Here is a 72,089-nt window from a genome sequence, read left to right as displayed (position 1 = left end):
CCCCCCCACGAGTCTCACCTAGCGTTTTATTCCCGCTACTTCCTGCTGGCTCGATCAATCAGGCATGAAAATCACTCACCTTTCGGCGAAATTCGCCGTTTTGAAACCAAAATAGGTGACTTCCATGAATCGTACTATCAGTCGTCGCAACTATCAGTCGTCGCAACAGAGACGGTAAGGGCTGTGATTGGTCCTCTAACAAAATCATTTCCGGAAACGCTACTCGGTTTGACTTTGGACCTTATTTACTTTGCACGTTGTTTACTTTGCACAGGACCAATAAAATACCAAATAGGATTTTTAAAAGCTTTGGAAGTTTATTTACAAAACTATTTACAAATATTTTGTTGTCAACATATAAGATCGATCGGGCGGAGAATTGCAATGCGCATCCGACATCCCGACGGAGAACTTTGAATGCGGCGCGTCGTTAGGCCTGGGCATTCGAGGCTATAGCCCCGGATCTTTTGGGAATAGCCCCGGATCGCTGTGCCGTAAAAAAACATAATGCTGAAAATAGCCCCGTAGAGTTTACTTCTTTGTGATTGAATTACCAGCAGCCACAGATGTTGCGAGTGAAAACCGCAATATTCTGCCGTGTCCATGTATGGGCAGATTTAGAATAATTTGTTGCAAAATGTTGCAAATTCAACGTCGGTATTCTTTCTTCTCTATGCATAGCGCATCTCGTCGATATTGCTGTTTCGTGCTGCCAGCCTTTTAGTGAGATCAGAGAGTGTTGAGAAGGACAGTACCAAAATATCTTTGGTAAGATGGATATAAGAGAGACCCGCAGTGATTTCAACCCGGTCCACTTGACATCGGGTAGGTGCATGACAGTGGTACCGTAAAACGTCAATAGCCCGGGCTATTATTTGTTTTCTATCACTGAACTTTCGAACAAAACTCTTGCTCAGCAACGATGGGAAATAGCCTACTATCAAATGCATTATTTAAACCAGTATGAATATTACCGTAGGCCTACATGTTTACCAGGCAGTTGAATAACGCCTGCACACACACACAGGCACACACGCACGCACACGCAGAGTGGTAATCGGGAGAGTTGGGAGAATTCCCTGTGGCCCGTTAACGTAATCGGGGGGCGCCGGGTCAACGTCGCAACCAATTCGATTTTGTCTAGAGGGGAGTAACTGAGCGCCCCCTCCCGAAGTGGTACAGCCCAGGTCGGCCTTGAACTGCGATTGGTCAGAAAGACGTAACAGCTAATGACAACATTGAACTCTCATGCAGGCTCGAACAGAGTGACACACAAACACACACACACACACACATAGTTTTTCACCCACTCGGTATCCAGCTTGTTCCACGCTTAAAGCACCCAGGCTACTATGCGGCGAGCTGGGGTTCTCATGTTCTCCCCTGCTGTGTATTCCTATTCCGCATCCCCTGCCATCCAGTTGTCATACGATTCATGCAGACTGGTTTTGAACGGCTGATTCCATGGATGTACTTTGCGTGTGCCGTGATTTCCCGCCGATGTGGCGAAGCTGTATGGTTATGCTGTTGAGAGCTTAAATAAATGCACTATATAAGTTGACTAGGAACAATTATTGAAGTTTAACATTTTGTTCAGCACATTTGACAACTGACAGATGCAATATTGTAGCCAGTGAAAATCACAAAATTCTGACTTGTACATTAATGGGCAAATTTAGAATCATTAGTTGCAAAATGTTGCAAATTTGATTCTCTATGCAAAGCCCATCATGTCGATATTGCTGTTTAGTGCTGCTCTAGTTTGCACTGATTCAGGAGACCCGCAGTGAATTCAACCCGGTCCACTTGACATCTAGGCGCATGAGTGTTTATTTGGCTACAGGCTTTTCTAATGCCTCATTTTGGCTGCTGTATGTGGTGCACTTTCCTATCCATAACGTAAACATTAACCTATTCAGTAGGCCTGCCCCGACGTGAGTCAGACATGACGATTTGTCTTTCCTTTACTTCTCAAACTACGTGACAATTGCATGTTCATCAGCCCAATTTTCAAATTTCCGATTTTCAAACCCCCGTTTTAAAAGGACTCTTCTGGGCTACAGCCCCGGATGTTTTAAATTGCTAGCGACGCTCTTCTCCGTAGTCTGTCTTCCACTCGTCACCCAGTGGTGCGAACCGTTCAGACAACACGAATCTCAGATATTCCACCACGATTTAACATGTCACACTGTCGGAAGACTGGCCACACTATAAGATTCACGTTTTGCAAGATATTTAGACCCTATTGGACCCCCCTAGAGGGGTAATATCCTTCTCACCTTTTTCACCCCTGACCCGTTTTCATGCCTGTCAATAATACGCGGTTTATTGATGGCCTGCCTATATGTGGTGGGAGATCCGTGAGAAACAGTTATGGTCGGGCCGGTAGGCTCCGGCGTTAACTGTGTGGGGAAAAAACAGCCGTCTTTAGTAGGGCTGTAACGATAGGCCTACGCGTATCGAAACCGAAATCGCGACACTCAAAGCCACGAACATGTCTGAGAAGGCAGAAGCGCGATATGGCCTTTCTAACTCTCCGGTCAAATTGTCCGATTGAAATTTTCTAATAATTTGTCTAAATAATAGTCTGCTGACAGCGCCCCCTCCTATCGATGCCGTAAGTATGCGACGAGATGCCCTCTCTGTGATGACAGCTCTCCGTGGCTACGGAGGATTGCATTTCTCCACAGCCGTCGAAGTCCTCATATGCGATATGAACGACATTTATCCAGAGTGGGCCAAGCGCGAAAAAAACTGCCTGTGTGATCCTGTCTCTATTGTTTTGTGTGATTTGACTGGCAGTTTGTCTGCTTATAGGTCGGAATGAAGCGGCCACCGATTATTGACAGGATGGGTACTTTATTCTACCGGACTCGTTCGCTTCTTCACTAGACACACGTGCTACCGCTCGCTCTCCTCGCTCATCCACTCACTCGCTGACATCACTCCCACACGCATCTGCACACTGCCATTCTCGCGCACACACATATGCTACTCGTAACACTATGCCTCGTTATTGCAACGTTCATGTTAGACGTTCATGTTTTTCCCCATCTATTGAAAGTTTGGCTATTAAACATGTTGCATTCTATACGGCCTGATTATGTCATTATTTAAGCTACATAGCCTAATAAGAAGCACTAATAAGGATATTTGACTAAACCAACCAAACAGTTGAGGGTTTTTGCCTACCAGCAAAAAGCATCCTCCAACTGCAATCTTTGGTTATTTCTTTATTATTTTCGCTATACTTTAATAGTATTCTTTCTGTTCAAATCTGTTCAGTGTTCCAAATTATTTGTTATTAAATGTTACATTAAGTTAATTGGTATATAAGTGTTGTTTAAATAAAATGCTTTTTAAATTTAAAAAAATCGTGGGATGTATCGAACCGTGGGTAAAAAATCGTGATACAAACCGAATCGTGAGTTTGTGTATCGTTACAGCCCTAGTCTTTAGTAAAGAGGTGTTTCTCGCTGTCACACGCTTCTCCCTCGCCCCGTAATTGCCTTCGCCGGCGCTTGTGGTGCGGGACGTAGCCCCATGAGCCTGCTGCCCTGGGCCTCACTTGCCGCTCGCCGCAGCCTGCGATGGAGGCGGGCGGGGCTGGGGGCCAGGAGGAGGAGCTGCCGGCGGCGCCGCGACAGTGACTGCCGGGGGCCTATGGCGGCGACAGGGACTTGGAGCAGAGCGCTGCAGCCCGGGTGGAGGCGGAGGGCGGGAGACGTGTCTCCGGAATTTCTCTGCCTCCTCGGAAGCGGCCTGTATGTCATCCACCATAGATGACAGACGGGGCCCGAACAGCACGTCCGGGCTGATGGGGCACTCCAGTAACTGCCGCCTCATCGGCTCAGGGATGCCTGGGGTCTGCTGCAGCCACAGGTTCCTCTGTATGAGGTGCTGCCATGCCGCCGTCCGGGCCGCTACCACCACGCCGGTGGAGCAGAGGCAGAGGATGACACCGGCGGTTTTCACCACGTCGACTGCCTGTTCGGCCAGACGATGAGGATCAACCGCCATGGTGGAGATGTTAAGCGCCAGCAGGGCATTGATATTCATAACTGCCTCGTGCTGCATCCAGGGCTCTAAAGTGCGACCAATTTGGTCGCACATGCGACCTAATTTCTCAATGGTGCGACTAAAAAAAATCTGAGGTCGCACCGGTGCAACCAGCTGTTCAAAAATAAAAAACCTCCGCGACTCTGAAAGGCCCATATCATGGTCTAAACCAATCAGAGATAATGAAGAGCGGGTCCCCCCTCTGATTGGCCGTGGTCCAGATATTCCTGTTTATTCTACTTCATTTAAGAATGCTCGTCAGAATTTTGCGATTTTCACTGGCTACAATATTGCATCTGTCAGTTGTCAAATTTGCTGAACAAAATGTTAAACTTCAATAATTGTTCATAGTCCACTTATATAGTGCATTTATTTAAGCTCTCAACAGCATAACCATACAGCTTCGCCACATCGGCGGGAAAACGCGGCACACGCAAAGTAGGCTACATCCATGGAATCAGCCGTTCAAAACCAGCCTGCATGAATCGTATGACAACTGGATGGCAGGGGATGCGGACAAGGTATACACCGCAGGGGAGAACATGAGAGCCCCAGCTCGCCGCATAGTAGCCTGGGTGCTTTAAGCATGGAATAAGCTGGATACGGAGTGGGTGAAAAACTATGTGTGTGTGTGTGTGTGTGTGTGTGTGTGTGTGTGTGTGTGTGTGTGTGTGTGTGTGTGTGTGTGTGTGTGTCACTCTGTTCGAGCCTGCATGAGAGTTCAATGTTGTCATTAGCTGTTACGTCTTTCTGACCAATCGCAGTTCAAGGCCGACCTGGGCTGTACCACTTCGGGAGGGGGCGCCCAGTTACTCCCCTCTAGACAAAACCGAATTGGTTGCGACGTTGACCCGGCGCCGCCCGAAACGTTAACGGGCCACAGGGAATTCTCCCAACTCTCCCGATTACCACTCTGCGTGTGCGTGCGTGCGTGCCTGTGTGTGTGTGTGCAGGCGTTATTCAATTGCCTGATAAACATATAGGCCTACGGTAATATTCATACTGGTTTAAATAATGCATTTGATAGTAGGCTATTTCCCATCGTTGCTGAGCAAGAGTTTTGTTCGAAAGTTCAGTGATAGAATACAAAATAATAGCCCGGGCTATTGACGTTTTACGGTACCACTGTCATGCACCTACCCGATGTCAAGTGGACCGGGTTGAATTTACTGCGGGTCTCTCTTCTTATATCCATCTTACCAAAGATATTTTGGTACTGTCCTTCTCAACACTCTGATCTCACTAAAAGGCTGGCAGCGCGAAACAGCAATATCGACGAGATGCGCAATGCATAGAGAAGAAAGAATATCGACGTTGAATTTGCAACAAATTATTCTAAATCTGCCCATACATGGACACGGCAGAATTTTAAGGTTTCACTCGCTACAATGTTGCATCTGTGGCTGCTGGTAATTCAATCACAAAGAAGTAAACTCTACAGGGCTATTTTCAGCATTATGTTGGGTTTTTTTACGGCACAGCGATCCGGGGCTATTCCCAAAAGATCCGGGGCTATAGCCTCGAATGCCCAGGTCTAACGACGCGCCTGGTGACCAGACGTCCCCGTTTTGGGTGACCTGTCCCCGGTCAAAGCTGTCCCCGAAAATGTCCCAGATTTTGACACTGAATGAGGGAAATATGCGCGCAGACACAAAAAAACGTTATTGCGGTAGCCATTTAAAGCATCGCCAGAGAAGACGTCGTATGACGTACAGACGTTATCAGGACGTACGACCAGATGCAGCAGCGTCAACGACAAAAATCTAGAGGCGGCAAAAAGGAAAGAAAAGAAGATCAGCGGTCATAAATGGTATGTTGTGTATATATGAATTTATTTATTGAATTTAGGTGGAAGACTGCTTGGGTAACAAATGATTTTCCTGTAGGCATAGGAACATGACTCGACTCTGTTAAAAATAATAAATTAATTAATAATAAATCAATGGTTGATAGTTGTGTCTGTTAGGCTAACTTCTGTATTTTGTGTCGGGCTGTGTGGGTAACTAATGACTGTAGTAGCCTAGTTATAAATGCAGACCATCTGATTAGCTGATGCCCTCAGTCATGTATAATATTAATATACTCATATGTTTTGACTTGGTAATTATTATTATTTACATCTTGATGATATTTACGATATTTATTTATGATAATATTTAATGTTTTTTCACGGCGCCGCATTGAAAATGCCCCCTATTTTCATTTCAGAAATCAGGTCACCTTAATGTGGAGTGGATGACAAGATCAAGATGAAAAGAACAATTGAAAGCTTTTTCGTTAAAAATTTTAATAAGTTAAGGCCTGATCCGAACGAATGCTCTGACACGGAGCTCCCTTCAACTTCCCAGGTTATGTCAGGCCCTAATCAGGAGACGGCATCGGCTAATGAGCCGCGCACGATCAACTCCGAGCCACAGCCCGCCGAAATTAGAAGGAGGAAAGTGTATGCATTTAGAAGAGAGTGGCTTGACCAGTTTCCCTGGCTAAGATACTATAAAACCGGTAACGAGATGCACTGCATTTACTGTAAAGAGTGTGGGAAGACCATGGCCGGCAATAGTGCTTTTGTGACTGGTTCCAATACATTTCGTATTGAAACTCTGAAAAAGCACAATGCATCCATGAAACCCATTACATGCCGCGATAAATGCACTGCCACAGTGTCCCCTCTCCCCGCTGCCTTTCAGCGGCAGGCAGCAGCAAACAGAACATCAAATGAGGCCGAGATGATGATCAAGTTTAACATTGCCTACAATATTGCAAAAGAAGAACTTCCCTTCACTAAATTCAAGTCCGAAATAATTCTTCACAAGAAAAATGGCTTGAACGTAAACCCGACCTACAGCAATGATGTCATGTGCGCCCAATTTATTGGAGTCATCGCAGATACTCTGAAAAAAAATACGTCGGTGCAAATTGCGAACAGTGCATACATGGCATTCCTGATCGACGGAGTCACAGACATCGCCAAAAAGGAATGCGTCATTGTGTATGGTCGTATCTTGCAGAGAGGAGGACCGATAAATATACTGATTGGACACATCGAGGTCCAGCATGCCCATGCCCAAGGTAAATGTCATTTAGCCTATGCCATATGCCTACCGTTTCAGTTCTGCATATGTTATATTGTAATTACTGAAAATTTAAAAAAATATTTATAATGAAATGAAAATTAAAGTAGATTGCATTATAAACTCTTGATCTGGGAAATAAATTGTATCATTTTTTTTATTTGTTTAATTAGGAATTTATGCTGCCTCAAAGAAAGCATTTGCTGCTCTTGGGGACCAGTGCAGTAACTGGCTGGAGAAAATTATTTCTCTGCTTGCTGATGGTGCTGCTGTTAACTTGGGCAGCAAAGGGGGTGTCATAGCCCTTTTGCAGCAAGAGGCAGGTGATCACATTGTGCCTTTCCACTGCATGCCTCACAGGTAAGACTAGAAGCAACAAGTCCGCAAAATCTTACGACCGTATAAGTCGTTTGTACTGCCACGGATTACGACCCACTGGAGCGTATCAAAAACGAGCGCCTCTACAGGTCGCGGGAGGTATGTATGCCATATACAGTATATGTTTTTGCTCTGTGCATTTAGGGTTTTAGCCATTTTATTCAGGTGTAAATGATTTAAGATCAAAACTCAAATCAACGGTTGGAAAAAATAACTCACATTTTTTGCTAAATCTATTCATTTGATGAGTAGGCTATAAGGATATAAGGATACAACCCGGTATAAGGACAACGCCCATACACTTTGTTACGTAGCCATATTAATCGTTATTATCTGAATGGGAAATGCAATATTTTAGGACAGATACACCATTAAACGTGTTTCTAATGACATTTCTAGCGAGAAATGTACATTTTCCTTGCATAATCTTCAGTCAGTGAATGTGTATGATCTTTATTAATCTTTATTATCTGAATGGGAAATGCAATATTTTAGGATCGATTCACCGTTAAACGTGTTTCTAATAACATTTTTAGCGAGAAATATACATTTTACTTGCATAATCTTCAGTCAGTGATTGTGTCTGATCTTTAGTTTTATAGTTATTAGGAAGATTTAATCGGCTCGCTCGCATGTTTCAACGACGTCAGGTTGCTAGGGACGCTGCTTTTGCTAAACTAGCAGCTCACGTGTTTCCTGCGTTTGTGTTATTAAACCGTTACTTTATGTAACTTTTAATGATATTATAATAACCACAGGCGAGGTATTGAGCGAAGTAAGCTAGATAGCAGGTTTATTGGATTCCACAATCGGACAGGCAGGCACAGCTCCACCGGAAAACTACAACAACCAAAACTCCCGCCCAGAAGGCCCGCCCCTTCCTCCCAAACCCTGTGACGCTTTAGATCAAGGTGTAAATTCTGTCAGACTTTGTACAATGACAATGTAACATGAATAACATTGTAACCCTGTAACGCAACAATATCATCTTGTTTGATAAACACGTTTATCTGAGAGCCAACCCAGTCGCCAAAAGCATACGTTGACAGTGTACGTTTTCGTGAACACTGGATTACGTCGCATTTCAACATAAAATAGCGTGCTAAGCACACGTACACACACACATACGCACGCTAACACACACACACACACACACACACACACAATGCATTTCGCTGCTAAAACAACAACTTGGGCTGCTTCTAGGACATTTTGGGTGGATTTTGAACGGTATGTGGGCAGGACGTTGTTTGCAGGCAGGACCTGGCAACCCTGCGCCGTTGCCCGAGGTGCAGAAATGCTCCGGAACAGATCTGGATCCACCATGGCCAAAATAATTGTCATGAATAGCATGAATAGATTCATGCATTATCATTCAACTTGAACATGTGTTTTTACAGTATAGAGTGGTGGAGGGATGACGTATTTTGGCCAACCCGGAAGTGAGCGTCAACCTGGGTTTCCCTTGACCAAAAGCCAACGGGTTTTTCCATTGGATTTTGGATTATTGCAGAAAAATTAGCATCTTTGAAGCACCTCCACAAAAACTGAAAATAAATAAATAAATAAAAATAACTGTGCTCCAAAGAACGAAATGTAAACCAATGATTTCTGAATGGGAGTGTTTCTCCGATTTGTCCATGCTACACAGAACGAAATGTAAACCCATGCAAATAAAGACTTCATGGTCATAATAATTTAAATATCATTATTCTCCTCAGTGTGTAGGGTGGTATTCTATTTTTTTCAACGGGGTTGCATCCAGTCACTTGACCGTCATGGTTGCTATGGTGGTTGCTATCGACCAGCCCCTCTAATCCTTACATGGCTCTAAAAACCACGCGGCAAAGGAGCTACCGTCCATTGTGTTGTTTTTGTCGTATACTAGGGTCCGATGGTTAAAAAATAGACAGATATTCCAAGGTATCCTTAAAAGGCAGCTTGGATGTTTTTATTTTCTGCAGTTTAGACTTCTTCTGTAACCTATTTTTGAAAGCAAAACACCAAGCTCAATGATTTAACGAGGCAGGGTTATTTGAAACAATTTATTAAATATATATTTGTGAGAGGTCATTCCTTCTCCTGAGTTTGCTTCCTATTTATGTCTAGTTTACAACCCTACTGTCCACAACCATCCCCCCCCCCTCCCCATATGGATTTGGAGAATTGTTGCCACGTCCCAGTGGTGGAGGTATCATGTATATGAAAGAGGGCATTCAATTATACTAGTTTCGATCGTGACGTCATTTTCTTCCGTTGTGCTCGCCATTCCTCACTTGTTGTTTTAATGCTGTGAGGAGGTGAGTGTTTTTCCTCTGCTCTGTGCAGCTTTCTGTTCTAAAATTGTTAATGAGAAAATAACCAGTGTAAACGGTGGGATAGAGTTATGGTGTGATTCTGTGCTTGTTGGTGTTGTTCATGTGTTCCTGTGTATTTGTTTTGCAAGAGTTTTGAGTGTTTTAGCGAACTATTTAGCTAGCGCACTGTTTAGCAGCACTTGAGGATACACACACAGTGACTGCAGCCTGTTCATTGTTCGTTTCCCGCCATTTCAGACTGACGTGCTGCAGTGTCCTGTGTACTAATGCTGCTGCATTATTTGTGCATTTATTTCATGCAGGTATGTTGATGTTGCTCCCATGTTGTACTTTATTTTAATATAAAATATTAATTAGCCGGTGGTGTATAGTTTTCAGGTGGATTTGAATTTGTGTGTCTGTCTTGTGAACTTTTGTGACTTCATATATTTGAATATATGTATTGTAAGGCATTTCTGGCCAGGCTCACTTGTTGTTTTAATGCTGTGAGGAGACTGACGTGCTGCAGTGTCCTGTGTACTAATGCTGCTGCATTATTTGTGCATTTATTTCATGCAGAAATAAATACGCCATGGTCGCTACAGTTCGGCTAAAGGGACACACCAAGTCCCTGTGTCCTACTCCATTTCACAACACACAACGCAGAGCCAGACCGGTTACATAGGCATCCACGATCCATTGGCAGATAGTGGCGTAAGTCGCCCGTCGCTGTCTCCCCGTCTTGGTGAACGTGTGTTCGCCTATTAAGGCCCCGTCCAATCAAAGCCGATTTTCTGGTGAAACCGCATAAGTCTTGTCCGTTCGGCCGACCGTCCAGACGGAGCCGGCGAATCCGGTGCCCGAAACCGCACATTTCTGAAACCACCCTCGGAGGTGGTTTCAAATCTATCCGGACCTATGCGGTTTCGTGTTAGGATTCGTGTGGACGTCTGAAACGCTTGATGGCATTAGCCCCCCACCAGCTGGGGGACGTCAGAGTTGCGTTTAATTTTTTATTCATTCTTTTATTTGTATTCTTTTTGTAGCTTTAAATAAAGCCCTTTGATAAATGTAATTACTAACTGTACATTAAAAGTATTTCGGCCGAATTTAAAAGGTTGAATCTCCTCGTGACTGAATGTTTGTATACAGCGCGCAGGCTTGATGCGCTCCACTTTTTTCTCTGGAGAACCAGCACCTTAAATATTTACTACAGTGTTTCTACAGCTCGATGCGGTTTCGAAATGACTCCGTCTTTATGGAGTGCGCCTTACAGTCTTTACAAAGTGCGCCTTATAGTGCGGAAAATACGGTAATTCACTGAGTTCACCAACTAATACTCTTCACTAGAAATATTGCGTGAAATGATTTTCAAGCAGTCTTGCGGCATCAGCTTGGTAGATGGAACAGCGAGGTGTCCGATAGGCGGAGATCTAGATCAGCGGGAGTGGCCAGCAAAGCTGTGCATCGTGGTGCATGGTGGGAGTTGTTGTCTTCAATCCACAAGCGCCAAAAAGTCACTTTCTGCCTTTTCTCGGTCAAGACGGCACCAAATTAGAACTTTATTTTATTATCCGACTACATATAGGACCCAATTTCAATTCATATTCATGCCTCCACCGGTGAAATGCTCCTTTAAGTTGAAATTATGGGTATCTATACTTTACTGGAGTAATTATTTTTCAGCCTACTTTTTACTTCTACCTCTTACATTTTCACGCACTTATCTGTACTTTCTACTCCTTACTTTTTAAAAATGGCCTCGTTACTCCTATTTAATTTCAGCTTGTTTTTATTCTGCCGGCGTTCAAAAAAACACAAACAAAAAAACCTATCCAGATAATTCGCACCATCGGATAGAGTGAATTTGATTGGTTGGATGAGATTAGAAACATACCATTCTGACACCCTATTGGTTTATACGCGATCCATGGCACCTGCGCATGACCAGAGCCCGTCTACATTCTCTAACATGACATAAATCGCGCCACATTCCAGCTACGAAATTGCAGAACACAGCGCTCCCTGCCTCAGCAGCATGTGAAAGACTGTTTAGTGTTGCAGGGCTGATCTTCAGTCCAAAAAGAGCATGCTTTGGCTCAAAGAACTTTGAGAACCAGTTGCTTTTGCGGCTGAAGCCTATTGATAACTCTTTGTTGCATGGTCTGTGCTTCACTGATGTAGATGCTGGTGTAGATATTGTGTTTTCTTTTCAGGAAATGTTTAATCACTAGCAAAAGTTTGGTTAGCACCGTCAGCTGGGCACTGCTGATTTGTTATGGTGCGTCCCATTTTGCCAAGTTCTTACTCGTTACATCTTAAATTCCTGCAGCTAAGCTTGGATACATACATTTACATTCCCAATAAAGGCTTTTGATAACATGCCTCTGAAGTTTGACTTTTTGCACCATTCCAATACTTACAGGGAACTAGACATCATATCTTCCGCTCCATGAAACACATGTTAATGCTCAGTAGTACACATATATGGTTCTTTAATGTATTTGCATTGTACTAATATGCATTCATTTTCAATGGGCATAAATGTGTCTGAAACGGGTGCATCCCAATTTTTTCAACATTAACATTATAGTCATTAGCCTTTATAAAAACAATTTTTGGGGGAAGTGGGGCAGTGTGCTATAGAGGTGTGTTGTGTGTGTGTGTGTGTGTGTGTGTCACTAATTCACGGATGGGATAAATGCAGAGACCAAATTCCTAGTATGTGTGAGCATACTTGGCAAAAAAGCTGATTGTAATTCTATAGGCCCCTGTAGCTTTTTTTTTCCTTAATGACATTTTTTTCCCCTTGCATTACTTTTACGTAGTTTTGAAACCAGTACTTTTATACTTTTACTTTAGTAAAAAGCTCGAGTTGATGCTTCAACATCTACAGAAGTATTTTTAAACGCTAGTATCTATACTCCTACTTGAGTAATGAATGTGAATACTTTTGACACCTCTGCGTAGGAGTCTTCTGCGTGCTAAGAGTGAACGTTATCGGGAAACCGGGCCCAGATTGACCACAATTCAGGCAGACTCTGGTCAGCATGCGATGATCTCTCTCTTCTGGAAACAGGCGGGTATGACCCAATTGCATCGGCTAAGGCTAAGAAGGATTTGAGACTCCTCGACGGGAATAAAAAGAGCTTGGAGGTGGGGACAGGGATGCTGGTGGCGGAAAGGAGACGTGTGATGGTAGTGGTTGGAAGGTTCGCTCCCCCGCGACGCTTGCGGAGCCGGTTGTTAACCCGGGTGTGAAAAAGAGCTTTCCTTGCCGCACATGGTCGTTGTTAGAAAGCATCTCTTTACTTAAAACACAGCACAACTGTCGAGTCACTTGCACAACTCCCACCCCCCAGTCTAAAACTCTGGCCCTCTTAAAGAGCACCAGAATGGGTGTGGCTCAATTAGCCCACGAGCCACAGCTGCGGACTATCACGGCTAACCAGCCAGACAGGAGCACGTGAATCTTTTAAAACATGTTTAAAAACAGTGAAGATGCCATTCAGATCTTCACATTACCTTCCCCCTCTTTTAAGCTTGTAAACAGTTAAAAGCGCATTAGATAAAAAAAGGTAAAATATTGTGCAAGACAGTCATTTGTGCTAAATAAAGTCCCTGGTGACCGCCCATCTCCATTCCAAGATCCCTCCTTCTTGGCGAAACACTGCACTCTTCACAGTAAGTCTTCCGCCACTGCTGTTCTGCCAAGGCTTGGCAATAGCTCCCCACATGGCTCACGTCAGCAACAAGGAGTTACCGAGCTATTCCTCCTTCAGGCTTTGACCAACCCCACAGGACAGCAGTTCAACTTCCCCAGTGATCTCCTCTCCTAGCAGGACTCTTCGTCTACCTGCTCTTCTTCACCGCGGTCCACCACGAAGCTCCTCAAACAATGTTTTTCGAAATGTGGGTCCCCTCCACTCGGCTAGAAGAATATCCCACCACTGCCACCAAATGTGAAAAAGAGCTTTCCTTGCCGCACATGGTTGTTAGAAAGCATCTCTTTACTTAAAACACAGCACAACTGTCGAGTCACTTGCACAACTCCCACCCCCCAGTCTAAAACTCTGGCCCTCTTAGGCCCCGTTTACACGAAGGGAAAACGCAGATATTTTCACACGGTTTGGCCTCTCATTTACAAGAAAACGCAGTTTTTGTCACAGAAAACGATCATTTCTAAAAACTCCGGCCAAAGTGGAGATTTCTGAAAACGCCGGTTACGTGTTGTCGTGTCAACGGGTAGAAACGGGGTTTTAGGTTCTGAAACGTCACATTATGCGCCAGGAAATGCTTAACGTCATATGAGCGCCCTATGTTTACAGTTTGTTTGTTACAGGAAGACGCTCGTGTTATTCGTTGTTGTTGATTCTGAGGATTCTGATTGGCTTGCATGGCTTTATCCTTCTCCCTACACTGCCGCCCATAGGTTTGGCATAGTTATAATGTCCCAACGGCGTATTTATCCGTTTTGATGTAAACGAAAACTTTTTGGAAAACGATGTTGTGTGCACAATGTTATTTTTGAAAACGGAGGGGGGGAAATATTCGTTTCTATAAATACCCTGCTACGTAAAAACGTGGCCTTAAAGAGCACCAGAATGGGTGTGGCTCAATTAGCCCACGAGCCACAGCTGCGGACTATCACGGCTAACCAGCCAGACAGGAGCACGTGAATCTTTTAAAACATGTTTAAAAACAGTGAAGATGCCATTCAGATCTTCACACCGGATGAATAAGGCGATAACTGGTTAAGATTCGTAGAGTCCTCCCCGCAAACCAACTCATCCTTCACGTCTTCACCAAGCGTGGTCAGAAACACCCCCTGAAAAGCTTTGTTGTTCCAGCCCCAAGGATAGGAAACTCGATGGTAAAGACAGCTAGGCTGCGGGAGCCTTGGCATGAAGACAGTAATTGTCTCGAGGCATCCTTACCCCGAGCCGGATGGTCGAAAACCTTACACACCGCCTCCGTGAAATTGGGTTGGAAGAGCAGATGTCGCCAGTGACGAGGTATTAACTGTTAGGTGTGAAAGAACAATCTAGTGATGATTGTCTGGAGAACCGGGGTTGAAATACTATGGGCTGATGGAAGATTGCCAGCAAGTGTGTAGAGTGGGGAAAAGAATGGATGATGAGACTGGCCCCTATTAGGTGGCAGAAGTGGACGGTTTGACAACACCTCCAGGAGGAATACACTGCCCTACCCACAAACAACCCATCCATTTCATAAACACACACAGGGTCCTATCTTGCATCCAGCGCAATTGATTTTCTACACCGACGCATGTCGTTGCTAGTTTGCAACTGGCGCAGAGCGTTCTTTTCCCTCCACAGGCACGCGTCGCTAAATTAGGGAATGATCTTGCGCCCCAAGAGGTGGTTCAGCGAAAGGAGGAGGCGTTCTCTGGCGCAAACGTTCTCTGGCGCAAACGTTCTCTGGTGCTATTTTGCAGTTTCAGAAAACAATTCCGCCGCAAACCAGGAAATACCTGATTTAAAGTCAGGGGTGCGTTGTTCAGATGCTATTTAAAGGGCGCATGCATAATGTTGCTTGCGCACCTAACGGATACACTTTGCTGCTCTCAGCTACCTGGACACACATTCTTGGTAAATTATTTTGGAAAGAACAGCTGATACAGGTAATATGTTGTACTTTTAAATCAATGCATCTGCAAACACCGCACAGTACTTTTAGGATTGATGAGTTTTTGATCATGAAAAAACGTTGTTGTACTGCGAGTGAGTGTTAGGCTTTCAGTAGAAAATGATCCAATTGCAGACAGATGGCTTGGTTTCAAAACTTTCTCTGAGTTTATTTCCAGCAAGGCACGATCCGACAGAGACACACTGAGCTTAAATACCCACAAACCAATCAACACACATTAGCAACAGGTGTGTTCATAAAAAGGCAGCACTACAAATAAAGGAGTAGCAGGGTGCAGAGCTATAGAGAGAGAGAGTTGCGACACGCTATGATCTCGCCGACAGGGTGGTCACGTGGTTCTCACGTGGTTCATGTAAGCCTCAATAGTTCCAAACACGCCACGCAGTCAATGTTATTCTATGGGACGACAGCAGAGATTTCAATATTGAATGGTAAATATGAATGAAAAAAACACATACAAGTATTTGTCTGACTGTTATGGCATTATTGCATATTTGTAAATGTCAGTTTTACATTCATAGTGGTTGGGGGACAACTGAAAGCTATCTCTAAGTATTACTTAGATACGTTTTTAAGTTTGAGGGAAAGCTTCACGTTTGTGTTAGCATACTGGCTTAACCTTAACTTTTACCCTACATCTGTATTGAAATCAAAGTAATCAAGATGTTTTACCATGATCATTTTAAGATATGAGCCACACAAAGTATCAAATATATTAAAGAATAACTCATTACGCTTGGATGAATGAAATCGTTGTTGTTTTTTATTAAACAATTAGTGTGACAAGAACAAGTGAGTGTGATTGTGTGAACAGATTCAACAATGGACACAGCAGGGAACACTATGGGCCGGTTTCGGAGACAAGGCTTGAGCCTAGTCCCAGACTAAAATGCTGTTTGAGCTGGCTTAACTGAAATTCACTTGCACAGACGTAGCTTAAAATAGTCGTGGATTAAGCCTGTTCTGGATTAAACAAAGCCGATTGCAAAATTGAGCATTAGAGCTACTCCAGGACTAAATTGGACTGAATTGAAGCTTAAACTAATCTGCCAAGGAGGCAGGTTTAACTCCCGCTTAGTAGGCTAGGCTACTGTTTGTGAAACTGAGCTTGGATTGTTTGGGAGCATGGACTATTTGGAATATCTAAATGAGGACCAACATGCACGACAAAGGCCAGCCAGACGAATACTGCTGGATAGGAGTGATCCATTGAATCAGTTTGATGAAATAACTTTTCGAGACAGCTTTCGTATGCACAAGGAAAATGCATTGGAGATTATTACTTTGCTTGAGCCTAGACTTTCCTCTCTGTCTCAAAGAGGAAGGCCTGTGTCCAATCAACTGCAAGTTCTGATCACTTTGAGGTTCTTGGCATGTGGAATCTTTCATCGTGAAACTGGTGATTTGTGTGGTGTCAGTGAACCAACTGTATGTAGAATAGTTCACAAAGTCTGCAGTGCCATTTGTGAACTGAGGAGTCTTTACATCAAGTTCCCTGATGCTGCTGGGCAAGCCAACTATAAAGTGCAATTCTATGAATATGGGCACTTCCCAGGAGTGATTGGCTGTATAGACGGATGTCATGTTCCCATCAAGTGTCCATCAACTCCTGATGCAGAGGAATACAGGAATCGTAAGAACTGTTTTTCAATCAATGTTCAGGGTGTATGCACTCCTAATTTGGAGTTTTCAAACATTGTTGCCCGTTGGAAAGGTGCAACCCATGATTCAAGGATTTTTCTCAACTCTTCATTGTGTGCACAATTTGAGAGAGGACAACATAGTGGACTACTACTTGGTGATAGTGGATATGGTCAGAGTAACTATTTATTCACACCACATCTAAATCCCACAACAGCTGAGCAGCAAAAGGTACAACAGAGCTCATATCCGTACTAGAGGGATGATCGAGCGTATGTTTGGAGTATGGAAAACTCGATTCCAGTGCTTACGAAATACGCTTTGTTTCAAGCCAAGAAGATGCTGCAAAGTGATCATTGCTACAGCTGTGCTGCACAACTACCTGAAGCAGTATGGCTGTCCTGATCTGCCAATGGAAGATCAGGATGATGCAGATGTGCCCATGGTGGCAGAGGCAGCCAATGACCAGCGAGGACTTGCACACAGAGCTGCTTTCACAGTGCAGCACTTCAGCATTTAAATATGGAATGTATTCATTATGGTATAGTTTTGCTTGCATACTGTTTCTGTACAAAATTACAATAATGTAGCAAAATTAAACGAGTGAACCAAGGCTGGTTAAAATGTAGTTTGTGATGATTAATACTCACTCACACTCACATGCCAAATGACAATACATTTATTTTTATTTTTCACAATTCCTCATATTCACCATGGCTACTGGTATGCAGAATTATTTTTTGGAGCATAGCCCTCTCTCCCAATTTCATATCCAGTTCAACCTCTAGAATTCTCATTTTCATTTCATGTTCTTCTTTTAAATATTCAATTTTACGCTCATGAAATTCTCTGGCTAACTTTTCATGCATAGTTATCTTTTTTGGTCTCTGTTGGATGGTAGCAGCTTCATCTCCCAGTGGTGCCATAGCAGATGTGGAGGGTTCTGGCTCGTTGTGAACTGGCTCTTGATTGGTTACCTCTGGAAAAAAAGACCACTGTTCCAAACTCAAATCAACTAATATGGTCCTGTAACCAATTTACTTCCTAAGGTATATTTACCATTTGTGCTCAGTTCTCCATGTTCACTGTCCAAATGGTCATTGTCTGGAATACCATCCAGAGGTTGCTGGTGCTCTATTATACCAGACAGCAAGTCACCCAATTCATCACATGTGTCCTTTATTGGTGGTCCACCACCTGTAATAAATCGCTCTCTTCTGCTTGCTGCATTCTCTTTTTTTAATCCCAGTTTAATGTTCTTCCATAGAACCTATGAAGGCAGATATCATTCATTAGTTTTCTTTTTTGATGTCACAAAAATAGCAATATAGGAAATCTGAAATAATGGTACTGATAAGGCATAATAAAAATAAGTTTGTCTCCTGATAATTTAGGTCATGGTGGAGAAATGATTTTATTTTATATTTCTTTCCCCCTCACATATAGGTATGGATTTTCCTTTGTGCAACATATCTTACTCTACCACCATGTTTAACAAGCATATGCCCCTTTAAAATAGGTTACTATCCTTTTAAACAGGATATTCATTCAATGTGAATGCTACAAGCAGCAGGAGTATTGTATTTGGGTAGGCCATAAATAAGCAGGGTATAGGCAACAGGAAACAAACACATATTTTTGTGCCTAATAATGAAGATTAACTCACCTGCAGTTGTTGTACTGTTCTTGTGGTGACATCTTCATTTGCATTGAATGCATTGCCAATTGCAGTCCAAGCACTTCTTTTCTACTGTTCAATAGCAGCAGTATGGATTTTGCTTTCAATGACTGGATGGTTCGATACAATTAGTTTTAGTAGTGTTTTTTCATGCTCACTATAATTTTTGGAGCGAATTCTCTTTGCCTCTGCCATTGTGTTGTCTCAAAATTCACTGCAACAATGGTGTTTCATACTCCATTTCAGGTTTTCATGAGCACAATTGGACCAACAGCCTGTGCTTCCACTTAGTCTAATGAGGCTTGAACCAAGTGTTCTCATTAAGCTTACTCCAGGACTCCATAGTCTCAGACTAACTAAGCCAAATTTATGCCATGTTCATGCAAGCCACTTAAATAGCCAGGATTAACTAGTCTGACTTAGGCCTACTCCAGTCTTGATTTAAGCCCTGTCTCCGAAACCGGCCCTATATAATATACTGTACTTAGGGCAAACCATTAACATATAACGTTGAAAATATACTATACTTTATGCCATTACAATACTTATAATAGCCCTGAGCAAATTCAAAATTGGTTTAGATCAATGGTCATACCATGGTTGGCTGTGCAGCGTTTGGATGCTCCAATCGGTCCGAGAAGGGTTACCACATGTATGGCTTCCCCAAGGACCAAGAGCGCAGGAAGAAATGGATGGCAATGGTCAGCCGTCAAAACGTATAAGTGACAGGGGTCAGCAACCGTCAAAAACTATGTAATGTAAGTAATGTTCACATCACTTGATAGCATTTCAAAGGGCATAATAATTCTAAGTGTTGAGAATTATGACTTTTCAATGTTATTTGAAGTGCAATGGAAACTGATTACAAGCCTACCTATAAGGTACACTTTGAAGATGACCAATTCACTGCCACAAAAAGAGAAGGGATGTTGAAGCTGAGGCCCGATGCAGTCCCAACAGTTTTCATTCATTGCCCTAAGCCGAAGAGGAGGAAACCCCCTTCTGTGAGGGTGCCTCCAGAACCAAGTGCAACGGACCACACATATTTCACCAAATTAAACTTCGGTATGATCCATGCAGCTAACAATATTCCCCATTTCATGTAATTCAAGGATAGACTACACTCCTAATGAGATTACATAATTCATATTGTACATTCAGTTTAAAAAACAACCAGAGGTCAGGGATTCTCTGAGGATTCGCACACAATGTAGATAAGACACATTTCTACCCAATTAACAATTGCCGGTAGATCCATTTATGCATTTTATTGGTTTCTGATTGTGGCAGATGATTTAATTCACATTACAGAAATGATTTGCTTTAATTAATTTTCTTACATTGGCTTACATTGGAGATGACAGTAGTTGCAAATGCAAAGGCAAAATACATACAACAGCAACATTACCTTGTAATTATTACAGAGATTGAGGGAGAAATTTAGGTGGATTTCAAGAGCGATGAAAAGGACATGACAGGAGACACAGAGAGCAATCAAGAGGCCACTTTGCCAGGGGCAGGTGATTCAGGGGCAGGTGATCCAGGGCCAGCTGCTCCAGGGACCAGACTGCCAGGGACTGATGGGGCGACTGTGGAGGACCTAATAAAGCAACTAGAAAAGGAAAAATTTATGAGAAGGAGAGCAGAGAGGGCTCTTGTAAAACAAAAAAGAATAAATTTGGCACCAAGAAAGAAACAATTCAATCAACAAGAAGTTAAAACGAAAAAGCCATACAGGTTAAATTCACCGCCCATCATAATCAGCATTGTTGAAGCGGCGGCATCTGTAGGGCTTCATGTGCTGAACATCACCCTTTCCAGGATATAATTAAACAAACACACTGTTATTTCTACTAGCTATCGCATCATAAAACCCGTCCTCAAATCAACCTAAATGATCCTAGTAATCCAACATAAATAACTAACTAAATAAAAGTTAGATTCACTACTGAACTTCGTAATTGTTGGTGTAGATACCTTCACATGGCAAAGTCGAGCTCACAAACCAGCAGGCAATCGGTCGACTACCAAGACAAATATATATATAATTACGCCGTGCATATTCAAATAAATATCAGTATATGCATCATAAAAGGACCTCTAATACAATAGACATTTGACAATTCAAAAGATGTAGCTATTTAATCAATTTACCCCTGGAAATACCTTCACAGATGGCGAAGTTGAGCTCACAAACTAGCAGGGAAACGTTCGTCTACCAAGATAAATATATATATAATTACGCTGTGCATTTAAAAATAAATATCAGTATATGCATCATAAAGGGCCTCTGATACAATATAGACAGTTGACAATTCAAAAGAGGAAGCTATTTAATCAATTTACCTCAGAAGTTACTCGACGGCCAGCAATGGAAATGGATGATCTCCTACGCCGTAAAATGGTTGTTTGGAACTATTCGAGGCTCCATACCCCGGAAGTAGGCGCTACAACGGAGTCCAATGGAAGTGTCGCCACTCTGTTATATCTACCACTCTGGCAGGGTGGAGTCAAAAGAACATGGCAATCCAAAACAAACAGAAAAGCACATGACACCAACAACTGACCTACACAATGTAAATAAAAGCACATGTTGCCGAAAAAACAGGAACTTAAATATCAGGATCCCTTACAGTGAGTGTTAAAAAGAATTAATGAATGCGGGCGCGTGTGTGTATATGGGTAAAATAATTAAAGAATGTGGGCGCGCGTGTGTGTATCCATCTGTTTAAACACACGCAAACTAAACATGTAACGCATAATACAGTCCATGGCGTCGGTGTAGTCCATGGCAATGTATATTAACGGGGGAGATTGCAAACGCGCTGTCAAAATATCAACTCGTCAGATTCAAATGCGCTCATGGCTCTTAAAGGGGATGGGAGATGGCACTCTCATCGATTTATTGCACGTTACGCCCAAACCACACCGACAGGTAATTAGGTTACTTCAGGGCAACCCTTTTTAGATTTGCGACGGGCGCAAGAGTAATTTAACCGCCGGTATAATAGCAACATCGCCATAGAAACGCCCACAAAGCTACTTGCGTTTGGCGCTTCTCACTTGCGTTTCAGACTGTTAAAATAGGGCCCACAATCTTGAGGATCTTCATTGAAACTAGCAGTCGCAGTATCCTGAGCTCGATGTCTGTATAGTATGTTTAGACTAAAATCCAATGGGAAACTAGCCTTCCTGTACACTTTGCGCACCGTCCAAGGGTGTATAGCGAAAGAAAAGGACCATGAGTCAGAGAGAGCTCAGTCTCCTGGACACCGGTGACCATTCATTAGCCTTTCAGACAAGGAGCCTGGGGAGGGGGGAGGCATTGGTCTGGTTCCCACTGGGGTCTCCATTTATGAGTCACTTTATCCATTCACATTGCAAATACTTCCCTTTTGCTAGTCTTTTTTATTGCAATATCATGGTAAAAGCAACAATATTTCCCCTTCAAAAATTGTTTTGGGAACAAGCACAGAAAAGAGTTGAAACAATTGTGCTCCTGAATCTCTGCTGAGGCAGAGAATGTATTTTTTTCACTCTCATTGTGTTTATGTGCGGTGGTCCGATGTCGTGAAGAAGCCATTCAGCCAAACAGCCTTTTTGACTTTCACAGAGCCGCTGGCTGCACTCGCCACAAGTTAATGCAATCACATTAGCTCAGAGGAGGAAAAAGCTATTGTCATATTCTTTCAAAAGCGTAATGAAAATGATAGCCGGAGCTATCAAAAGGAAAATATGGTCTTGCATAAGAGCAGAGCAGAGGGAAAAGCCCATGCTGGACCTAATTTCACGCAATCAACAAAGCCACTTTGTGTCAAACCTTTCACTGCTCTTAAATCCTCTTTGAAAAGAGCCTCGGGCCTTCAAATCAAGTCTTGGACAAGCCTCACAGAGAAGCTCACAATTTCATTTCACACTGAATGGAATTAGCCGGTGAACCAACCTTACAAAGTGGCTTTAAAAGATTTTAGTTCCACTCTGAGCACCACAATGTGGAGGGTTGTGTGTGTGTGTGTGTGTGTGTGTGTGTGTGTGTGTGTGTGTGTGTGTGTGTGTGTGTGTGTGTGTGTGTGTGTGTGTGTGTGTGTGTGTACTTGCCTTTGTGCCTCAATGTGAAAAAAAGACAGGAGAGAGAGAGAATCAAGAGAAAGAGCAAGAGAGAGAGAGAAGCAGAGGAAGAAAGAGCGAAAGAGAGGGATGAAGAAATGTACTCATAAAGGTCACGACTAAATGTCCTTTTACTTTAGTAAATTGCCAAGCAGTGGTTGGCAACATCAATTTCTCCATTTTAACTTTGTAACAACGTTGTGTCCTCTCACCACTGCTGACAGCACATCGTCTATCTTACTTGTTCCCATTCTCCTTCTGTTGTTCTTTATTTTGGTGTAAAAATAGATAGCAGAGGCAGGGGAAGGATAAAGATTTGTGTAGTTTTATTTGAGCACCCATTAAGCTTAATTTTAGTGTAATTTGTTTCAAAACGCCATCAGATAGCTATTTGTGAATGAAATGTGTTGTGAGAATATCTATTTTAGGTTGACTGTACCGGCCTCTTTATGAACCTATCTATGAATCTAGATTTGAGACTGCATGCCCCTCAAACAGGGCATCTCTTCCCTGACTGGTTAGGAGAATTAATCTGCAGACACATCGACAAAAAAGCTCACCATTATGAATTGCAATCCAACACAAACGTCATCACAAACGTCACAAACTTTGTCTCCACTTTGTCTCTTCCTATAAACACCCACAATTGACCTGTCCCTAATTGATATTGATACAGATATCCATCCCTTTGGACCTGTCGTGATGCTGTTTACATACCCTAGATGCCCTGCAGCACGTACCAGTCAGCGTTCCCGCAGATCTCCATAGATTTTCCCTGTCCACTTTGGTTTTTATAAATCCCAAATGAAATGTAGTGAATTGCACATTAGGTGTATCATAAAGAGGCCCGAGAAGAGCAATCCCTAGGGCTCCTCAGCCAGCAGCATCAGCCCCCACAGTGTATTTGGCTGCAATGGGAGACACTGTTTCCTCTGCAGGGGAAGGGCTGTAGGCATTCTCTAAAAGTGATTGATCATATTTTTGACATGGGCTGTTTTGGACCGTTCCGCCAACTCGCCGATGCGGTGCTAGTAGTTAATACTTGCCACCACCTGGGTAGGTTTATGAAAATATCAACTTCCGGTTGGGGGGGGGGGGGGGGGTGGGGGGGTGTTAATGACTTATTGCTATTATGTGTGATTTAATATAGGGCCTACGTTCTCCTCTACTTATGGGTCAGCTAGAGTGTGAGCCTGCTAGGTGTCATGTGAAGCGTTTTAATGGCATGCCTCTGCCTCTCTTTGCGTGTGTTGTCTTAAGGCACTTAAGGCACAGCTTTCAAGCAATGCTCTGGTGTTTGGTGTTGTTCCTCGTCCCTCTGGTTAACGTCGCCAATAGCCAGAGAGTTACATGTTTACCATCTGGTAAACAAACACATCCTCCATAAGCCAGCCTAAGTGTGTGTGTGTGTGTGTGTTTTTTTATATTTTTATATTGATAAAATTGAAGGTATCAGACGCGCCATCAATATCTCCACGTCAAACAAAAATGTTGGACTACCACCCTGTTCAGGCAAAAATTACGTGGCAAGGATGGCATGCTTTAATGTTATAGACTCTCAAAATCTTGTGGAAACTGTGACACAACTAAAGCCATCCACCTGTTGCCTTGATACTATACCTACCAACCTCTTTAAGAATGTTTTCGACTGCCTAGCAGTAGACATATTGCAGATAGTTAACAACTCTCTCCAGTCAGGCAAGTTCCCAAAAGCTTTGAAAACTGCAGTTATTAAACCCCTTTTAAAAAAGCGGAGCCTAGATGCCTCTATTATTAACAACTACAGACCAATATCAAATCTACCCTTCATAAGTAAAATCATTGAGAAAGTTGTCCTCCAGCAACTAAATCACTTCCTGGCATCAACTGGTTGCTATGACACCTTCCAATCAGGATTTCGACCCCTGCACAGCACTGAGACCGCCCTTATTAAAGTTGTAAACGACATCCGTCTTAACACAGACTCTGGCAAAACCTCAATACTAATGCTACTTGACCTCAGTGCTGCATTCGACACTGTAGACCATACATTACTTCTGGAAAGGTTAGAAAACTGGGTGGGGCTTTCAGGCACTGTCTTAAATTGGTTCAGGTCCTACCTACAAAATAGGAACTACTTTGTTTCCATTGGCGACTTTGTATCAGAATCAACCAACGTGACATGTGGAGTCCCACAAGGTTCGATCTTAGGACCCTCTTTATTCAACATCTACATGCTCCCACTAGGGCAAATCATGCAAAATAACAATATTGACCATCATTGCTATGCTGATGACACGCAAATCTATGTATCGCTATCACCAAATGACTATCGGCCCATAGATCTGCTGTGCCAGTGCATTGAGCAAGTGAAGGAATGGATGTGCCGAAATTTCCTTCAACTAAATGAGGACAAAACAGAGATAATTGTATTTGGTCCTAAAACGGAAAGGCTTAAAGTAACCCAACACCTTCACTCTCTGTCCCTGAAAACCTCAATCAAAGCCAGAAATCTAGGGGTTATCATGGATTCAGATTTACATTTTGACAGTCACATCAAATCAGTTACAAAATCGGCATATTATCACCTTAAAAATGTAGCAAGACTTAGAGGGCTCATGTCCACCGAAGACTTACAAAAACTTGTACATGCCTTTATCACTAGTAAGCTTGATTACTGCAATGGTCTCCTCACAGGTCTTCCAAAACAAACTCTGAGGAAGCTTCAGCTTGTTCAGAATGCTGCTGCTAGAGTTCTAACAAAGACCAAAAGATTTGATCATATTACACCAATTCTGAAATCGTTACATTGGCTTCCTGTAGGTCAGAGAATCGATTTTAAAATCATGTTGCTAACCTATAAATCCCTACATGGTTTAGGCCCAAAATATTTAACTGATATGCTTCCACTACATCAGCCTTCTAGACCACTAAGATCCTCTGAGACCAATCTGTTAATTATCCCCAGAGTAAACACAAAACATGGGAAAGCAGGATTTAGTTACTATGCAACAAATAGCTGGAATAAACTCCCAGAGGATTTAAGACTTGCCCCAACTCTGAGCACCTTTAAAACAAGACTGAAGACTTTTATGTTTGCTATAGCTTTCTGCTAAAATCTTAAATACATTGCACTTTCTAAAAAGCTTTTTTTTAACTTTGCCTTTATTTTCTATTTTAATACTAAAATGCCTTTTTCTATATTAACCATTTCTTTGCATATGTTTTTCTTTTACTTATCTATTATTTTATTTTATTGTATGACAATGTTTATATGTGAAGCACTTTGAGTCTGCCTTGTGTATGAAAAGTGCTATATAAATAAAGTTGCCTTGCCTTGCCTTGCCTTGTGTGTGTGTGTGTGTGTGTGTGTGTGTGTGTGTGTGTGTGTGTGTGTGTGTGTGTGTGTGTGTGTGTGAGTGTGAGTGTGTGTGTGTGTGTTTGATATAATAAAGCCTTGAATATTATTATATGTAACCTCTTAATATATATATATATATATAGTGGTGGGAATACGGTAAACAAGCCCATTATATATCAGGGTTAAAAAGTGGTGTTCACCATATGGGTTCCGTTTGTGGATCACATAGACAACATATTAGGAGTTATCATGATACTATTAAATGATGTTCTATTAATTTCGTTTATTATAAGATATAGGTATTAACCGTACTTATCAATCGTAGATAGTATTGTGTGAATGAGTAGGCGTAGGCCATTGGTATCTACGGTGTGTCTATTGCTTGTGTGTGTGTGTGTGTGTGTGTGTGTGTGTGTGTGTGTGTGTGTGTGTGTGTGTGTGTGTGTGTGTGTGTGTGTGTGTGTGTGTGTGTGTGTGTGTGTGAGGTGTTCACCATATGAGGGTCCGTTTGTGGATCACTTAGACAACATATTAGGAGTTATCATGAACCTATTAACAACTATTCTATTAATTTCATCAAATAATTGTAGGTGTATTAACTTTGCTAATTTTCAACGGTATATGGCAAATGACCCCGCGGAGGACGGGTGGGGGTGAACCCCTATTGGGTCTATGGGTCAGATCACTCAGGTGGGTGGGGGTCGGGGGTAATGATTAGCATACAGGCAAAGTCTTTTTGTGGAAGCAGTGACTCCAGCCGACGACAACATGTTGACCTGCCGTAAGTAGTTCTTTGACCGTTGCTATATTTCGGATATCATGACTATGACAATGTGCATCTGTTGTCTATATCTGACTGATGAATAGTATCTCAATAGTGATATTCGGAGATGCCGATGAGGCCGTGAAACATCCAACCGGCGCTACGATCATGTATTTTTTTATTTCACAGCGTTTTACTCTATCACTCTATTATTATTACCATGTATAGCATTGCTATCCCACTATTATCATTACTAGTAGTTTAAGTGTGTAGAAAAAACGGCTAAAACGAATTTCTGTTATGTGGTAGGTCTGTCTGATCCGGGGTCTCGGAATAAGCATTGAACAGCTGCTGGTGGTCTGAACAACGTGGGACTGGGGCCAGCAGTTGTAAGCTATTAAAACATGTATAAAGAATACATGTCTATTCTTTGTGTGTCATCACTATCACTATATAAAACCGGATGGGTTTCTTTGGGGGAAACAACTATGGCTGTGAATATTGATACAAGAGCAATGCGCACCCCGCTGTGCCATAACTTTCCATTCTTCTGTAATGTATGACTACAGTTTATGTTGTTAGGTGCAATGATCATGACAAGCGGCGTATTTAGGGGGGTAAGGAATAGTCCTTGAATATTTCAAAGATGCGATATGGTGAGCGTGTGTGTGTGTGTGTATATGTGTGTGTGTGTGTGTGTGTGTGTGTGTGTGCGTGCGTGCGTGCGTGCGTGTGTGACATTGATTTACATGTACTCAAATAAGAATAACACATTCACAAAATATTGTATTTGTTGACCGTACATAGTGTAAGTTTGCAGTTGTTTGTGTATTTATTAAGGAATCAACTACGGTCTGCCGCTAAATCTGTCTGTCTCTCATACCAGAGGGGCACAGCCTCATGGGATAATGGATGTGAAAAAGGTTATATATGATGAACCGAAGGAAAAGGTACCGCATGACACAAGATAAAGACTATGCTTAACAAGAATATAATAATCAGCAGCCTGCACACATTTATTTTTAACTGTAAGTTAACTATTTTCATACAATGCCATTGTTTTGGCACAAAGTATCTAATTTCACAGATCCTGTTTCAGGTAGCTGGTTTAACATACTCTGAGTTTAATCCTGCGCTCTGAGTTGGTTGACTCAGAGTTCAGGGTTGAAAAGCAACTCTGGGTTTTCGGTTTCAGAACAGGTGATCAGCGTTGGGTTAATCAACTCTGAGTATGTTCACTCTGGGTTGGGGGCGTGCCTGTTAAAGAGCCATCATCAATGGATCTCTGATAACATGATCAAACATGGACCAAAAACTTACTTTTCCCCCACGGAATTGGAAATTCTAATGAACGTGTATGCCGAGCAGTTACCCATTTTAACAAAAAAAAAAAAGCAATTCCGCCGCGGCAGCGAGAGCGCGAGAGAGAGTAAAATAAATTAGTAAAATAAAATAAGAGGAAAGTTTAATATCTTCCACTTATTCAATATGTCAATTGTGTGTGTGTGTGTGTGTGGGGGGGGGGGGGGGGGGGGGGGTATGTGTGTGTGTGTGTGTGGGTATGTGTGTGTGTGTGTGTGTGTGTGTGTGTGTGTGTGTGTGTGTGTGTGTGTGTGTGTGTGTGTCAGGCCCGGTTCCAGAACAGAATGCCTTGGGGTGCATCTGAGATTACAGGGGGTGCACCAGTACTATAGGACTACTAAAACCAGCTACCCAGCTTCAGTTCAGACTTCGCTTTTTTACACACAGGCCTTTCCTACCATAGACAAGCACTTCTGCGTAGTTCTACTGACATGTTGGAACATTTCAGCTGCAACATTAGCTTATTGATATCTTCGATAGCTTTGAATATGAGATAGGTTTTTGATTTGTGTGATGTGTGAGGTGTAAAAAAGAACAGAATTCTACACAAAAAAAAAAACATGTGACTGCAATTCAAAAATAACGTTTATTTTTATAAATTGTGGCAGGATATTTGACATAACAAATAATTGTACATTGCCACTTAAAAATAAAACAGATTTTAGCTGAACAAGGAAAGAACACTTTCAGACTTTTAACTTTGAACAAAAGTAATCAGTATAATACTCTTAAAGTTAACACGATTGTAAATAAATACAATAAAAAGAAATATGGGTTCTTATGAACATAATACATTTAATACATGTATTGGATATCCAACGGATATGTAACTGTTGCTGCCGAAGAAGTTCAACGTCACTACCGTGCGCACCATAGATATACTATATGGGTGCGTGCATTTTGCACACGACGCCGGCATGACACACGATGCCAGCCGGCGGCCAATCACAGCAGCGCTGATATAGAGCGACAAACCGACAACATTGCGACCTCGAGTGTGATATTGCTTTATACAACGGTTATACTAGCAAAATGTACTGTTAATAATAATAATTGACAATAGATTGTGATTTGTTTGTCTTTTTAATCATATAAACGAATGAAATTGCATCCGGCAACAAAAATAGATCACCAGAGTGATGTTGGATGCTCATATCTCAACGGTATTTAATGGAAATTGTCACAAGTTTCATTACAATTTGTTTTGTGAGCAAGTATTTTATTATTTTGATCATATTTATATTAAAAAAAATCTTTTTTTTATTTTTATTTTTTTATTGAGGGTGCAAACATTTTTTTGAGGGGTGCAATGCATGCTTATGCACCCCCGTAGAACCGGGCCTGGTGTGTGTGTCAATTTACGCAACCCCGAGTTGCCCCACGAGGACTTGGCAGCAAATGAAGTACAAAAATATAGTTTAAACAGGTAAACTAGTGTTTATTTGAAATCAAATCAATTGTGCTGTTTTGCCTGCTCTACCTAATTTAACAGCTATGTTCAACATGTATTATATATTTGTATACTATATTTAAGCAGTAATATCGTTCCGCACGGAGATTCCTTCTGAGGATCGCAACCTCTACGTCCACAGGCTCTCGTAGAAAAGGACATGCCAACACTAACACTTCCTTCTGTCGGAGAGCTGCCTTCAGCCTTATAGACAACAAACTCGGGGTTGCCTCAAAGCCAGCTACCTGAAACAGGGCTCTGGGGTCTCAGTTATAAAACTGCGTTGGATCGTTACAAAACGTGTACGCATGCCCAAAAGCCAAGTTTTGCGTGCGCCAAAAAATATTCCGATTTATAAAACCCTGCGTACGCACACCGTACGCAATCTCTTCTTTATAAATCACAGAGTGCCTACAAGTGTGCGCAGCTGAATCAGCTTCACGTTCCGCCCTGTACACGCCCCTTTTTAACCATAAATGGTCAATGCAAATGACCTCATGAATTCGATCTGCATATAAAACAGACTCGGATGCAATTATGTCTTGTCGGAAACAATGGCAGAAGTACTGAGAAAAGCAAAAAAGCGAAATTTCACGGAGGTTGAAGTGGAGACACTTGTGGGTGAGATGGAGGCCCCAAAAGTAGTTTTGTTCGGCGGACACGGGATAAAAGGTACATATTTTTATGTACCAATAAATCGTTATGGTCCCTAAAGACCCTCTCCCTCCGAATCCTGCCATTTGCATGGTCCGCCAGAAGTGCATTATGGTGCAGCATTACCACGGCGCTCACCTCTGTATTTATAGGGTTACGGTAATAAGACTGACCGAGAACACCTTGGATAATCAGTTTGTAATCACCCACGTAAAATGTTCTTGAACATAACCCCTTTTTAATGCCTGACTTGTCATGAAAAGCATCAAGAGTAACGGACAACGATTGTGATGAGGAGTACGGCTTGGTTTTCCACACTTGGGATTTAATTGACATTTGATTATGTGTTTACAGTGTCACATAAAAATATTATGTTATTGACACATGTTGGACAGATGCTTTATTCCATGCAGTCGCGCCGTCAGTGGACAGTAGCCTATATGACGGGATTAAATATAGAAAATTTATTTTTATTTATATTCTAAGGAGATGTTTTTTGGAGTTATAACTGGGAAATAACGCAGTTGACTTAAATTATTCTGATTACATAGATTCAACGCATGATACGGGTTGAAATTAAATTTATGAAGGGCGATGATAAAACATAATCGTTCTTCTCACTCTACAATTCTTCGGTCTGACTTCAGTTCACCACCACACCATCTGTGTCGCAAATTCTCCTTTTCCTCCAAACCATGCGTACGCATGGGTCAGAGTTTGCTTAGGGCTGCGCACATTTTCCCGTCAAGTTGTTTTTTTATAGATCACAACCTTGGCGTGGAAAGTCACGTACGCCATTTCAACCCCGTTTTGTGCGTACGCAACGGTTATAAATGAGCCCCCTGGTCTGGTGAATACTCTCTTCATTCCTGCGGAAGTTATTTTGAAAATGTTATTGCATTCAGACGTTTCTTCCATCACATTATGTTTCTTCCGTAGGCCAAAGAGCTGAACTGCCATCAATTTTCCTGCAGGTTCGGGAAGGCCTATGATGTTGTATGCAATAAGGCGGGGACTATGTAAGAATTACTTCAGACATGCGATAGGTTTAAAGAAAAGGCTTCCAAAAACCAAGGCAAAGATCTTGTTATTTTAACATCTCATAAAAGAGCTATTAGTATGCATTTTCCATACCACAAAATGACCGATATTGGCACTGAAACCCTCGTAATTAGGTACATCAGTGCAGGAAGGAACCAGACAACCACCACAAGCAGTAAGGACAAAAAGGAATATCGTGGAGAGATGGTAATATTTGACGTGAAAACAACTGGCGATACTAACATTCTTACTATGGTTATGAACAATTTGGGGCTGAGAAAGTTAGCGGATGAGGTTACAGTGTATGGCTACAAAGGTCAAACAGTGAGAGAAGTGCTGGAGCAATATGGACGTTTTAGTGACGAGGTATTACAAAGCAATTATTATCTGCAGGACACAAAGAATGGTATACGTACGGAAATGTCCACCCATGCAAATTATATAGATGGTAGATGTTTCAAGATAACAAGAGGTTACCGCTTAAAAACGCTGTGATAGTTAAACGTCCGTGCGTGGTTTGCAACATACTTAGGGTCCTTCATGATAACGCCACACTTACATATGGATATTAGCTATAAGGCTATCACCAGTAATGATAAAGAAGTGGTACGAGTTTTGTACAGATTATGTTTTGGTTCATTGTTTGTTTTTTATTGGTTTATTATTTGTATGCATTATATGTTGGTGTCATCGGTCTCTTTTGTAATGATGATTTGTATATTAATGTGTTAATAAAGAAATTCAAATTACATGTTAAATGTATCATAATGTATCTGTATATACTTTTATATGCGTCATGCATTAATGATGAATGACTGTGTTAATAATCATGCATGTGTTAATAAAGAATGTTAGCCTAACTGTCACATGTTTCACGGTTCTATGGTCACAAGGCAGCCGTCCGTCAGAGGGGATGCACACAGACCGCAGAGATGGCTGTTGTACACGCTACGTTTGATCCTAGGCTACAGCACCCGTTCAGCATGGTAGTATCGGGACCGTCAAACAGTGGCAAAACCTACTTTGTCAAAACAGTCATTGAAAATATGGATTGGTTATTCTCAGAAAAGATTGAAAATATAGTATATATTTATTCATGCTGGCAGCCCATATATGATGATCTGCTTAAAATAAGGAACATTCACTTTATAGAAGGGATCCCCAAATCTCTATGCGATGATACAGTCTTACCAGTCCATACTAGAAATCTGCTCATTATTGACGACTTGATGAACGACGCATGCAATAATTTAGAGGTTCAGTACGTTTTTACCAAATATGTACACCATCGTATCTCAGTTGTATGTATCTGGTCCAGAATTTATTCATGCAGGGTAAAACCAGCCGTACAATTAGTCTAAATACCAATTACATGGTTTTGTTTAAGAACCCACGTGACAAATATCAGATTATGCTGATAGCCAAACAGATGTTTCCGTGTAAGACAAAAAAAAATTCTAGAAGCCTTTAACGATGCTACCGACATGCCTTATGGCTATCTGCTTGTAGACTTTAAAGCCATGACCCCAGACAACATGAGACTTAGAACAGATATATTGTCGGACCGGCATGTTGTATACACTCAGAGAGCCAAAGTGATTAGCCCAAAAGACCATGTCCTCACGTATAAGCAGAAATCGTGAGCGTCTTAAGCAGCTATATAAAGCACCTCCAGCACAGCGTAAAGTTATCCTCAGGACAGCCAACACCGACTTTATCAACTCACTGTGTGAAATAGCCTTGAACATTTTACAAGGCAAAATACCACTAACCCCCCGTCAGCATACGAAATTGCGTAGACGAAAGAAGGACCTCAGCATACTCGCCAATAAAAATGTACTAATATCTAGAAAGAAAAGACTAATCAATCAGACTGGTGGATTTCTTCTACCCCTGCTGACTGTGGCCATACCGTTGTTTACAAGCCTGTTCTCAAGAGGAGGGTGATTATAATGGATCATACGCACAAGATGTATCTAGTTCCTCAACATCAGCTCGATGCCTTAAAGCATACCCAACCCAGGGATTCTGTTAGACAGACTGCTGAAAATGAGCTGGATAAGGCCATTGCGATGGTGTTGAACACTCCCGATACAGACCTATATGAAAAAGCTGCCAGGTACGGAGCGGTCCTGCAGCGTTATCTATCCATGGTGAAACAAGGACAGCGTGAGCATGGAGAATTAACTCTGTCACTTGCCGATGGGGGCCCAGTTCGTACACCTGTGGCGGCACAGCATGGTGTTGATGACGATGATGGCAACGGCGATCATATTTATAAGGATATAATGAAACATATACCCGTCAGAAGCAAGAGCAATACCAGACATATCCTGGACTCTTTAAAGAAATCTAAAAATGTCTCATGGACGGACAAGGGGGAGCTCGTTTTACAAGGCGAAACTATTAAGGGGTCCCATATGTTTGATCTGTTAAAGAATGTTACCGCCCCTTACCATGTTGTCGAATCTGTCAGACCACAGGGATGGAATGTATTTCTGAAATTTTTAGCCAGTAATAATATACCGCTATCGGCTATCCCTAATAAACAGCTCAGACAAACTGTAGACATGTATAAGTATACGCCCTCAACTAAGGGTGACTATGCGACGGCAGCTATGCCTGTCTCATCTGGTAAAAGGAGGAAACGTAATCAGACGTTGCCATCTATTACCTCCCCTGGAATGCCTATGGCCGAGTGGATACCATTTTAAATTTCTTATGTATCTTTATGTATATGTTATAGCCGTAAAAATAAAAGAACAACGGTACGACTGAAAATGTATTCAAATCATTGTTTTATTTTTTTATTATCATACCAAAACAACACATGTTACATGTTACATCCGCATATACATGACTGCACACATGACATATCATGTTCATTACAGACACTAGGTTGTACACGGCCAACAAAGTCATAAACCTTTTCATCATTACGGGGTAGATTATCTCCGTGCATTTTCAAAAACTTTTGATAGGATACACCTTTTTGCATATTAAACAAGAAAAAAACACAATGGTGCCCACATGCGGTACTTGATGGATCTTTGACCTGTTGTGTAGAATGAACTACATCTATACAGTGCTGATCGAGAAAACGCTGTATGGTCTCAGGAAACTCAGAGTATGAGGGAGGGTTGCCGTAGGAGTCGAAAAAGTATCCCTGGCTCTCAGCCGTAATATATATAGCTAGCCAATGGGCACCGGCCATGTGTGAAGGTTCGGTGTTGATCACCAGCATTGCAGGCCTCTGACGAATTTCCCGGGGTAGATGATTACACGGTAACGCACCAAGAAAATAAGCCTTGTGTGCCATTTTCTGACACACTGCTGTCAGCTCTATAGTATTCATATCGCCAATGTCTTTTCAGTAATAGTCCAACAACACCTGCCGTCTATTTGATATCTCTATAACAGAATCATAAACTGCCTAACATATCAAATTGACCGTTGTAGCCAGCGCTGCTCTGAATCGTGCTTCTAGCCTCACATTCCTGTTCGGACTAGCGATACATGTTGTCCACAACCCTCGTCCGCCTCAGATTGAAACAAAATAATGCATACCCATCTCCGAATTCCTTATGATTAATAGCTATTTCTCTATCTTTGAGCTGACGACCTGTAGCCTGAATGAGTTGAAAATATTCTCGGGTATAGAGGCCATTTCTAAAGTCAGGCTGAAAGGGTTTAGCAGGATAGGCCTGACCGTCGCAGTATAGGGATAAAAACTCAATGCCGAAATGCTGGAAACTGAAATGGATACATTCTTTTGACACACTCTATCAACGGGGTATACATTAGCTTGGTTTAACGCACGGGCATGGGCCAGCTTGATGCCTGGTGCTATAGATACCTTTTTAATGAAAACATTTGCAGACACTATAGATACACGGTATTCCACAGCACCATCGGACATCAGACAGAAATATTTTTTTGCTCTAATGAATCTCATGTGTAGATCAACTCCGTTAATCAACAGTTTCTCCTGAAAAAACATATCGACGTGTATAGGGGATATCAGTTCAACGATACGACTTCGACCCGTATATTCGCTCCTAGTCGTTAAGCCTAGATTGAGGCCTCCAGGAAGAATATCGTCCATATGACCGTGGGTGTCTTTCTGGAATAGACCGCAGCCAAATTGGGTGTCTAATGTCCCGTTTCCATAGTTTAGCAAGCATTCTATAATGCCTCTGTACGGATAGGTGTTTGACGACTGGGTGATAAGCCTATCACCCAGAGTAATATCTACTTGGGAGAATTACGTGCATCCTGGATAGTTAATCAGTCCCACGGGTGCCGCCGGAGCCAAGTCTGTTCCATCAGGATTAGTAATCTTGATCCTCAGGTGTAAATACGTATTGTTTAGATCTATATAGTCTTCGCTACTGGCCGATACAAAGAACTCTATGGGTCCACCATCTGTTAGCGCCGATAGCGGGGGTATTTCAATATATGGACTTTTTTCTATCGTCGTCTGCGTCATCGGCAGGGAGAAGAGATCCAGTTCGCTCTTAATGCATTCGTCTGACATGTTATGTAGCAACGCCATTGTTATTCAGCCCCCTGCTATACTAGATGAATATATCGTTAGCCGCCCCTCTAAAACGACGGGTTGACACCTTCCTGATCCTTTTAGGTTTGGCTCTCTTTTTGATAGATGCCAATCTTTTATTCTGTTTACGACGTCGTGCCGGTGCACGGGTACGCCCACAACCTATAGGAGGATACTTTGTTGCTCTTCTGACATATACCCTCATGCCTGACCCCTGCTGTTTGGGAGTAGATGCAGCATGGGCTATGTTGGTCATAACGTCGCCTATAATATGTTTAGCAGCAGTCTTCAGATGAGGCTTTGCTATGCTAACCCCTCGCCTAAATAACGGAATAGCCATTCTAAAGAGGCTACGGAACATCCCTCCGATGCCGGCTCCATATTGTGTGCTGCTACCCTCATAGCCAGGTAGCCCACTCCCTGCTTGGTTTAAATAATACTGAACATATTTGTTCTCGTCGTAAGGCGGACTATACCCCCTCATCCCTATAGATGGTGCTATGAATTCTACTGTTTTACAGGTGTAAAATGCAGCTTGAGTATCACTTTACCTATGTGAATTTTATATTTGTATTCTGGTCAGACTTTAGATCGATTTCAATATCTCCAAGAGGGTCTCGGGCTACGTGTACGTGATGCGGCTTGTCGAACATGTGAATGCAGTGTCTCCTGCTGGTGTCGGTTACATTAATACTCCTTAGCAGGGGGACATAACTATCTCCAACCAACTGATGGTCGACAATGTCGCTATATATGAACATGTTGTAACACCCCCCGTGAATATCGGTGGGATGGGGGGCGTATGCTGCATACGATTTATGGGCTGGTAGCTTGACCCCTGCATCGAAACCCAGCATAGCAGCCAGTTTTCCTCTAAAGACGATAGCTAGGTGATCGTCTCCTTCTACATAAATGGGGTTTCTAATACCTTCATGATGTAGTATAACTCTACTGCCAGGATCATATTTGGCCCAAGTCTTGTTGATTTGTAGTAATAACGATCCGATACTCTCATAAAGCCCACCAACTAATAGACATGATGTCCTATGACCCGTTTTACCATCGAAAACGGTCATCGTAGCGTCCTCGGTAGGAAAACTATGCCAGCTGCATGGCTACTGAGCTTCAATTAGGCCTACTTCATAGGGCTGCTTGTTGTGTATAGATTTTGCTAATTTAGTTCTAAAATTCCATATCTTATTTTGTGGGTAGTTCCCTGCCGATGCATTACTCGCCAGAGTCACATAGAAACCCCCAGACACCTCCTTATCCATAGTACACTCTGGATATACTGGGTTGTATGTCTCTTACGCGTCGACTAGTGTCTTTTCAGCTACCCATGAATTGAAGGCATCCGGCCATCCCAGCCATTTGACATATAATAGATTCTTAGACCCCGCCCTTTTTCTATCTATAATCTTTTCTATTTTATACACTTTGTTTTTAGACACTATAACTTTTTGTAGCTCTTTCTCATAAAATGTTCCATGGACTGGGGCGCCTGCATAGTCTTGCAGCTTATAGACTGGAGGACACCTTGCTATGCGTTGTGATATTACAAAATATTCATCTGTAAATGTCTGCTCATATCCTTTTCGAAATGTAGCTCTGGCTTTTGAAATTCTAACCGTGTCACCAACATCATATCTAAACACCACCATCGGCTCTTGAGTGGTTTTGTATAGTGTGTTAAACACCATTTTCTCATTATTTTTACCAACACTGACCGGTGTCATTTTTATCGATCTATGGTATGAATGGTTATAAGCATGGACCATATCCTGTAGTTTATCCACATATCGTCTAGAATTGGCTGCGGTTAAATATCTCCACATGCTGGTTTTCAGAGTCCTGTTGAAGCGCTCCACTATACAGGCCTTGGTTTCGTTAGATGTAGAGAAATGTTTGACGTTGTACCGCTCCATCAAACGCTGAAAGATCTTGTTATAAAATTCTTTACCAGCGTCAGTCTGCAATTTATCGGGGATACGCCCTTCGCTGAGAATATCACCAAAAGCTTTAGCGACGTCGATAGCCCTCTTGGACGAACCCATGCATGTTTTGAGAATACATCGATGCACGTCAACAGAAAATGCACACCCTCATTTTCGGGTGCGTACTCTGACCCTTCCACTAAATCAGCCTGGAACTGTCTATCTACCCCACTTACCAATACTCTATTTCGGCGGAAATGTATCGGTGCAGGTACATGCAGAGTGTAGGGATCCTGTTTCAACAGCCATTTCTTGATATATTTTAGAGGAGGTACTACACCCTCACTATGCGCGAGGGCTCTTCGTAGCTTATTGATACCTCCGTAACCCCCTGGTCCAGCGGGGTCATAATAAGTCTTATGCATCAGTTTATCCATGTCGTATGACTGCAACAAAAAAACGAATACTGAAACACTGATCAGAGTTATCCATCCTTTTATTTAAAATGTCTGGCCACGCGATACAATGCGCAGATATAGTTTACAGGCAGTTTTATTTTTCTGCACCATTTTACAAGACATCATGCGAGCAGTTCTAATACCCTCTGCGTTTGAGGGATTATTCAACTTCAAGACATCCGATACAAAAGCACATATACACATGACATGTCCGACGGTAAAACAGTCCCCATCGGGGAAATGGGTAAATATTTCAGCTAACATTTGATCAGTAGGTTTATCATACAAGAATTTCATGACCAAATCATTCCAACCCTTATACATACATTTGATATAAGCATTATGATGGACATACGTATCATTTTCTATGGCAGCATGCATCAAAACGGCTAGTCTATCTGATACATACATGCTATCCACATCATATGCATAAGAAAACAACACCCCCATTATAAACGACGCTTGACACCGGGCCTTGTATTACCTAATGACAATGTTGTACGCCACATTCGTGTGGCTTCATATATCAAAAGCAGATGTTCATCGGACACACCTTCGCTGGTTATTTCGTCCAGTTTTTCGGTATCATAGGTGTTGCCCAATAAATCACATAGAAAACAATCGACCACACCATTGATTTTTCCTGGGGACACAGTCAACCCTATAGTCTTCTTTAAAACAGTTTCTAAAAGTAGCAGGAATGGGGGTCTATCCAATATATCACGTATGGTATCGTAATGGGATTTGTAGTGATGATGTGTCGATCCATGCATGCAGTAATGGCGTCGTTGACTTGGGCATTCACTTTGGCACCCCCAGCAGTCCGCTTGCTTCTGATGTCTGATGATGGCTACCACGCAGATACCAGTGGTAAATCGCAGAACACCCAGCACCGCAGGGTTTAAACGGATCTGTGTTGATACAGGCCATCCGTCATCTCTCATAGCAGTGTCCACCTCCAGCTCACTGTCCTCTCCGATGTGTAGGAAGGACAGATTCAATCCGGCCAGATAGACGGCATACTCCTGAAGCCAGTGGTGTACGGGTTGTACGGCCTTTAAATCACCAGTCTCCATAGCCATGCCCCCACTTTGTACATGTTCATCATTGTCCTGTGCTGCATAGCATATCAGAATATACCATTAGAATATGAACAAAAAAACCAAACACACAACGCACATATTATACACAACCTATCAAAAACACACTTAGTAATACTAACATGTAGCCCACTTTCTTATACCTCTAAGACATTTTCTAATGCTAACATACCCCTAAACATACTCAAACACACCATATACCCCCTCATCATCACCAGTCGGCTCAAACAGGCGCATTCTGTATTCTTCAGATGTGCGCCCTGGCTCTTCATTCGTCTTAACCAATGAATCAATCTCTGCAAAAATTCCACGTAGCGATGACAAATCAGCCCACTGTATGAAAAAGACATTATCAAAATAATCAGCAGCTTTTTAAACACTGGTGCGTAGAGGAGAGCTACCGATGCAATGCATATCATAGCACTGTGGTAGCTCGTCTGTATCAACACCGCGTCTGAAAAAAATGAACTCCTGCCTCTCTTCGTATGATGGTTTGCATCCATGCGATGAATCCTCGATTCATGCTGAAAAATCCATTTGATTACATGGGTTCCTACATGCCAAGTGCCCCTGACACCGTCTAGCATGGGGCATAAAATCTCAAAGAAAAAATTCCACTCATGAACGTTCAACCGCCACTCTGTAGCAAAATCTTTAACTCTCAAAATGATCCATCCATCGACCCATGATATTACGTACTCCAAGCCGTATTCGCCAACGTGCGTGAATGAATCCCCAGCAGTCCGTTCTCTCAAGCCTGGAACAGGCCTCGTCTTTTTGAGCGGAGCATTTAGCAGTGCCTCATCTCCACACCTATTGACATAGTTAGACACAGGTGTACTAAAGCCGGACATACCCTCAGACAACTGGCTTTCACCGTCCACAATGCTCGATGCTGAGTAGTCCTTGGTGGGCGAAGACAGGGGCGACAGGGTGCGAGGGTCCCTATACATCCATTTAGTGCTGTTTGATCCTTGGGTATCTTCTGATGAGCAGTCCATGTTGACCGAAAAGAACACTGACGACAATCTGTTGAATGCTATGACCCCACAGCAGGCGTCTCACCCCTTTTTAAACTATTTGAGGTACACACCCACAATACAAGCTCACATGTCAGAATATTAATAAGTCATTAACACCCCCCCCCCCCCCCCCCCCCCCCCCTCCCCCCAACCGGAAGTTGATATTTTCATAAACCTCACCAGGTGGTGGCAAGTATTAACTACTGGTGCTCCCTCGGACAGTAGTAGCGCAAAATAAAAGTTTTGTTTTTTTTCTCTCTCTCGCTCGCTCTCTCTTGCTCTATTCGTCTCTTGCTTTTTTTCTCACGGTTTCCCTCTCATTTTCTCAGTGCCTTGGTGCCTTTCTCGCTTTTGTCCCCTTCTCTCCATCATACACACACACACACACACACACACACACACACACACACACACACACACACACACACAGGTACTACTTATTTTTCCCCTTGTGCATTCTTTTTTTTACTTCCCACATGGCCTTGCCTCTGTCACCTGGAGCCACGGAGGTGTGATCCATGCGTTCTGCTCCGACTACGAAGCGCTGAGGCAGCAGAAAACACACAGCAGTATTTACACATCAGTCAGACGCAGCTCTCAGCTCCTGCTGCACCCTCACTGTGATGTCGCCGCTGTGAAAGCTACTACCACTAACGTATGACATGCACACAAACACAAAACTACAGACATACAAATATGAACAAATATGACACATATATCCCTCAGACATACCAATATGCATACAGAAGCACACACAGATAGAAAGAGAGACACAAACACTGTTTGCAAAAGTTGCAAAAGTATGGGACTTTTGAGAGAGGATATAGCAAAATGCGAACGGCACTAAGCTGATCCCCAACCAGAGGGACAGGACTAACAGTGTAAAATATGTATGTACTCAAATGTCACCCCACTATCTCTCAAGGGAGCTAGTGCAATCCCCATTTAACACACTCCACACTGAGCAGCAGTTTGGTAATGCTAACAAGTCATAATGCAAAACACAAGCTGCCCTGGTGAGTGTGTTTGAGTCAATCGGTACAGGCTTGGATCCTGCGGGTTTCCGCACAATCCCTCTTCATCTCTCCTGTCTTCATTGGTACTAGATGCAGTACATTGGCCATCTAGAATTAAAAATAATGCTATCACATTCCCACCCACACAAACAGCTGGAGAGACACACAAGCACACAAATGGGCACAGTCACACACACACACACAAACCCACAGACACAGGACGGTGCTAGGAGGGAACAGATGATGCTGCCAAAGGTAGGTGTTGCTGCTGCTAACTGTCGCCTCAACAAGGTCAGCATTCATAACACACTCCTGTGTGTGTGTGTGTGTGTGTGTGTGTGTGTGTGTGTGTGTGTGTGTGTGTGTGTGTGTGTGTGTGTGTGTGTGTGTGTGTATATTAATATCTGCATGTTTGCAAATGCAGTGTTGCCGTGGTTCTGCAAAGTCTTGAACACAGGCCCCGTGATGTGATTCCTCTGCCCCACCTGGGGCAGATCCTTTTGTGTGCTACTTGCCCTGTCAACCCCCTGCCAACGCCCTGTCACTCACCGTGACCCCCCTCACCCCTGGTCTTCATGCAGACAGCTCAACCCCTTTCCAATGCCACCCCTTCCTTATCACACCTGGCCATCAAGGGGGCAATAACCTTGTTGGTTTGGCGTCATGGTAAGAACTTATATAATGCCCATGGCGATGGGCAGGCACAACCGCCTAGCAAGCATGGGCTACTGCAATGGTTCCCTTTAGGGATGCAAATTATCGAGTAATTCATTAATCGATAGTTGTTTCATCTTATCGATCGATGATCGATTACTTGATAAGCGGCAATTCTGAAGCTGAATTTCCTTCTGAATAGGTTCTATCTACAGTATACGTAACATAAAATGCTATCTTCCTTATAATAAAGAAAAAATGCATATCATATTCCTTAATCAAAGATTTATTCATTTTGGAAGCATAACAAACCAAATCAACCAAAATCAAAATATTACATTGGAACATTTAACATGAAAATAAATTAGTGCACTGTGTCTTAGCAGTATAATAAAATAAATTCTGAAAAGTAAATAAGGTGTCACATGTGGACTATTGGCAGCATTTATAATCCCCCTTAAACTGGGACAATATCACAATAACATTAATAACAAAAACCAGAGGGGTATTCCACAAAGCCGGTTTTATCACATAACTGGGTAAATTAACCCAGGGTTTGCGGTAACCCTAGGTTTCGCGTTCCAAAAGGATCACGGTATTTTAGTTGCTATCGAAACATATGCTCTGAATCAAACCTGGTCGGAGCAGGTTTTGCGCAGGTTAAGTTTGAAACATAACCCGGTTTTGGGTATTTAAACCGGCGTTCACCGCAGATTTCATGTGTTCACAATGGCATGCCCTTTTGATGAGAGAACTGCTGATATCGGAGCGCAAATTATACGTGCAAATCCACCGGGAGCGATTGATAAGACCACGGCTCGACATCTTGGCATATCAGATGGCTTTTTGCTGGAGTGGAGAGATATAGATTCTCGCACAAATCTTTAATATATTTAAATAGCCTTACATAGCCAACACTACCAATCGAGGACCTGGCTGCAGTTCACTCCAGACTATTTGCGTAGCCCTCCGTTTTTTGCAGATGGTAGTTTTATCTAGGCTATAATGTTGGAGATGCTGAGCACATCTCAGTCGTTTCAGCTGACCCATCCAAGATTTGTATCGGCCTCCTTTCATACAAAGAGCAATATTGTCTGAGTACTATGCCGAGGCATTTACAACATAAAGTATAAAATAGTCCTAACGGACTTGCATCCACTGGAGAATGTCCGATCGTAGCCGGCGGCTTCATTACAAGCACTAATCCATCTTGATCTGTGAAGTTGATGAATTGTCACTTTTAGGTTTTCTACCCAGTTACCAAAAAAAGAAACATTTGGAATAGTATGCGCTGTGGCAAGCACACGGTTTGCATGTGTTAATTCGAAGGCAAAAAAAATCTAAAATACAAGAAAACACAAAAACCTACATTCAACCAGTGGGGTATGGCCCCTGACTCTCTGAGGAGGTAGGTACCTCCATGCCAGGGCGCCCTGAATTTATGTTTATTAACAGCTCCTCCACCGGGGTCAAGATAATTTGAGGGCCAGATCCAGTCTGCCGACTGTCGGCCTTTTCACGATTGGCTTAAAAAAATTGCTTATTTACATTTATACCAATACGATGGTGGGAAAAGCTTACCAGTTTGTATGTTTTTTATACTTCATTTTTATACTTGATCCGCTGGCCGCTTGGAAACAATTGGAGCAAGTAAGTAAGCTTTATTTGTACAGCGCCTTTCACAGACCAGGGTCACAAAGCGCTTCACAGTTAAAAAAAAAACAAAAAAACAATAACAATACACAGTTAAGAAGTACATACAAATTTAAGTTTAAAAGGCCAAGACAACTAGGTGACAACCCCAAGACAGCTAAGCAAAAGCATGAGCAAACAAATAGGTCTTTAGATGCTTTTTGAAGGAGTCAACAGACTCCATTGAACGTACATATTTTTTTAGAAGAAAGGGGTTATGTGGTAGGATCTTTAAGAATGCTTAACTGGGATATTTATATATTCATGGCTCAAATATTAAGGATCATGCTTTTGACGTGTAACTAACGCATTTACGCGGTCAGCGATCCGCTGCCAGGCTTTGGTTCTCCGGGTTGCAGAGGCTTTAGCGTTCCCTTTTCTTGTGATGATGTCCTTCCCCTCGTCATAGCTCTCCAGGAGAACCTGGAGTTCCATTTCAATGAAATAAGCGGCCCGTTTCGCCATATCGATCAGGCTTTCCATGATCCATACATCACGTCTTTTTAGGTTTGGCGTGGACGCGCACAACCCTGTGTTAACCAACCCCGAGTTGATTGAACTAATGCATAACCGCTGCTGTGGAACCGAAAACTCTGGGTTGGTCGGCACAGGGTCAATCAACCTAGAGTTCAGCGTTAACTCAGTGTTTGTTAAACCTCCGTTCGTGGAACACCCCTCAGGACTGAACTGTCGTAGCTCTAGTCAACCTAAAATATAGGCTGCCTGATCATAGAGGTGTGTCTTCGTAAAACAAAACAAAAACATCCCTATTTTCAACTCGGCCTTCTTCCTCGCGTAGCTTGCTTCCACGCGGGTGGTTATGGTTGTCCTAGAGGGGATATTGTACCCTGGCTCGATGTACTTTATTACCTCTCGAAATCCCTGTCCGTCAACAACATTTATCAGCAGCAGGTCTGTAGTAATCATGTTACAGATCCGCTGGGTAATGCCCTCTGCTTTTGTGGAGTCCCATACCCTTCGTCCCAACACTGTGGTGATTGTAGGCTGAGATTGAGAACCACTCGCTGCTTGTAGCACGGCTGAATGTGACACATTTAGGTGGTAATTCAACAAAGTCGTGGAGTTGTTGTACTTTAAAATACTTCCACATATTGTGCATTTGGCGCCTTTGTCGTCATTAACCAACTTAAAGTGGCTCTGCACTCCGTTTTGCCCTCTTCATCGTGTCAGTGTCCCGCTTTTCGTTTGTCTTGTCCTGCTTTGCTTGTGTTCCCGCGTGTGTGTCAAGTACGTCTGGCGTCAAGCGCGCCCTCACGTGGACTGGTGGGGAATTACGGGTTAAAAACGCGATTAATTGCAAGTAATTTATTTTATTCGAGTAATCTCTTATCGACAATTAATCGATAATCGATTAATTGTTTGCATCCCTAGTTCCCTTATACCTAGGTATGTTTAGAAACATGCCAGGTGGGTCATAGTAGGTGAGTCAATCTATGAAAAAAAAGGGCTTAACCCCAAAAAAATTGATACAAAAGGTTTTTCAATGGATTCTAGTAGTATTTGGTGTGCTGAATAACATACTAAAAGTATACCAAAATATACCTCCCAGAAAGCCCTCATTGCAAAGGAATTTTCAACTGATTCTGGTACTCCTGGACATGCTTATGAACATACTAAAATACAAGGAAAATACACCTTCCGGAAAGGCTTCATTTTCAAGATGGCGTCCAAAATGGTGGCCGGCCAAGCTTAAAATGGCTATATATCTCAATAGAAAAAGATTATTCAAATGATTTTTCCTTTATTCTGGTACCTGAAAATATGCTTATGAACATACTAACAATCTAGGAAAATATACCTCCCAGAAAGGCTTCATTTTCATAATGGCGTCCAAAATGGCGGCCTGGAGCTTAGAATGGCTATATCTCAAATGGAAAATGTTACAAAAGAATGTTTCAACTACCTCTATACATTAAGAACGTGCGACAAATCTAGGTAAATATAACTGCTAGAAAGGCATCATTTTCAAAATGACTGCCTGATGGAATAGTGGAGCATGGACTGCGGGAGTAAGACAAGTTCCCGTGCTTTGACTGCGGGAACTGACAGGTTCCTGTGCTTTGTGCGAGGAAATCACACACACACACACACACACACACACACACACACACACACACACACACACACACACACACACACACACACACAGTGGAAGGGGGAGTGTCTTCTTTATAAGACTTGCTCTGCTTCTCATTTTCTGTTAATTTGCCATTAGACTTACTTCGAGTAAAGACCTAACTCGAGCAGCAGCAGCATATTCGATTCATTGACGACATTGATGAGGTCATTGAAGACTACCGGTGGTATGACGCATGGAAGTGGAATGACTGATCAGAGAGCCCTTTGGAGTCCCATGTCAAAGTGCATAACATTACAGTACAACACCGCAATGCAGGAGTTCACAAACCAGACATACACAACATCAGAACAGCACAAGGACTCAACAGAGGCAAGGATGAAAAGGGATGCTGCTGACCTGGAGAAGATCACTTCAAAAAATCGTCTATCAAGGTTGCTCTCCAAACTGGAGAGCTATCATTGGAGGAGGTTATGTGTTACGAACTCAGTCCTTTCCCTCCTGCCCTCTTTGAAGCTGGAAACATCTTCCGCAAGGCTGATAAACCACAACTTGCACACGCAATCTGTGATCATGCAAGCAATCATAGATACTGTACCAGAAACAGATCATTATGTTCTTGATGGAGGTTCACTCCTTCACCGAATACCATGGAAGCTCGGACAAAGCTACGGTAAAATTGCGCAGTCATATGCAGACTTCACCATCCAACATTATGGCTCAGCTACCACCATTGTGTTCGATGGCTATGGGGATGGGCCATCCATTAAAGACAACACACATCACAGAAGAGGAAACAATATTCATCCCATTGTCAACTACACTGCTGAGACAGAGTTCTCAGGTAAGAAGGAGGAGTTCCTGTCAAGAGATCTAAATAAACAGAGGCTGATCCAAATGATAAGCGATGAACTGAAAGAAAGGGGTTGCACTGTGGTCAATTCAATTGGAGATGCTGATGTAGACCCGCAGGGCCGCAGTGGAATCATCTCTTCTTCTCACCACTACGCTGATTGGAGAAGATACAGATCTCCTTGTCTTACTACTTCACTATGCACAGAGAGATAGTAAGGGCGTTTATTTCAGATCAGACAAGTCAAAAGCTGATGGCAGTTTTAAAGTGTATGCCGTAAACCATTTAAAAGAAGTACTTGGACATGATGTGTGTTCTCAGTTGATGTTCATCCATGCTTTCACTGGCTGTGACACAACTTCTCGGATCTTCGGGGTTGGAAAAAAGACTGCTTTCCAGAAGCTTGTAAAAGGGGATCCTGTCCTTCGATCTTGTGCCAATGCATTCATTGTCCCAAACCAGACCACAGAGGTGATCGATGACCTTGGGTGCCAAGTAATGGCTGTCCTCTTTGGTGGAAAGTGCAGATTCCCTTGCAGCAATGCGATATAACATTTTCAGCAAGAAGGTTGTCTCAGCTTCATCAACTGTAACGCCTGAACGTCTGCCACCAACTGAATCTGCGACCAAATTTCACTGTCTTAGAGCATACTACCAAGTCAGGGTCTGGATGGGAACAGTAGATGGTATGGATGCCCTGAACTGGAGGTGGAGCCTGCAGGACAATAGATTTGTCCCACTCATGTCAACAATGAATGTTGCTCCAGACAGTCTCTTGAAGGTCATTCATTGTAACTGTACCACTGCCTGCAAGACACTCCGCTGCTCTTGCAGAAAATATGGACTACCTTGTACTACTGTCTGTGGACCATGTCAACTTAAAGAATGTGACAATCCACATAACAAGTTTCTTCCAGAGGAGCCCGAAGATGATGATGAATAAAGACCACAATAAGTGTGGCATTTATGTTGTTCAACACCAACACCACCGTTCTAGTTTGAATAGTAACCAATTTTAACCATTTAACCAATGTAAGCTTTTTGAAAATGATGCCTTTCTAGCAGTTATATTTACCTAGATTTGTCGCACGTTCTTAATGTATAGAGGTACCAGAATCAGTTGAAACATTCTTTTGGAACATTTTCCATTTGAGATATAGCCATTCTAAGCTCCCGGCCGCCATTTTGGACGCCATTATGAAAATGAAGCCTTTCTGGGAGTTATATTTTCCTAGATTGTTAGTATGTTCATAAGCATATTTGCAGGTACCAGAATCAAGTGAAAAATCATTTGAAAAATAATTTTCTATTGAGATATATAGCCATTTTCAGCTTGGCCGGCCACCATTTTGGACGCCATCTTGGAAATTAAGCCTTTCCAGAAGGTGTATTTTCCTAGATCTTTAGTATGTTCATAAGCATGTCCAGAAGTACCAGAATCAGTTGAAAATTCCTTTGCAACATTTTTTCGATTTGAGATATAGCCATTTCAAGCTTCCCGCCGCCATTTCGGCCGCCATCTTGGAAATGAGGGCTTTCTGGGAGGTATATTTTGGTATACTTTTAGTATGTTATTCAGCACACCAAATACTACTAGAATCCATTGAAAAACCTTTTGTATCAATTTTAACCCCAATTTTTGGGGTTAAGCCCTTTTTTTTCATAGATTGACTCACCTATAGCAGGTAGGTATTCATCCATTCAACAGAGCCATGACCAAAACGTTTGATGTTAGTGCCAAGCACTCCAGCCCTAGTTTGTGTGTGTGTGCGCATGTGTTTTAAAATGGCACAAGCAGCATGCAGGCATACACTAAAGAGTGAGGCACCTCTGCCAATTAAACATTTAATAAATATGCATTGATCCAACAGTCCAGGAAAATCATAGAGGCCTTCAGCTTGTCAGTAGTCTGCTGCTATGGGCAGCACTGTGGCTGTGATATAGAACTACTGTGACAATAAACCAGGTCATCTCCCTGGTACAGGGTCTCCATTTTGGTGTTGAATGGTCCGTGCTCAGCCACTGCATGCATATTGCCTTCCCACAGACGAAATATTGGCTGTACTACCTGCAGACCTCTATTGAACTATGGGACAATGAATATGTATTTATGTCTAACTACATTAACAGCCAAAGGAGAGCAGATGCGGTCACACCTATGGGGATGCGTATATATTCTCCTCAATCCTTATTTCTCTCACACGCTCTTTCCCATTCTCTTTTATTACAAATGAACTGCAGAAAAGGCTAATGAAATGCATTACTGCAATAGCTGCAATCATTATTGGAATCTGAATAAAGATAAGCCCCATTCACTTTGGCTCATTCATCTATCCTTATGTTTAACGGGAGGAGAAGTGAGGAAATGAAAGGAGAGGAACAGAGGAGAGGAAGGACTAGGAAGTGAAGAATAGAAGGGAGGCAGAGGATGGAAGAAGAGAGGCAAATGGATAGAGGGGTTGGAAGAGAAGAGGAGAAGAGAGAGAATCAGAGGAAAATGAGAGGAATGGAAGATTAGGAGAGGAGGGGAAGACGAGGAAAGTCAAGTAGAGGGGAGAAAACAGAAGGTAGAAAATAAAGGATGATGGGAAGAGAATAGAGGAGATGAGGAGGAGGAGGGGTGAGGATAGGAGAGGATAGGAGGGTTGAGGAGAGGAGAGGAGGGACGAGGAGAGGGAAGGAGAGAGGAAAGGAGAGGAGAGTAGGGTAGGGGAGAGGAGAGGAGGAGAGTAAAGGAGAGGAGAATGATTGGTAGGGTCATAATAAAAGTTGTGCCAACTGCGAGGCAACCATTAATTATTGAGGAGGGCAGGAGAGGGGAGAACGGCTGCTGCAATATTCATATGTCATATTGACTTGACTGCAAGCCTCGCAGCCACATGACCACCCACTCATGAAGTCCCGCGGTGGAGTCGGTGGTAGGGATGCAACAATTTGTCCTCCCCGGCCTCCTCTGCCATCCATTCCCTACATACATGCTCTCCTCTTCCTCTCTCCATACATACATACACCACATACACCCCCACATCCTTTCATTTTCCCACAAATTTAAAAGGAAAGCATCCCAACTCCCCTCTGATGGACAGAAGAACACGGCGGAGCAGTTAAAAACCTACACTCTTCACAGATAAATACAGATCAACCCCAACCTACACTCCACCATCTACACTAACTGGAGCCCACCACAGGGCACATACACACACGCACAAACACATGTCCGTGTACTGCATGCACTTGTGACCTCTACACACACACACATACACACATGCACACGCAACACGCACCCACACACACACACAAACACAAACACACACACACACACATAAATTGAGGTTGTCTCGATTACCAGGGAATGAAGTGAAATGGAGGAACAGCCTGTCCTCTGGCTTTATGCCTATCCTGGTGGATTTGTATCAATAATAATATAGTAAACAATAAAATTGTTGAGCAGTCACCAATTCCCTTGTGTACACTTGGACCAAACCAGGCATATGTACACATACACACACATGCATTGCAATTTACACAACCATGCATTGACCCATACAGACCATGCACAAGCATGCAGGTTGTCTGTGACATTGGGAGGAGATGGCGAGCGTCATGTCATTGTCCAATAAACGGATATCAAAGCAGATTTGGGCTTATCCACACTGTTCATAATCCACTCCAAATTTCTATGTGCGTGTGTGAGTCTGTGTTTGTTTGTGTGTCTACATGCATATATATGTGTGTTTGTGTGTTTATGTGTGTCTGTGTTTGTCTGAGTGTCCATATGTGCGTGCGTGTGTGCATGTTTGCCTGCCCAGGCCTGGTGTTGTTGATAAGAGCACAGAGCTAAGTCCTCGGTCATAGGGACACTCAGAGCATTAATGAGCCCACAGCACAGAGCAGAACACTGAAAGGTCTTTATCAGACACCAGGAACCCATGTCTCTGTATCTGGGCGTGTGTGTGTGTCTGTGTGTTTGGGAGCGTGCATGCAAGTGTTGAAGTGAGTTTTTTATTTTTATCGTAATGTAATATAGCATAAAATGTTTGATAAAACCACTTCAATTTGAGGGGCTGCCTGGGACATAACTCATATTTACGTCTTACACACACTTTTATAATCTTGCATATACACCACTATACTCATACATACAAACTATTATATTCCATTTACATGTATGTATGAGAGTGTATAGTCGTGTATGTGAGAGAGTATAGTAATGTATGTGAGAAAGTATTATAGCGTGTGAGAGAGAATATAGTTGGGTATGTTAGAGAGTATAGTAGTGTATGTGAGAGAGAATAGTAGTGTATGTGAGGGAGTATAGTAGTATATGTGAGAGAGTATAGTTGGTTATGCAAGAGAATATTGTAGCGTGTGTGAGAGAGAAAAGTAGTGTGTGTGTGTGTGTGTGTGTGTGTGTGTGTGTGTGTGTGTGTGTGTGTGTGTGAGAGAGTATAGGGGCCAATTGCTCTGTCAGTTAACATTGCTGCGCTTTAAAACCGTACTCCTTAAAACTGAGGTTTTGGAGTTTAACACGCAGCTGCGCAAGAGGTTGAACGTGATTGCGGTGTAACAACTCGTACAGGATCAGCTGATTCCTAGCTGATTCAGTTTAAATTGCTTGGAAACCGGAAGTACTCTGATTTTTAGTATACCCCAGCAGATGTTGTGCCTGGGGTCTGAGGAGGCTGAGGAAGAGCCGCTCTGATGAAGACGTTACTCTTCCTCAGCCTCCTCAGACCCCAGGTACAACACGCCTAGGACAGTTCGCGTACCAGCCAGATGTTGGTGTGGAGGATGCCATCCTCTACATCAGGGGTTCTCAAACTATATGGGGCCGGGGACCCCCCCATAGGGAAGAAATTATTTCAAGGACCCCCTCATAACCGCAACACAAATGTATGTATCATATAGGCTCATGTCTATTTTTTCTGTTAGATGCTTTTGAACTCTTTTATGCTTCAATCATTCAGTGCTAATACCACAATAGTGTTAAATAAGCATTTTATTGTATTTTGGCATAACTTTACAATATGTAAATAGATTTAACCTTTTTATAAATGTGTGTATAAAAATGTCACACACACACACACACACACACACACACACACACACACACACACACACACAATACCCAACCCAAACAAAACCAGCAAAAACATGACACGGCAACATTGCCCAATGTTGTCACAATGGACATGGGACAACGGCAGAGGACATGTTTATTTCCAAATGTCTGCAAGGATTGGTTTACAAGAGATAGTAAAGTGGTGCAAAACAGTTACCAATGGTCCATCGTAACAAATCGCCTGCTCGGCATGCCATGCATATATGGATGAAGCTTTGAAGGGGAAGCAAAACACAGCTTTGGCAACGCTGTTGAACGCTGATTGGCTGTCATCACGCGTTTGCTGCCGAAAAGTTGAAATATTTCAACTCGAGCAGCATTTGACGCGCCGCAAAATACGTGAACACGCCTGCAGCGCGGGCACGGGCGTGCTGCGCTGCAAATCAAATCTTGCCGCGCCGCAAATCAAATTTTACTGCCGGTTTTCTCGACGGCAAGTGGTCCGGCAGCAAACCCGCAACACGTCTCTACATTCACTTTGAATGGGATCGTTCTGCGCGGCATCTTTTTGCATCTTTTGGTGTGAACGCAGGGCAGACTCGAGCATGCGTTGACAGGTTGACGCAATGTTAACAGAGTTACTATTGGCCGAAAATTAAAGCAGGGGGAGGGCTGAACACAATGCGCCTGTTTAATTGGCTTTTATTTAGTTATTTATGTACGAGATGTGAAGGTAAAGCCTGAGGGAGTTTGACGTAATGTAAAAGCCGAGTGTTCATTGGTTTGGGGTTACGCCGACGGGAGTAATGACGACCGGCCCAACATTTTTTCCATAAATACCGGTATGTTTATGTTGTAACAACAAGCTCTTCACGGACCCCCTGGCAACGCGCCGCGGACCCCCGGGGGTCCGGGGACCCCACTTTGAGAACCGAGGCTCTACATGATCCACCGAGTCCACTCCCATCTGGATAAGGGAAGCGGCACAGTGAGGATTCCCTTCTTGGACTTCTCCAGTGCCTTTAACACCATCCAGCCCCTTATGCTTCACGACAAACTGAACAGGATGGGAGTGGAACCCTATCTGGTGGACTGGATTGACGATTACCTCACTGACAGGCCACAGTACGTCAGTCTGAAGGACATCACGTCTGACACTGTGGTCAGCAGTACTGGAGCCCCCCAGGGCACAGTGCTGGCCCCTCTTCTCTTCACCCTGTACACCTCAGACTTTTGCTACAACTCTGAGCTATGTCATATACAGAAGTACGCCGATGACACAGCCATCGTTGGGTGTATTAGGGGTGACAGAGAGGAGGAGTATCTGAGTCTGGTGGGGGACTTTGCTCTCTGGTGCCACACTAACCGGCTACAGCTGAACACCTATAAGACAAAGGAGCTGGTCATTGACTTTGGAAGATCCAGACCAAGTCCGCGACCAGTCCTGCTAGACGGAGCTGAGGTGGAGGCTGTGAATTCATACAAATACCTCGGGGTCTGGCTGGACTGAAACTGGACTGGAAAACACACACCAGCTACCTGTATGGGAAGACACAAAGCAGGTTGTACTTCCTGAGGAGATTGCGGTCATTCAACATCTGCAGCAAATTGCTGTGGATGATTTACCAGTCTGTGGTTGCCAGCGTCCTCTTCTACACTGTGGTGTGCTGGGGAGGTGTCATGCCAAATTTGTACCGGCTGCCAAATTTGTACCGGGCGCGTCATCCATACGTAATCCACTCCAAATCTGCCTGGCAACAGATGATCGCTTCGGATCGCGTCGAATGACGTGAACATTCGCGAACCTTCTATCTAGCGATCCGTTATCTGTATTGTGCTATTTCGTCCTTGACCTGCTTTAAACACTCAGTTTACTTGCAAAATTTGATTAAACAATTGAATACAATACAAATATAGAGTAAAAACAAGTGTTGTAATGATATCAACATCAGTTATTAGACCGTCACACGGAGCATGCGCAGTTGGATTGGCGCGCTGCATGTTGATGTCTGTTCCAAGATACATTGTGTGTTTATTAAGGAACCCAACAAAACATTACATTATCTAGCGATCCGTTAACTGTATAATGTTATTTCGTCTTTGGCAACATGAGCGCGAATGTCTTTTGAAACCTGCCCGGCAACGGACGACGCGATCATCTGCTGCCATGCAGGTTTGGAATGGATTACGTATGGATGACGCGCCCGGTACAAATTTGGCAGCCGGTACAAATTTGGCATGACAGAGGCAGCATAAACAAGAGGGACACCTCCAGACTGGATAAACTGATCAGGCGGGCCGGCTCTGTGGTCGGCATGAAGCTGGACCCACTGGTGACGGTGGCAGAAAGGAGGACACTGGACCAACTGCTGGACATTATTGACAATGCCAGCCACCCCTTGCACACCGTCATCAGCAACCAGAGGAGCCTGTTCAGTGGAAGGCTGCTTCTTCCCAAGGTTAGGACCAACAGACTTAAGAACTCCTTTGTCCCTCATGCCATCACACTATACAACTCCTCACTCGGAGGGAAGTAGGAGGAAATAGAATAGAAGAAATTGAGTAAAGAGGACAGATATAACCTATTCCAACGCTTAATTTGAACTGCTAATTTATTTTATTTAACTGTCCGTCATCCCTTGCTCACCGTCATTTATCCACTATATGATATGATATTTATCCACAATGCCGTATACAGCCATGTTTTTTTTTTTTATGTATGTATATATATATATATATATATATATATATATATATATTTGTGTATATGTATATGTGTGTATGTGTATATGTTAATATATATATGTTTATTTATGTTTATATTTATTTATTTATATATTTTTTTCCTCTATACAGGGCCCCGTTTCCCGATAACGATGGATCTTCGCTCGTAAGATCATTCTCCCGATGGATCTTTCGAACCATCGATAATTTCTTTGTCGTGTTTCCCGAAACTCCTCTTAACGTGAACGCGCATTCGCTGCACTCACAACGTCATAGGATTGTAACTGTCTACTGACACGGTGCTGAAATGGGCTCCGTAGGAGGGGGAGACGCAGGAATGTCGCAGGAAAATTGTGTTAAAAAGGGTTAAAATATCTCCCCATCAAGGACACCAGCAGAGTAGCCTAAGAAAAAAATAGACTGCAATTATATGAATGCTAAAGACATTAAAACACAATTGATTAGGCTTAAGCCGACATATATCTGTAATCCTGAATGCACTGTGCGTTTCACGGCATTTTCCCCCCTGAAATAATTCCACATGACAAAAAAATTAAAATAGTCAATGATGTTTGATATAGGCCTACCCTTAACAAATTAGCTGTTTAACATTACCGAGTGTCTGATTGTTAATCATGTGTTGATAGTGTTGTGTTGTAGGCAGGGCTCTACACATTTTTTTTTCAGGAGCACTCGTGCCCCTAAGTTAAAAAATGTAGGAGCACAGGGAAAAAAAATGGGGGCACAATTGGTTTTTGTTTAGAACATTTATTAGCGTGCCGGAATTGCACACACCAACAGCAACAACTTACTAAAGCAAAATTAAGACAAATAAATAGACAAGATTACATTTATGCTACACAAAACAGCACCAATTTCGGCTTCCACCATACCAGGGTTATTGGGCGGGGTGCGGTTTATATAGAAATCGGGACAGCGAGAATGCCTAGTGGACTCGATGTGTTTCACCACAGCATCGCGTTTTAGATTAGGGTTCCCCGTTATAAACAGAGAGGAGCTTGCCATTGCCAATGGGGCTTCCTCACAAAATGTACAGAACATTTTCATGTTCTTAGCATCATAAACTAGCAACCCGAAATCCTTCAACCAGTCGGGGGTTGAATTTGGAGACTTTATCGACTACAGTAACAGCATTAACTTTCTCCACGCAGTCTATTCATAATATTGTAATGACCACGGAAGAGGCAGTGAATGAAGTATTGATTAGACAGCGATTTAGATACCTAATAAACCGTTGGAACGCACAAAACGTAGGTAAACAAACCCCGCTAAACCCTCCCATAGTGCCTCCTGCGCTACGGCCATCCGGATGCGCACAGAGCTTTTGGCCGTGAAATTATGTATACAATACAATTCTATTATATTCTATATAGAGCTTGGGGAGTCGCAAACGGCAACAATCACTTTCTCCTCCATTCTGCGGTTCACCCCGGACTGCACTGCAGGGAACGGTTGGCCGGTTGAAAACTGATTGGCTGTTACGTTACGCACGTCACTCAGTGGCCACGCTGTTGAACGCTGATTGGCTGTCATCACGCGAATGTCGCGGCAAAGTTTAAATATTTCAACTCGAGCAAAAGTGGCGTGCTGCAAATCCACCTGAAATCCACGTGAACGCGCTCGCCCTTGCCGGGCAAAAGTGTCGCGCTGCAAATGGAATCGTTGCTTTGTATGGAATCGTTTCGTCCCTTCGCGTTTGGTGTGAACGCACATTATAGTGCGCTGTGGAGAAGTCACTCGCGCGCGTGCTCCTGTTTTGTTTTTGTCATTCGCACGCCGAAATATTCACTCGCAAATGCGAGTGAAATGGGCGCACTGTAGAGCCCTGGTTGTAGGCATGACGCATCAAATTAACAATCGTTGACAGGGAGTCATCCCAAAAGGATCAATAAAGCCTAATCTAACCAGATGCAGTCTTAATTTAATGGTGGATGCATTTTGTGCTATAATTATCAATAAAAACTTAATTGGAATGTAAAGTGAACTTTAATATAATAAAACTATAATAAATAAAAACGCTAATAATGTTGACATATATTATGAAATAGTCTAGGCTACTTTTTGTGGAAATCTGAGTCTGGAATCTGCCCTCACCTACGTCAATCAATACTCAAACTTTTCTCTTGGTGTGTGTATGCAAACGTGATTGCTTAATTAATTGAAGACGAACTAATAGGTGAGTAATTAGGGTAATGTCACACCTTTCAATTCTCGGAGAAGGAGAGTTACGATCATGTCGATGAACATGTCGCAGATAGAGAACTACAACGAGGAGCAAAAATTATATTTGCTGCACTGCATTTGAGGTGTTGTGGACACAGTGGAAAATCCAAGATCAAAATCCATTACAAATAATCTGTTCTTTGTAGAGTTTTAGTTGGGCACTTTAAGCAACTCCTATATTGTAGCCTGTTTTGTGCTGAAGGCCTATCTGGTGCAATAAGTGTAAATGTATCATACCTATTGATAATAATTCATAAAACTAATTCTGTGTGTGTGTGTGTTTGTCGGTTATGATGGAGCCTTGTTTCATCCTGCAAACTGGTTTAGTCTCCTCTAAATCTACGTCAGTTTCGAGATTAGACTAAACGCACAAAATCTGCCCTCTAGTGTCTGATGTGAATTTCTCTGAAGACACAGCAATCGAGATCAAGGTAAAACGCAGCTGCAGGTTAAACCACAAGTATATATGACACAGCAATGGAGCTTAAGACGTCTTCTTGAGTTTAAAACCGTGTTATACTCTAAAAAGTGGCTAAACTAGCGACAGAGCAATTGCCCCTAGTTGTTTATGCAAGATAATATAGTAGTATGTATGAGAGAGAATAATATTGTGTGTGAGAGAGTATACTAGTGTGTGTGAGAGAGTTTGACTGAAACGGAAGTGGGTTTGAATCCTCAGTTCCTGATTGGCTGACAGAAGAGGCGGTAGCTTCTGGTGCTCAATTTCATTTCTGGTCATTTCATTCTGGAATTTCCAGCGATTCTGTTATAAATGAGTTGGTCGTGTGGTAGAAATTAACCTTACATTTTATGTTAAACTATGATTATTATTAGGCCTACATATCATATAGATACTTTAATAGTGGAAAATAAATGATCACCTTTCCCCTAGATGTTAGGTGCCATGTGGCGCCAGTGAGAGGGTCCAGTCTATTCCTATCTGATGTACTCTCTGAAGAAAATGCTGACATTTACACGTGTGCATCATCTCTGTTTGTATAAAGATAATATATGTTCAAAAGTCACAGTTGGGACCTAGAAGACATGAGAATATGCTGGCATCCACACAGTATGACCCAGAAAAACATGCCATGCACATCAATATTTGATGAAAGTCCAACTTTGTATTGTGTAAGGATTGGGGATATAAGGAGCAGTACGGGAGTCATTCAGTAGTGTGTATTTGCAGATACCATTCGGCTTTGTTTTCTCTAGTTTGCGGGTGGCAATAAACTCTCCATCTATACTTGACCTGGACTCTCCGATTCCTCTTGCCTATAGCTAGTTGAAGTGAATTAGATAAGTCGTTATTAGAAATCCCACGACATTTGGCGTTACGATCAGCACTGAGGAACAGAGACAGCCCGGCTGCTGGACTGCGGGATGGGGCACGAGCGGATCACACAACCCTAGCGCTCATCAAATTCCCGGTAAAGTTGACTTACCATTAATTAATACGGTTGTTTGATCTGTTCCTGTCCCGTCTGGCTGCTCGGCGGCAGGTAAAGCGTCTCTTCAGCCCAACGAATCAAATTAATCATTGAAGAGAAATTGGGGAGCTCCGGTGAGAGATAGATTGTGCGCGCACATAGCCATGAACGGTCTGGTTTTAAATAACCAAGACGCTTTGTGGTTCTAAATTGATGCAAAGTTGTTATGATTGTTTTTTGTTAAGTAGGCCTACTATAAAGTCCTGTGGCTGTCTTCTAGGGGAACGAATTAGTGTGAAAGTTCCAATAGAACAAGCGCAGGTCCGCAGGTCGAATGAGTGCGTACTTGTTGGATTTCTGAGGCTCCAGCTGAAATTGGTTTGGGTCTTCTATAAAGTCCTGCGACTGTTATCTAGGGGAACGAATTAGTGTCAAAGTTCCAATAGAACAGAGCAGGTCTGCGGGTCGAATGAGTGCATACTTGTTGGACTTTTGAGATCCCATCTGGAGTTATGAGTTATTTGTTAGAATTCATTACTATGGATGAATTCGTTTTTATTTTGAGAAGAGCTTCCTTGGAGTGCCGACTAGTGAATTTTCAATTCAAGTCTTGGAGCGGTTGAGCTGCAGACCCGTCACCAATTGATTGTGAATTTCTAATTCCGATCTTGGCATTTTAAGAAAACAGGCTTCTCGCACTTTTGAATAGATAAGTCTCTTGGTTGGGGTAGCGTTTAAGTTGGTATTTTGAGAAGTTTCTTGTTTGTTCGTGATCTGGTCGAGTGTTTGTGTGTTCAACCATTATTTTGAAAGAATAGGCTTGTTGTTCGGGGTACCGTTTGAATTGAGTTTAATGCACTAATTTTGAGCCAATTGAGCTGCAGAACTTGGATCTGGAGAGGGTGCCAATCTTTAATTTTGATCTTGGTGTTGTGATACGATAGGTTCTTGTTCAGAATTCTGGTTGAATGATTATGTATCCGACAGTTCATGTTTTAAGCAAAAGGCCAGCTTCAGCGTTCGGCCAATCTTTTATTTTGCATTTACAGACGAGTGAGTGACTGGTTCCAGTCAATGTCTTGTGCAAACAAATTCGGCCATTTTTCTAGATACACTATTAAACGTTGTATAAACTGTTTCCTTCTGTATTTAAGTCGTGTTAGGAATAAGTTACCTCGGAGGCTTTTACAATCCGTTTTGTTTTTAGTTTATCCTGTCATTAATAAGACAGTCAGAGAATAAATATCTTGTCTGGAACAAGTGGGAAAAACCTTATCTAGGGGTGTGTTCTCTTAGGCCACGTTTATACTGTGGCATCCCGCCCCTGAAGCCTCGGCTTGAACGGGCCCGCGGAACCGTGAAGGACGGGGTGTACCACCCCCACCCACCAGCCGGCGACGGAGAGCACCGGGTCCTTCCCCCCAATCAGCGGGATGGGGGACACCTGGCGGCGGGGAGGAGAAAGGCCCGGAGCCACTACAAGAGAGGCAGAGACAAGCATGGACGGGAGAGGCAGAGAGACGCATGGACTGCAGAGGCTTGAGGCTCACGGAGACCCAAGCGCACCCTTATCCTCTTTGCTTATTGAAATAAACGCCGAAAGTCGGCTTAAACCATCCGTTGCCACGTGTTTCACTGAATCCCGGCGCATTCTTCATTCCCGGATACCACATATGGTGGAGAATGCAGGCATCTTGAGCGTTCCCACTACTACTACCCCACCATGCAGAACCCGGACGGAGCCGCGGCGCTGGCTGCCCAGCAACACCAGCGGGAGACCACCGAGAGCCTCGCCCTGCTCCGCGAAGCTGTTCTGCGGCTGACTCAGCACGCCGTCCGTGCTGCGCCGACCGCCGCCCCGACCAGCCGCCTCACGAAGCTGGGACCGGAAGACGACGTGGAGGCTTACCTCGAGGTCTTCGAGCGGACCGCACAGAGGGAAGGCTGGCCAGAGGAGCAGTGGGCGCACATTGTGGCGCCGTTCCTCACCGGACCCGCCCAGCAGGCGAGCCAGGAACTGCCGGCGGACATCGCCCGCCAGTACCCGGCGCTCAAACAGGCCATACTGGCCTACTACGGCCACAACCTCGCGGCGCGCGCGCAACGCGCGCAGGATTGGCGGTTTGACGCGCAGGGAGCTGTGCGCACCCAGATCGCCCAGCACAGCCGGCTGGTGAAGCGGTGGCTGACAGCGGGAGAGGGCCCCAGCCCGATCGACCGGGTGATCATTGACCACACCCTGCGGCGACTCCCGCCGGACGCCCGCCGCGTGCTGGCCCACCATCACCCTGCCACCGTGGACGACCTGGTCCTCCAGCTGGAGAACTGGCAGGTGGCCCAGCTCCTGAACGCCGGGTCCGCCCCAGCCCCACGGCGCGCCGTGACCGGCCAAGCCCCGAGGGGGCCCCCCAGCGGCAACCCGGCTCCCGGCGTCACCCCACTGAGCGGAGTACCGGAGAACCGGGAGGTGCGGCGCTGCTTCGGGTGCGGCCAGTACGGCCACATCGCTCGCTACTGCCCGAGGGGACGTGATGTGTCGATGCCGTCAGCGTACGCGGACCCGGGGGCGGACCACACGTGCATGTTGGCGACCTGCTGGACGCAGGGAACATCTGGGAGTCCGACCATCCCGGCGCGGGTAATGAACCAGGACACGCAGGCCCTCTTGGACACCGGCAGTGCGGTTACCCTCCTTCGCCCCGACCTGGCGGGCGGGAAGGCCGGGGATCCGATGGAGGTGGCCTGCGTCCACGGGGACATCCGGACATACCCCACATGCCACGTGGTAGTCCGCACCACCCATGGGGTATTCACGATCCGGGCGGGGATTGTCCCCCACCTACCGGTCCCCGTGTTAATCGGAAGGGACTGCCCGATTTTCCACCGGCTGTGGGACCCGACGCGGGAGCTACGGAGCTGGAGAGGCCCTCCCCGCAGAGGGGCGCGGGGGGTTCGGCAGGCCTACGGGGCCACCCGGCGCCCATCGTCCCCGGGGGAGCTGACGGCGGAGGACGAGGGATCGGAGGGGAACGGACCTTCCCCACCGGGGACCCCGGCGCGCACGGCGAGAGGACCCGTCCGGAGCGAGACACCGGAACCTACCCCCGACACCCCGGAGACCCTCACAGCCTCCTAGCAACCAGACCCACCGGAAGACCCGGAGAGCTCCCCCCTTACTGAGTTCTCGGACTTCTTACCAGAGGGGGGGGAAGGCTCGTCCCGACCCGGCCAGTTCGCCACCGCACAGCTCCAGGATGAGGCCCTCAAGCACGCCTGGAGCCACGTCCTGGTTCATGACGGGCAGGCCCGAGACTCGGTGAGTCACACACCACACCCGCACTTCAGCACCAGGGGGGGTCTGTTGTATCGAGTAGCCTCCGGGGAGGGGGGAGTGAGGGAACAGCTAGTGGTGCCCCGTTCCTACGTCAGTAAAGTGCTTTTTATGGCCCACACCCACCTCCTGGGGGCCCACCTGGGCATGGACAAGACCCGGGAGCGGGTCCTAGCCAGGTTCTATTGGCCGGGGGTTAAGCGGGATGTTGAGCGCCACTGCCAGGGATGCCCCGAGTGCCAGCGGGTAGCCCCCCGGGCCATCGCTAGACACCCCCTCATTCCCATGCCCATCATCGAGACCCCCTTCGAACGTTTGGCCTTAGACATCGTGGGCCCCCTTCCCAAGACCAGCCGGGGCCACCGCTATATCCTGGTGCTAGTTGACTACGCCACCCGGTACCCCGAGGCCCTTCCCCTGCGCGCCGCCACCACCAAGGCGGTCGCCCGTGAACTTATGCTCCTCTTCAGCCGGGTGGGGATAGCAAAGGAGGTGCTCACCGATCAGGGGTTGTGCTTCATGTCACGGGTGATGAAGGAGGTCCTCAGGCTCCTGCAGGTGAAGCAGCTCCGGACCTCGGTGTACCACCCCCAGACGGACGGCCTGGTCGAGCGGTTCAACAAGACCCTTAAGCAGATGCTCAAGAAGACCATGCAGGCCGACGGGAAAAATTGGGACCAACTACTACCCCACGTACTGTTCGCGGTACGGGAGGTCCCCCAGGCGTCCACCGGGTTCTCCCCCTTCGAGCTGCTGTACGGGCGGAGGCCCCGCGGGATCCTGGACATCGCCAAGGAGGCCTGGGAGAGCCAGCCGTCCCCCCACCGCACCACCGTGGACCACGTGGAGCAGGTGCGTGACCGCATGGCCCGGGTGTGGCCCATCGTCCGGAGGCACCTCCAGCAAGCGCAGCAGGCCCAGGCGAGGGTCTATAATCGAGGAGCCCAGCTGAGGACCTTTCAGCCAGGGGAACTGGTCCTGGTCCTGGTCCCCACGGCGGAGTGCCGGTTCCTGGCAAAGTGGCAGGGACCCTACGAGGTGGTGGAACGCGTGGGCGAGGTGAACTACCGGGTCCGCCAGCCAGGGAGGCGGAAGCCGACGCAGCTATATCATATCAATCTCCTGAAGCAGTGGAGGGGGGGGGAGCCGACACCCGCCGACCCCGCTCCCTTGTCCCTGGCGGCCCGGCAGGAGATCCCGGAGGTCCCGGTGGGGGAGGACCTCAGCCCGGCCCAGAGACACGACCTGGACGAGATCGTCCTCCAGCATCGGGACGTGTTCTCCGACCTGCCGGGGAGGACTGCCGCCACCCACCACGACATCCGGACGGCACCAGGCATAAGGGTAAGGGTTCCGCCCTACAGGATCCCAGAGGCCCGGAGGGAGGCCATACGGGCCGAGGTGCGCCGAATGCTGCAGCTCGGCGTGATAGAGGAGTCACGCAGCGCCTGGTGCAGCCCGGTGGTCCTGGTGCCCAAGCCGGATGGAACCTTTAGGTTCTGTAATGACTTCAGGCGGCTGAACGAGGCATCGGAGTTCGACGCCTACCCCATGCCCCGGGTCGACGAACTTATCGAGCGCCTGGGTCCGGCACGGTACCTGTCGACCCTGGACCTGACCAAGGGGTACTGGCAGGTGCCGTTGACCCGGGCGGCCCGGGAAAAGACGGCGTTCTCCACCCCGGGGGGACTGTACCAGTACACCGTCCTCCCCTTCGGGGTACACGGCGCCCCAGCCACATTCCAGCGGATGATGGACCAGCTCCTGAGGCCCCACCAGGATTACGCGGCGGCATACATCGATGACATCATCATCTACAGCCCCAGCTGGGATATCCACGTCCGCCAGCTAAGGGCCGTGCTGGGAGAGCTGCGCAAGGCGGGCCTCACCGCTAACCCGGCCAAATGTCGCCTCGGGAGAGAGGAGACGACGTACCTGGGGTACCGGGTCGGGAGAGGGACAGTGCGGCCGCAGGAAGGCAAGGTAGCCGCCATACGGGCCTGGCCGCAACCCGGGACTAAGAAGCAGGTAAAGGCGTTCTTGGGGCTGGTGGGCTACTATCAGCGCTTCATTCCCGGGTACGCCACGCTGGCCAGCCCCATGAACGACCTAACCCGTAAGGCCTTACCAGACCGGGTTACCTGGTCAGAGGCGGCGGACCGGGCGTTCAAGACGCTCCGGGAGGCTCTGTGCTCAGAACCGGTACTAATCACACCTGACTTTAACCTCCCTGTGATTGTTCACACAGACGCCTCGGAGGTGGGACTTGGGGGGGTCTTGTCCCAGGTCCGGGCCGGAGAGGAGCACCCAATAACCTACGTCAGCCGGAAGCTCCTCCCCAACGAGCGCAATTACTCCACCGTAGAGAAGGAGGCCCTGGCCATTAAATGGTGCCTGGAGAAGTTGCGCTACTACCTCCTGGGGAGGGAGTTCACCTTGGTCACCGACCACGCCCCCCTGAAGTGGATGGCGGGGGCCAAGAACACAAACGCCCGGGTGACACGGTGGTTCCTGGCTCTCCAGGATTTCCGGTTCCGGGTGGACCACCGACCGGGCCGGGAGCATGCCAACGCCGACGCCCTGTCACGTCGGGATGCCTGTCTGGGCGGGTTCCCCGGAGACCAGGGGCTTGAGCAAACGGGGGGGGAGTGTGGCATCCCGCCCCTGAAGCCTCGGCCTGAACGGGCCCGCGGAACCGTGAAGGACGGGGTGTACCACCCCCACCCACCAGCCGGCGACGGAGAGCACCGGGTCCTTCCCCCCAATCAGCGGGATGGGGGACACCTGGCGGCGGGGAGGAGAAAGGCCCGGAGCCACTACAAGAGAGGCAGAGACAAGCATGGACGGGAGAGGCAGAGAGACGCATGGACTGCAGAGGCTTGAGGCTCACGGAGACCCAAGCGCACCCTTATCCTCTTTGCTTATTGAAATAAACGCCGAAAGTCGGCTTAAACCATCCGTTGCCACGTGTTTCACTGAATCCCGGCGCATTCTTCATTCCCGGATACCACAATACGTAGCAGGGTATTTATAGAAACGAATATTTCCCCCACTCCATTTTTAAAAATAACATTGTGAACACTATCGTTTTCCAAAAAGTTGTTGTTTACATCAAAACGCATAAATACGCTGTTGAGTGCAATTAAAGCCATGCAAGCCAATCAGAATCCGCAGAATCATTAAACAACGAATAACACAAGCGTCTTCCTGTAACAAACAAACTGTAAACATAGGGCGCTCATATGACGTTAAGCATTTCCTGGCGCATAATGTGACGCTTCAGAACTTCAAACCCTGTTTCCCCCCGTTGACACGACAACACATAACCGGCGTTTTCAGAAATCTCCACTTTGGCCGGAGTTTTTAGAAATGATCGTTTTCTGTGACAAAAACAGCGTTTTCGTGTAAATGAGAGGCCAAACCGCGTGGAAATATCTGCATTTTCCCTTCGTGTAAACAGGGCCTTAGCCTGTGGCCAGAAAGGGTGGGGGCCTAGGAGCAGAGATTAGCTGGGACGCACATCCCAATCAACAGAGAGATAGCAACGCACGGGAGGAGTGCACATTTATAGCCTTAGAGATAATAAAATAATTTGTCTAACGAGTAGGATAAACTAAAATAAATTGTATTGAAAATAGTGTTTATACACCTAGAGAAAATTAATATGGCACAGACGGCAGTGGAGATTTTGAGTAGAGACCGTCCATTGCTTAAAAAGAAGATTAAAAAGATCTCTGAGAGATGGAGGAAAGAAAAGAGAACAACTGGAGAAATAACAAATAAAGATGTGAAAACTGAGCCATTATCCCAAAGGCTCAGTCACCACCGTATAACACAGGATTGTATCCACTGGTAACAGGCACGGTAGATATCAAAGGGGAGGTCGAAGTGAATGCAGAAAATAAGGGAGAGAGTTTCTGGGACAGATACAAGGGGGGGGGGGGGGGGGGGGCAAAGTCCAGCAGCATTAATTCATTACAGAGCCCCCTAAGCGCTCGGGTTACATGAGAAGCATGGTAGATCGCATGAGGAGAGAAGAGCACCCAACACGTCATCAGGAAATGATCTTATTCTAGTTAAACAACAACGGGCATTCTCTCCTCCAGTACAATGGCCTTAGAGCCAATTGTCACCTACTCCACCTCAGTGGCGTTTTCTCCCGGAGGCCAAGGGAAGCCAGGCTTCCCTGTTTTTTTAGGCTGTAGTTGTCATCCAATAAAAACATTTATATTAACAGTTTCGTTAATTATTTTGTGCTGTGTTGCTGTCATTTCTTCCCCATTTTTCTCCTCTCATTGACAATTTCACAATGCGCGATACTGCGCCCCTGTTATATACTGAAGACGCGGCGAAACACGACACTGCACACTGCGAGGAAGCCAGCCCGAGCTGGCATCCCTTGGTGAAAAAAAAAGAAAGAATTGATCAATCAGGTGAGGCTACCGTCATGACACTGCCCTCCTCTGATTGGTCAGGAGGGTGTCAGGAGGGTGCCAAGGGAAGCCACTCGGCCCTTGGCTTCACACCAATCAAATCAAAGCATCATTATCAAGTCACCGAAAAATCAATAACAAAACAAATAGCGCGAAATTTGCATGTTTGAATTGTTCTCATTTTTGAGTAGCCTACTTAGCAAGTGCAGTTATGGAGGGTGGAGATTTTGATTATTTACTTAAAAATAATTTTACCAAACTACCACAACAGCAGCGAATCAAAATAAAATCCAATGGCAGGCCAACACCGAAGCTGAAACTGCGCGTGGAGAGAAAGCAAGGCTTCTTTCGGACGTTCAATGAAGAAAGCTATACACGAACGGAGTTGCTAGCTGGCAGCAGCAAACCTCAGCGACTATTTTGCTGGCCGTGTCTTCTTTTTGACAAGGATTCGTGCTCCCTCCCTCATTCGTGGACCTTGCCAACTTGTCCCGGGCAATCGAGAGGCACGGTAAATCAAAAAGCCACATGTTATCTATCATATCAAATACTGTGATTGTGTGAGTCGTTTTACACGTGAACATGAAACTTGAAATAGCCGACAGCCGCGCTGTCGATTCTTTGACTATTAGCGGCTTGTGCATTTCGGTCGGAGAGGGGTTGCATTTATAATAAAATGTATAATTTAATGAGATGTTTAGGAGTAGGCCTACTGTGTGTGTGTGTGTGTGTGTGTGTGTGTGTGTGTGTGTGTGTGTGTGTGTGTGTGTGTGTGTGTTGTGGTAACTCGGTACGGCAGAGGGGGCTCACAGTAAGGACCAGGCAGGGAATGAGGGTCCAGAGCCTCAAACAGCGTTTTTTTTCGCTCGGTAGCAAACAATCCAACAGGTTACACAAGCGCACGAGGTACATCAAAAAAGGGGGTCGCTCGAGACGTGGTCTACGTGTCCGCCGTGCGGCTCACTCCACGGAGTCTGGTTCCTCGGTGTCCTTTCTTCCACTCGACTGGCCTCCTTCTGTCTGTCGGTGGCCTCCTTTTAACAGCTGGGTGCCTCCTGCCCAGGTGTTCCTCGTTCTCCCGATTGCGGCTCTGAACCAGGGACAGGAACCACCTCGTAATCCGGGCATTCGTGTCTTTGTCGGTGGCCATCCACTTTAGTGGGGAGTGGTCCGTCACCAGGACGAACTGGTGGCCTAGGAGATAATAAGTTAGTTTCGTGACGGCCCACTTGATAGCCAACGCCTCCTTCTCTACCGTACTGTAATTCCGCTCGTGGGGGAGGAGTTTCCGGCTGAGGTAGGTCACCGGATGCTCCTCCCCGTTCCGGATCTGGGATAGGACCCCACCTAGTCCCACCTCGGACGCGTCTGTGTGGAGGGTGAAAGGGAGGTTAAAATCAGGGGTGACCAATAGAGGCTCTTGACATAAGGCCCCCCGTAGGTCCTCGAAGGCCCTCCTTGCTGCCTCAGTCCACTGGACTCTATCCGGGAGGGCCTTCCGGGTGAGATCGTTCAAGGGGCAGGCTAGGGTGGCATACCCCGGGATAAAGCGTTGATAATACCCCACCAGCCCCAAGAACGATCTCACCTGCTTCTTGGTCCGCGGTTGAGGCCACTCCCGGATGGCTGCCACCTTGTCCTCCTGGGGCCGCACGTTCCCCCTCCCCATCCGGTATCCCAAATAGGCCGTCTCCTCCCGCCCCAACCTGCACTTCGCAGGGTTGGCGGTAAGCCCGGCCGCTCGTAGGCCGTTGAGCACGGCTCGCACGTGTCTGACGTGTTCGTCCCAACTGGCACTGTAGATGATTATGTCATCAATGTAGGCTGCTGCGTAGCTGCAGTGCGGCCTTAGGACCTGGTCCATCATCCGCTGGAATGTAGCGGGGGCCCCGTGGACCCCGAAGGGCAGGACGGTGTACTGGAACAGGCCCCCCGGCGTCGCAAAGGCCGTCTTCTCCCGGGATGACGGTGTCAGGGGGACCTGCCAGTACCCCTTGGTTAGGTCCAGCGTAGACAGGTACCGTGCCGGCCCCAGCCGCTCGATAAGCTCGTCTACTCTAGGCATGGGGTAGGAGTCAAAGTCAGACACTTCATTTAGTCGGCGGAAATCATTGCAGAACCTATGGGTTCTGTCTGGCTTGGGCACCAGCACAATAGGGCTAGCCCAAGCACTACGGGATTCCTCGATCACCCCAAGTTTCAGCATCCGCTCTACCTCGGCTCGGATGGCGTTGCGTCGGGACTCGGGCACCCGGTAGGGCGGGATCCGGACTGTCACCCCCGGAGTGGTCCGGATCTCGTGGGAGGCCACCGAGGTCCGTCCCGGGACGTCCGAGAACACGTCCCGGTTCTGCAGTACCAGCTCCCCTAGTTCTTGTCTCTGGGCGGGGCTAAGGTCGGTCCCCATCGGGACGTCGGGGACCGCAGGTAGAGCCATTAAGGCCATGGGTGCCCGTGGGGGAGGGTCACCCTCACCCCGCCATTGTTTTAGCAGATTTATATGATAAATCTGGGTGGGCTTGCGTCTCCCGGGTTGCCTCACCTTGTAATTGACCGGTCCCACGGCCTCTACCACCTCGTACGGGCCCTGCCATTTCGCGAGGAATTTGCACTCACTGGTCGGTACTAGTACTAAGACCCGGTCGCCCGGTCGGAAGGTCCGCACGCGCGCCCCCTTGTTGTATACGCGTGCTTGGGCCTGTTGAGCACGGGCGAGGTGGTCCCGGACTATGGGCCAGACCTTGGCCATTCGATCCCTGACGAGCTCCACATGTTCAATAGTGGTCCTATGTGGAGAGGGATGACTTTCCCACGCCTCCTTCGCCAGGTCCAGTATTCCACGGGGCCTCCTCCCATAAAGGAGTTTGAAGGGAGAGAACCCTGTGGAAGCCTGGGGCACCTCGCGAATGGCGAAGAGGACGTGGGGAAGTAGCTGGTCCCAATTCTTCCCGTCCGCCTCGATGCTCTTCTTGAGCATTAGCTTGATGGTTTGGTTAAAACCCTCGACTAGCCCGTCCGTCTGCGGGTGATACACCGAGGTCCGGAGCTGGGTGACCTGCAGTAGTTTTAATAACTCCTTGACCACGCGGGACATAAAACACAAGCCTTGATCGGTGAGGATCTCCTTCGGGAGTCCCACCCGGCTAAATAGTAGCATTAGCTCTCGGGCCACAGCCTTGCTGGTCGCCGCACGCAGTGGGAGGGCCTCGGGATATCGGGTCGCGTAATCTAGGATGACGAGGAGATACCGATGTCCCCGGCTCGTCCTGGGTAGGGGTCCTACGATGTCCAACGCTATTCTCTCAAAGGGGGTCTCGATAATAGGCATCGGTATGAGCGGGCTTCGCTCCACCGCCCGCGGGGCTACGCGCTGGCAGTCGGGACACTCCTGGCAGTAACGCGCTACATCTTTTCGTACACCGGGCCAGTAAAACCGCGCCACCACTCGCTCTCGCGTTTTGTCCATGCCTAGAAGAGCGCCGAGCAAATGTGTGTGGGCCATGAATAAAACCTTACTCACGTATGGTCGCGGTACCACCAGTTGACATACAACCTCCCCCTCGCGTTCGTCGACCCTATACAACAACCCTCGCTGTGTACAAAAGTGGGGGTGGGTCAGGTGGCTCACTGAGTCCCTCACCTGACCGTCGTGGGCGACACCATGTCCCCACGCGTGCCGCAGGGCATCGTCCCGATGCTGGGCCGTGGCGAACTGTCCCGGCCGGGCCGAGTTCTCCCCCCCAGCCTGGGCGAAGTCCGATTGCCCCGTTAGGGGGGAGCTCTCGGGCTCAGCGGGAGTGTTCCCCCTCTCGGAGGCGGTGACAGTGTCGGAACTGGGCCCCGCTCCGTCTCCCGGTCCCGGTCGTCCCTGGTCCCCGGTGGATCGGGCCGGGCTTCCCGGCGCTGACGGACCCTCTCCTCCGGAACCCGCCTCGTCGTCCGACTCAGTCCGCCTGGCGGCCGTTCGGCGGGTCGCTCCCAGGGCTGGTCCGTGGTCTGCGGTGGTCCCCCTGGTCGTCGGTCGATGCGGCGTTCCCGGGGCGGATCCAGTCTCCGACGCGGTCCCTCGGATCGTCGGTCGGCACGCCTCTCGCCGGGCTGGTCGCCCGCTTCGGCCGGCCGGACGGTGCAGCTCCCGTCCTCCTCGGTTCTCCCTGTGTGTGTCAGATTACAGGCATGTGTAAGTCCTGGTAAATGACCAGGCGCTCAAATAGCTCTTGTAGTTGCATTAAATACATCCAAGCTGCAACGTACTATTTTCTCTAAAGTTTTGGCCTCACTTGGCTTCCTCAAAAAAAATCCCCACGCCACGCCACTACTCCACCTGTCATAAATATATACATACATTATTGTGGGAACCTAACGAATGGAAATAAGCAGAATTGGTAGAAGGGACCCCAAGGATAATATAAAAAATATCAACAGCAGGACAACGCAGAGGTCCTTTAATATGTTTTGGGTCTAAGCAGGAAGGAAAAATTTGAAAAATTGTATGTGGTTGCTAGTGTGTCCTAAAAATGAATCCTGACGGGACAGGTCGTTAGATTTGGATGAATTTGTCATGCGTTTGAACTCCAAGGGTGACAATCTGAGAATTGTTATTTTCAAAGTGAGTGAGTGTACTCTGTACTACTCGGTCCTTCGATATAACCTGTGGCCCCTTAATGGCCCCTGTTTTAGGAAAATCATAGAACCACCACTGGGATCGGTGCTCTGTGGTTCTGTGTGTCGCGACAACCTTTGAGACTCTCCATAGCGTCGTGGTACCATGTGATATGAATCAATAGATCTTGGAACAGAGCAATTGGTGAAACACTGTGTTGGTTCAGAGGGATACAGCATGTTGGGTAAGGGAGAGGTTTGATGAGGATTCTGGATGTGATTGAGTTTAATGTAAAGGACACAGAGAGAGATGGTAGGGCCCAACCCAGAGGTGATAATGTGATTGAAAATCTACATGTTGTATTGTTTTGGTCTATATGAATTTAAGTTTTGTTGCTATTCTGTGTAATTTTATATAGTGTCTGCCTTCTGGGCTCCTTTTGGGTCATTTAAAGTGTGAACGTTCGAGAGTCGTGTGAAGCATTTTATTGCCTGCCTGTACCTATCTTCGTGTGTTGTAAATCAGCCAATCGTAATGCTTTGATGTCCTCAACCCCCTGGCTAACGTCAACGAGACCAGAAGGTCACTCACGGCCGCCGACCCCTCAAATGACATCGGGGGGGCTTCAATAGAAAAGATTACCATCTGGTAAACAAAGGCTGTTGGTTTTATGGGGGGGACACCCCCTCCAGATGCCAACCCCAGTGAATAAGAACTCATTACTTTCAAACACTCGGTGGACTTCTCCCCAGCGTACCTTCAGAGAATGAAGTAACACGCCAAGAGAAGCTCTCATCTGAGGCCTCAGATTATTGTAATGTATGCCTGTTATGTTGTTTGTTGATGCATGTTGTGATGTATCTTTGTTCGTACTTTTAATACAAATATATATAACCACTAATTGTCAACAGTATTGTGTGCTTTTTGCATCTAAATATGGTAACCCTTCCTTTTACAGTCCCCTAATTACTAGGTATTTACCCGGTACATACATGGTAAATTATAGTGTATTACTGGGTAATTACCACTGGTAATAAGAAGGTAAATACAGAGGTAGTTACCCGGTAAATACATGGTAAATCATAGTGTATTACTGGGTAATTACCACTGGTAATAAGAAGGTAAATACAGAGGAATTATCCGGTAAATTATAGTGTATTACTGTGTAATTACCACTGGTAATAAGAGGGTAAATACAGAGGAATTACAGCTGATGTACCAAGTAAAACCTTCACTATTACCCATCAACTCAACTAAGTAGCGTGTAGTTGTAACTGTTTTAGGTTGGTAATAACTCCGATATTGTGTACTTCCTACGAAATTAGGCAACCAATTCTTAGAAACACCTATTATCCAAGGTTTATGT

The sequence above is a fragment of the Gadus morhua genome, chromosome 12, assembly GCF_902167405.1.
Source record: "Gadus morhua chromosome 12, gadMor3.0, whole genome shotgun sequence".
Classification (NCBI taxonomy): domain Eukaryota; kingdom Metazoa; phylum Chordata; class Actinopteri; order Gadiformes; family Gadidae; genus Gadus; species Gadus morhua.
This window is presented reverse-complemented; position numbering follows the sequence as displayed.